The 72089-nt window shown below is 42.6% G+C and overlaps 1 protein-coding gene and 1 long non-coding RNA gene across 3 annotated transcripts; one reads left to right on the top strand and one right to left on the bottom strand.

Annotated features, from left to right (window-relative positions):
- Positions 1-18577: 18577 nt before the first annotated feature.
- Positions 18578-39589, bottom strand: LOC138922848 (ATP-binding cassette sub-family D member 2-like). 2 transcript variants are annotated; one of them, XM_070259306.1, is made up of 7 exons: positions 39438-39589; positions 36908-37011; positions 33292-34917; positions 31568-31748; positions 22995-23116; positions 19476-19644; positions 18578-18738 (listed from the first exon to the last, which is right to left on the bottom strand). In XM_070259306.1, exons 3-7 carry the CDS (start codon positions 34588-34590, stop codon positions 18635-18637), a joined length of 1875 nt encoding a protein of 624 aa, XP_070115407.1. In that variant the 5' UTR covers positions 34591-34917; positions 36908-37011; positions 39438-39589; the 3' UTR covers positions 18578-18634. The 2 variants fall into 2 exon arrangements, with proteins under 2 accessions (XP_070115407.1, XP_070115408.1); XM_070259307.1 differs by lacking the exons at positions 18578-18738; positions 22995-23116 and having other exon boundaries at positions 19505-19644.
- A 22-nt stretch (positions 39590-39611) lies between these two features.
- On the top strand, positions 39612-58681 carry LOC138922849 (uncharacterized). The gene is made up of 3 exons (XR_011436010.1): positions 39612-39789; positions 56768-56874; positions 58366-58681. It is a non-coding gene; the product is annotated as an uncharacterized lncRNA (long non-coding RNA).
- Positions 58682-72089: the final 13408 nt, after the last annotated feature.

The following is a 72089-nucleotide window of genomic DNA, read 5'->3' as shown; positions in this document are numbered from 1 at the left end:
CCATCAAGGGAAGTATGGACAGAGAAGATGTGGTGTGTATACACAATGGAATGCTACTCGGCCCTAAGAAACGATGAGATCCGGCCATTTGTGACAACGTGGATGGACCTTGAGGGTATTATGCGAAGTGAAATAAATCAGAGGGAGAAAGTCAAACACCGTGTGACCTCACTCATGAGTACATGATAAAAACAATGACGAACACGCACAGAGCAACGGAGATTGGATTGGTGGTTACCGTAGGGGGAGGGGGGGAGGGGAGAGAGCCAAAGGGGCGATGAGGCTCACATGTGAGGTGACGGACTATAATTAGTTTTTGGGCGGTGAACACGACGTAATCTACACAGAATTCGAAATGTATTACAACGTACCTCTGGAAAGCTACGTGATGTTAGAATCCACTGTCACTGCAATAAAGTAAAATAAAATAAAATAAAACAAAATAAAATAAAGAAGTGTAGGAGCCTCAAGAGGCTAACAGGCTTTTGCAAAGTTATTCTAGGGATTTTTACGGCTTGGCTCAGGGCGGCAGACACCAGCCTGAGACACAGCTGTGACATAGCCACGAACTTCAACTCGACTATATTCCGACTGGAGGGAAGTCAAAACTACTGTAATCATAATTTATTGAAGGCTTCGCTTTGTGCCAGATCCTGCGCCGACTGCTTTGCACCAACTGTCTCGTTTAATCCTCACATCCAAAAGGTAGGTTACCGTTATTCTCCCCATTGTAAAGGTGAGGAGAGGAGGCGGAAGCAGAAAGATGGCAACCTGCCTGGAATTCACAGATGGATTCTCTAGGTAATGACATGACTTTTGGACAAGACTTAAAGGTTTAACACATGACAGTGAAGACGCAGATCCCAGTATCACAGAACGTGAAAAACACTGAGTCCTGCCAAATGGATTAAAACACTAACTATGGATCCTCACAATCTCTTGGCCTGTTTTCTCAGGTGAGGGAAAACCCGGTGTGGAAAACCGTTGAGGAGATGTCTGCAGATGAGGACTATGGCTGGTCTTTAAAGCCGGGAACTATCCCAGTAGATTCTGAGTCAGTGGGTCCAGAGTAGGCCTCGAGCGTCTCCGTTCTTTGACAGAGCCCCACAGGCTACACTCCCGTGCCCTTGGAGTTGGGAAGTACCGTCAGGCGCTACATCAGGACGTTTCAGTCAACAACGCGGGTCCCAAAAGATTAGTCCCATAGAGCCAAGGTGTATAGGAGGCTCTGCCATCTAGGTTTATGAACTCCGTGGTGCTTGCACGCTCACGAGATTGCCTGACCGTGACGCACTCCTCAGAACCTAGCCCCACTGTTAAGCAAAGCATGACTGCACCGCCTTAGATTCTCCACGGTTCCGGACCCTGCACGGTTTAGATGACTGCACACGCAGAGGGCACCGCGTCTGAGGCAGAGAGCGGCTGGAGTCACAAAAGCTCTCGACAGAGAGTCAAGGAAAGGCGTGCTCTGCTTACACGACTCTCTACTTTTCTCTGGGTCTGAACTATTTTACAGCTAATCTACTTTTTTTAACCGAGCAGCTTTGCCAAGAAAAAGTTACCAACAAATACCAGCCAAACCAATATAAGCGATACCTATTAAATAAGCCTGACCCTACTAGGCTACTGACAAGGCTTTTCTTTCCCTGGGATAATCTGGACAGCATTAGATTCTGTTACTAAGAGCAGCCAAGTCGAGGGAGATTATTTCTAATTCCACAGTGCCACAGATGCGGTCAGTAGCAACTGCAAGCTGGAAAGGAAACAAAGCCGGGTGTAATCCATTCCAGTTCACACGTTGCACGAGGGACAGCCTCCAAGCCTTGAATACTTATGTATGCATTTATCCATTTATTTAATCAACCACTACTAACGCCTACTGAAGGCCAGACACTGCTCTAAGTACTTTACGGACATGAAATAGCCTCTAACCTTTACACTCACCTATGGAGTGTGTGTTATAATCATCCCCGTTTTACAGATCAGGAAACTGACACACAGAATGGTACAGTAACTTGCCCAAGTTCACACAGCCCGTAGGTGGCAGAGCTAGGACCCATGTGACAGAGTCTGGCTCCAGAGTCCACGTGCTGAATCACCACGCTTAGTCTCCGAAAGCCTATAGAAAGCGCCAGCCTTAATCGAAAAGTTTGGTTTTCCCCACCCTACAGTCCCTACGCGGCCCCAGTCTCCAGGGCATGCTTTCAGCTCCTCTGACAGGCCATCCTCCTCCCTTGCCCTGTCCCAACGCTCTCCCGCACAAGTCCTCCTTTGCTTTTAGGCATCTGCTCTCAGCTTAAACATCACTGCCTAAGTCACAAAGTCTAACAGTAAATGCCGTATTTCTCAGCACTCAACACAGAATGGCTTTTACGTATCTCCTAGGTAATTAGTTGCTGCCTATCTGTCCTTTCCAACTAGGCTGCGAGGTCCAGTACGTCAAACACCCTGTCAGTCTTGCCCACCAAGTGTCCAGACCACTGAACACGCACCGACCCGAGGAAAGGAAGTCCCAAAGTCAACTCTCCAGACTTTCTGTGGAAGGAGGGAACGAACGGAGCACCCTCCAGCCTCACGCTTTTCTTTGCCAGACTTTCAAGTGTGGGACACACACCTGTGCTCACAATGCTCCCCGGACAGCCCCCACTGCACCCCTAACAGGTAGACTTCTGCCCAGTCAAGGCCTTTGGAAAGCACTGGCTCTGCACACGAATATTATGCGGCCCTCCACAGGCCACTTCCCCTGAACCGGCCTGAGCTTCAGGGCCACGACAGGCTTCGTGAAAACCCCAACGGAACGTAGCCTCGAAAAGAGGGAGACCTGCACCCCTCAGAACGCATCGAGACCAGTGTCGTTACCGACGTCGCGTCTGGCCTTCCAAGAAGCCAAGACCACGGGCGCCGCTTCAGCGCCCGACTCCCGGGCACCGCATCCCCAGGCTGGCCCCTGGGCAGGTGCCCGGCACACACCGCCCGTTCCACGAACGCGTGAAGCGCACGAAGAGACCCCCTCGCTGCCCGCGCCGCGCAGCTGTCCCGCGGCCTGACGGGCACCTCTCGGCGCACCAGCCTATTCCTCAGGGACACGCTCGCCTCCCACCAGCCCCCAGGCCCACGCCCCCAGGTACCTCTCCCAGATGGAATCCTCTTCGCAGGCGCCCTGGTCGTCCGTGTCCGGCGAGCAGGAAGAGCGGGAGCTGAAGGAGGGCCTCCTCAGGCTAGCGGCCGTGGCTGTGGAGGGCCCGGGCTGCTGTGCGCAGCGGGGACACGGAGCGGCGTCCAGGGACGCCGGGGGAACGGGCGAGCCCGGCCCAGGAGAGAGCAGCAGAGCGCGGCCGGACTCCGCCGGGCTCGGCTCTGGGCAGGCAGGCGCGGCTGGCCGACGCCTCCCCGGACGGCGGCCCAGCAGCCGTGCGCGCTCCCCGCGCGCGCGCGCGCGCGCCGCCGCCCAGAGGCTCCCTGGCCGCTGCCCCGCCCCACCCCCCCCCCCCCTCAGGCGGTGGACTGCGGACAGGGACAGGGACACCCTCCTGGGAGAACTGCTGGGGCCCCGCCCACACGCTCGCTCTCGGGGAACTGCAGCCTCCTCGGGTCTGACTGCAATGCCACACCCGAAACCATGCAACGTCTAGAAGAAAACATAGGCAGTATGCCCTTTGACAGCAGTCTTAGCAGCCTACTTTCAAGTACCATGTCTGACTGGGCAATGGAAACAAAGTACAAAATGAACAAACGGGACTACATCAAAGTGAAAAAAAATCTTCTGCACGGCAAAGGAAACCATCCACAAAACCAAAACACAACCTAACAACTGGGAGAAGATACTTGCAAACCATATATCGGATAAGGGGTTTATATCCAAAACACAGAAAGAACTCCGACAGCTCAACAACAACAAAAAATCAACAACCCGATTAAAAAGACGGGCAAAAGATCTGAGCAGTGACTTCTCCAAAGAAGGTATACGGGTGGCCAACAGGCATATGGAAAGGGGCTCAACATCATTAGCGATCAGAGGAAGGCAAATCAAAACTACAAGGAGAGGTCACCTTCCTCTGGTCAGAATGGCTCTAATTAACAAGACAGGAGACAAGTGTCGGAGAGGATGTGGAGAGAAGGGAACTCTCCTACACTGCTGGTGGGAGTGCAGACTGGTGCAGCCACCATGGAAAGCCGTATGGAGTATCCTCAGAAAACTAAGAATACATCTACCATATGTATGATCCAGCTAGCCCACTGCTGGGTATTTATCCAAAGAACTGGAAAACACCAATGCAGAAAGACACATGCACCCCTAGGTTCACTGCAGCATTATTCACAACAGCCAAAACTTGGAAGCAACCTAGGTGCCCATCAAGGGAAGTATGGACAGAGAAGATGTGGTGTGTATACACAATGGAATGCTACTCGGCCCTAAGAAACGATGAGATCCGGCCATTTGTGACAACGTGGATGGACCTTGAGGGTATTATGCGAAGTGAAATAAATCAGAGGGAGAAAGTCAAACACCGTGTGACCTCACTCATGAGTACATGATAAAAACAATGACGAACACGCACAGAGCAACGGAGATTGGATTGGTGGTTACCGTAGGGGGAGGGGGGGAGGGGAGAGAGCCAAAGGGGCGATGAGGCTCACATGTGAGGTGACGGACTATAATTAGTTTTTGGGCGGTGAACACGACGTAATCTACACAGAATTCGAAATGTATTACAACGTACCTCTGGAAAGCTACGTGATGTTAGAATCCACTGTCACTGCAATAAAGTAAAATAAAATAAAATAAAACAAAATAAAATAAAGAAGTGTAGGAGCCTCAAGAGGCTAACAGGCTTTTGCAAAGTTATTCTAGGGATTTTTACGGCTTGGCTCAGGGCGGCAGACACCAGCCTGAGACACAGCTGTGACATAGCCACGAACTTCAACTCGACTATATTCCGACTGGAGGGAAGTCAAAACTACTGTAATCATAATTTATTGAAGGCTTCGCTTTGTGCCAGATCCTGCGCCGACTGCTTTGCACCAACTGTCTCATTTAATCCTCACATCCAAAAGGTAGGTTACCGTTATTCTCCCCATTGTAAAGGTGAGGAGAGGAGGCGGAAGCAGAAAGATGGCAACCTGCCTGGAATTCACAGAAGGATTCTCTAGGTAATGACATGACTTTTGGACAAGACTTAAAGGTTTAACACATGACAGTGAAGACGCAGATCCCAGTATCACAGAACGTGAAAAACACTGAGTCCTGCCAAATGGATTAAAACACTAACTATGGATCCTCACAATCTCTTGGCCTGTTTTCTCAGGTGAGGGAAAACCCGGTGTGGAAAACCGTTGAGGAGATGTCTGCAGATGAGGACTATGGCTGGTCTTTAAAGCCGGGAACTATCCCAGTAGATTCTGAGTCAGTGGGTCCAGAGTAGGCCTCGAGCGTCTCCGTTCTTTGACAGAGCCCCACAGGCTACACTCCCGTGCCCTTGGAGTTGGGAAGTACCGTCAGGCGCTACATCAGGACGTTTCAGTCAACAACGCGGGTCCCAAAAGATTAGTCCCATAGAGCCAAGGTGTATAGGAGGCTCTGCCATCTAGGTTTATGAACTCCGTGGTGCTTGCACGCTCACGAGATTGCCTGACCGTGACGCACTCCTCAGAACCTAGCCCCACTGTTAAGCAAAGCATGACTGCACCGCCTTAGATTCTCCACGGTTCCGGACCCTGCACGGTTTAGATGACTGCACACGCAGAGGGCACCGCGTCTGAGGCAGAGAGCGGCTGGAGTCACAAAAGCTCTCGACAGAGAGTCAAGGAAAGGCGTGCTCTGCTTACACGACTCTCTACTTTTCTCTGGGTCTGAACTATTTTACAGCTAATCTACTTTTTTTAACCGAGCAGCTTTGCCAAGAAAAAGTTACCAACAAATACCAGCCAAACCAATATAAGCGATACCTATTAAATAAGCCTGACCCTACTAGGCTACTGACAAGGCTTTTCTTTCCCTGGGATAATCTGGACAGCATTAGATTCTGTTACCAAGAGCAGCCAAGTCGAGGGAGATTATTTCTAATTCCACAGTGCCACAGATGCGGTCAGTAGCAACTGCAAGCTGGAAAGGAAACAAAGCCGGGTGTAATCCATTCCAGTTCACACGTTGCACGAGGGACAGCCTCCAAGCCTTGAATACTTATGTATGCATTTATCCATTTATTTAATCAACCACTACTAACGCCTACTGAAGGCCAGACACTGCTCTAAGTACTTTACGGACATGAAATAGCCTCTAACCTTTACACTCACCTATGGAGTGTGTGTTATAATCATCCCCGTTTTACAGATCAGGAAACTGACACACAGAATGGTACAGTAACTTGCCCAAGTTCACACAGCCCGTAGGTGGCAGAGCTAGGACCCATGTGACAGAGTCTGGCTCCAGAGTCCACGTGCTGAATCACCACGCTTAGTCTCCGAAAGCCTATAGAAAGCGCCAGCCTTAATCGAAAAGTTTGGTTTTCCCCACCCTACAGTCCCTACGCGGCCCCAGTCTCCAGGGCATGCTTTCAGCTCCTCTGACAGGCCATCCTCCTCCCTTGCCCTGTCCCAACGCTCTCCCGCACAAGTCCTCCTTTGCTTTTAGGCATCTGCTCTCAGCTTAAACATCACTGCCTAAGTCACAAAGTCTAACAGTAAATGCCGTATTTCTCAGCACTCAACACAGAATGGCTTTTACGTATCTCCTAGGTAATTAGTTGCTGCCTATCTGTCCTTTCCAACTAGGCTGCGAGGTCCAGTACGTCAAACACCCTGTCAGTCTTGCCCACCAAGTGTCCAGACCACTGAACACGCACCGACCCGAGGAAAGGAAGTCCCAAAGTCAACTCTCCAGACTTTCTGTGGAAGGAGGGAACGAACGGAGCACCCTCCAGCCTCACGCTTTTCTTTGCCAGACTTTCAAGTGTGGGACACACACCTGTGCTCACAATGCTCCCCGGACAGCCCCCACTGCACCCCTAACAGGTAGACTTCTGCCCAGTCAAGGCCTTTGGAAAGCACTGGCTCTGCACACGAATATTATGCGGCCCTCCACAGGCCACTTCCCCTGAACCGGCCTGAGCTTCAGGGCCACGACAGGCTTCGTGAAAACCCCAACGGAACGTAGCCTCGAAAAGAGGGAGACCTGCACCCCTCAGAACGCATCGAGACCAGTGTCGTTACCGACGTCGCGTCTGGCCTTCCAAGAAGCCAAGACCACGGGCGCCGCTTCAGCGCCCGACTCCCGGGCACCGCATCCCCAGGCTGGCCCCTGGGCAGGTGCCCGGCACACACCGCCCGTTCCACGAACGCGTGAAGCGCACGAAGAGACCCCCTCGCTGCCCGCGCCGCGCAGCTGTCCCGCGGCCTGACGGGCACCTCTCGGCGCACCAGCCTATTCCTCAGGGACACGCTCGCCTCCCACCAGCCCCCAGGCCCACGCCCCCAGGTACCTCTCCCAGATGGAATCCTCTTCGCAGGCGCCCTGGTCGTCCGTGTCCGGCGAGCAGGAAGAGCGGGAGCTGAAGGAGGGCCTCCTCAGGCTAGCGGCCGTGGCTGTGGAGGGCCCGGGCTGCTGTGCGCAGCGGGGACACGGAGCGGCGTCCAGGGACGCCGGGGGAACGGGCGAGCCCGGCCCAGGAGAGAGCAGCAGAGCGCGGCCGGACTCCGCCGGGCTCGGCTCTGGGCAGGCAGGCGCGGCTGGCCGACGCCTCCCCGGACGGCGGCCCAGCAGCCGTGCGCGCTCCCCGCGCGCGCGCGCGCGCGCCGCCGCCCAGAGGCTCCCTGGCCGCTGCCCCGCCCCACCCCCCCCCCCCTCAGGCGGTGGACTGCGGACAGGGACAGGGACACCCTCCTGGGAGAACTGCTGGGGCCCCGCCCACACGCTCGCTCTCGGGGAACTGCAGCCTCCTCGGGTCTGACTGCAATGCCACACCCGAAACCATGCAACGTCTAGAAGAAAACATAGGCAGTATGCCCTTTGACAGCAGTCTTAGCAGCCTACTTTCAAGTACCATGTCTGACTGGGCAATGGAAACAAAGTACAAAATGAACAAACGGGACTACATCAAAGTGAAAAAAAATCTTCTGCACGGCAAAGGAAACCATCCACAAAACCAAAACACAACCTAACAACTGGGAGAAGATACTTGCAAACCATATATCGGATAAGGGGTTTATATCCAAAACACAGAAAGAACTCCGACAGCTCAACAACAACAAAAAATCAACAACCCGATTAAAAAGACGGGCAAAAGATCTGAGCAGTGACTTCTCCAAAGAAGGTATACGGGTGGCCAACAGGCATATGGAAAGGGGCTCAACATCATTAGCGATCAGAGGAAGGCAAATCAAAACTACAAGGAGAGGTCACCTTCCTCTGGTCAGAATGGCTCTAATTAACAAGACAGGAGACAAGTGTCGGAGAGGATGTGGAGAGAAGGGAACTCTCCTACACTGCTGGTGGGAGTGCAGACTGGTGCAGCCACCATGGAAAGCCGTATGGAGTATCCTCAGAAAACTAAGAATACATCTACCATATGTATGATCCAGCTAGCCCACTGCTGGGTATTTATCCAAAGAACTGGAAAACACCAATGCAGAAAGACACATGCACCCCTAGGTTCACTGCAGCATTATTCACAACAGCCAAAACTTGGAAGCAACCTAGGTGCCCATCAAGGGAAGTATGGACAGAGAAGATGTGGTGTGTATACACAATGGAATGCTACTCGGCCCTAAGAAACGATGAGATCCGGCCATTTGTGACAACGTGGATGGACCTTGAGGGTATTATGCGAAGTGAAATAAATCAGAGGGAGAAAGTCAAACACCGTGTGATCTCACTCATGAGTACATGATAAAAACAATGACGAACACGCACAGAGCAACGGAGATTGGATTGGTGGTTACCGTAGGGGGAGGGGGGGAGGGGAGAGAGCCAAAGGGGCGATGAGGCTCACATGTGAGGTGACGGACTATAATTAGTTTTTGGGCGGTGAACACGACGTAATCTACACAGAATTCGAAATGTATTACAACGTACCTCTGGAAAGCTACGTGATGTTAGAATCCACTGTCACTGCAATAAAGTAAAATAAAATAAAATAAAACAAAATAAAATAAAGAAGTGTAGGAGCCTCAAGAGGCTAACAGGCTTTTGCAAAGTTATTCTAGGGATTTTTACGGCTTGGCTCAGGGCGGCAGACACCAGCCTGAGACACAGCTGTGACATAGCCACGAACTTCAACTCGACTATATTCCGACTGGAGGGAAGTCAAAACTACTGTAATCATAATTTATTGAAGGCTTCGCTTTGTGCCAGATCCTGCGCCGACTGCTTTGCACCAACTGTCTCGTTTAATCCTCACATCCAAAAGGTAGGTTACCGTTATTCTCCCCATTGTAAAGGTGAGGAGAGGAGGCGGAAGCAGAAAGATGGCAACCTGCCTGGAATTCACAGAAGGATTCTCTAGGTAATGACATGACTTTTGGACAAGACTTAAAGGTTTAACACATGACAGTGAAGACGCAGATCCCAGTATCACAGAACGTGAAAAACACTGAGTCCTGCCAAATGGATTAAAACACTAACTATGGATCCTCACAATCTCTTGGCCTGTTTTCTCAGGTGAGGGAAAACCCGGTGTGGAAAACCGTTGAGGAGATGTCTGCAGATGAGGACTATGGCTGGTCTTTAAAGCCGGGAACTATCCCAGTAGATTCTGAGTCAGTGGGTCCAGAGTAGGCCTCGAGCGTCTCCGTTCTTTGACAGAGCCCCACAGGCTACACTCCCGTGCCCTTGGAGTTGGGAAGTACCGTCAGGCGCTACATCAGGACGTTTCAGTCAACAACGCGGGTCCCAAAAGATTAGTCCCATAGAGCCAAGGTGTATAGGAGGCTCTGCCATCTAGGTTTATGAACTCCGTGGTGCTTGCACGCTCACGAGATTGCCTGACCGTGACGCACTCCTCAGAACCTAGCCCCACTGTTAAGCAAAGCATGACTGCACCGCCTTAGATTCTCCACGGTTCCGGACCCTGCACGGTTTAGATGACTGCACACGCAGAGGGCACCGCGTCTGAGGCAGAGAGCGGCTGGAGTCACAAAAGCTCTCGACAGAGAGTCAAGGAAAGGCGTGCTCTGCTTACACGACTCTCTACTTTTCTCTGGGTCTGAACTATTTTACAGCTAATCTACTTTTTTTAACCGAGCAGCTTTGCCAAGAAAAAGTTACCAACAAATACCAGCCAAACCAATATAAGCGATACCTATTAAATAAGCCTGACCCTACTAGGCTACTGACAAGGCTTTTCTTTCCCTGGGATAATCTGGACAGCATTAGATTCTGTTACCAAGAGCAGCCAAGTCGAGGGAGATTATTTCTAATTCCACAGTGCCACAGATGCGGTCAGTAGCAACTGCAAGCTGGAAAGGAAACAAAGCCGGGTGTAATCCATTCCAGTTCACACGTTGCACGAGGGACAGCCTCCAAGCCTTGAATACTTATGTATGCATTTATCCATTTATTTAATCAACCACTACTAACGCCTACTGAAGGCCAGACACTGCTCTAAGTACTTTACGGACATGAAATAGCCTCTAACCTTTACACTCACCTATGGAGTGTGTGTTATAATCATCCCCGTTTTACAGATCAGGAAACTGACACACAGAATGGTACAGTAACTTGCCCAAGTTCACACAGCCCGTAGGTGGCAGAGCTAGGACCCATGTGACAGAGTCTGGCTCCAGAGTCCACGTGCTGAATCACCACGCTTAGTCTCCGAAAGCCTATAGAAAGCGCCAGCCTTAATCGAAAAGTTTGGTTTTCCCCACCCTACAGTCCCTACGCGGCCCCAGTCTCCAGGGCATGCTTTCAGCTCCTCTGACAGGCCATCCTCCTCCCTTGCCCTGTCCCAACGCTCTCCCGCACAAGTCCTCCTTTGCTTTTAGGCATCTGCTCTCAGCTTAAACATCACTGCCTAAGTCACAAAGTCTAACAGTAAATGCCGTATTTCTCAGCACTCAACACAGAATGGCTTTTACGTATCTCCTAGGTAATTAGTTGCTGCCTATCTGTCCTTTCCAACTAGGCTGCGAGGTCCAGTACGTCAAACACCCTGTCAGTCTTGCCCACCAAGTGTCCAGACCACTGAACACGCACCGACCCGAGGAAAGGAAGTCCCAAAGTCAACTCTCCAGACTTTCTGTGGAAGGAGGGAACGAACGGAGCACCCTCCAGCCTCACGCTTTTCTTTGCCAGACTTTCAAGTGTGGGACACACACCTGTGCTCACAATGCTCCCCGGACAGCCCCCACTGCACCCCTAACAGGTAGACTTCTGCCCAGTCAAGGCCTTTGGAAAGCACTGGCTCTGCACACGAATATTATGCGGCCCTCCACAGGCCACTTCCCCTGAACCGGCCTGAGCTTCAGGGCCACGACAGGCTTCGTGAAAACCCCAACGGAACGTAGCCTCGAAAAGAGGGAGACCTGCACCCCTCAGAACGCATCGAGACCAGTGTCGTTACCGACGTCGCGTCTGGCCTTCCAAGAAGCCAAGACCACGGGCGCCGCTTCAGCGCCCGACTCCCGGGCACCGCATCCCCAGGCTGGCCCCTGGGCAGGTGCCCGGCACACACCGCCCGTTCCACGAACGCGTGAAGCGCACGAAGAGACCCCCTCGCTGCCCGCGCCGCGCAGCTGTCCCGCGGCCTGACGGGCACCTCTCGGCGCACCAGCCTATTCCTCAGGGACACGCTCGCCTCCCACCAGCCCCCAGGCCCACGCCCCCAGGTACCTCTCCCAGATGGAATCCTCTTCGCAGGCGCCCTGGTCGTCCGTGTCCGGCGAGCAGGAAGAGCGGGAGCTGAAGGAGGGCCTCCTCAGGCTAGCGGCCGTGGCTGTGGAGGGCCCGGGCTGCTGTGCGCAGCGGGGACACGGAGCGGCGTCCAGGGACGCCGGGGGAACGGGCGAGCCCGGCCCAGGAGAGAGCAGCAGAGCGCGGCCGGACTCCGCCGGGCTCGGCTCTGGGCAGGCAGGCGCGGCTGGCCGACGCCTCCCCGGACGGCGGCCCAGCAGCCGTGCGCGCTCCCCGCGCGCGCGCGCGCGCGCCGCCGCCCAGAGGCTCCCTGGCCGCTGCCCCGCCCCACCCCCCCCCCCCCTCAGGCGGTGGACTGCGGACAGGGACAGGGACACCCTCCTGGGAGAACTGCTGGGGCCCCGCCCACACGCTCGCTCTCGGGGAACTGCAGCCTCCTCGGGTCTGACTGCAATGCCACACCCGAAACCATGCAACGTCTAGAAGAAAACATAGGCAGTATGCCCTTTGACAGCAGTCTTAGCAGCCTACTTTCAAGTACCATGTCTGACTGGGCAATGGAAACAAAGTACAAAATGAACAAACGGGACTACATCAAAGTGAAAAAAAATCTTCTGCACGGCAAAGGAAACCATCCACAAAACCAAAACACAACCTAACAACTGGGAGAAGATACTTGCAAACCATATATCGGATAAGGGGTTTATATCCAAAACACAGAAAGAACTCCGACAGCTCAACAACAACAAAAAATCAACAACCCGATTAAAAAGACGGGCAAAAGATCTGAGCAGTGACTTCTCCAAAGAAGGTATACGGGTGGCCAACAGGCATATGGAAAGGGGCTCAACATCATTAGCGATCAGAGGAAGGCAAATCAAAACTACAAGGAGAGGTCACCTTCCTCTGGTCAGAATGGCTCTAATTAACAAGACAGGAGACAAGTGTCGGAGAGGATGTGGAGAGAAGGGAACTCTCCTACACTGCTGGTGGGAGTGCAGACTGGTGCAGCCACCATGGAAAGCCGTATGGAGTATCCTCAGAAAACTAAGAATACATCTACCATATGTATGATCCAGCTAGCCCACTGCTGGGTATTTATCCAAAGAACTGGAAAACACCAATGCAGAAAGACACATGCACCCCTAGGTTCACTGCAGCATTATTCACAACAGCCAAAACTTGGAAGCAACCTAGGTGCCCATCAAGGGAAGTATGGACAGAGAAGATGTGGTGTGTATACACAATGGAATGCTACTCGGCCCTAAGAAACGATGAGATCCGGCCATTTGTGACAACGTGGATGGACCTTGAGGGTATTATGCGAAGTGAAATAAATCAGAGGGAGAAAGTCAAACACCGTGTGACCTCACTCATGAGTACATGATAAAAACAATGACGAACACGCACAGAGCAACGGAGATTGGATTGGTGGTTACCGTAGGGGGAGGGGGGGAGGGGAGAGAGCCAAAGGGGCGATGAGGCTCACATGTGAGGTGACGGACTATAATTAGTTTTTGGGCGGTGAACACGACGTAATCTACACAGAATTCGAAATGTATTACAACGTACCTCTGGAAAGCTACGTGATGTTAGAATCCACTGTCACTGCAATAAAGTAAAATAAAATAAAATAAAACAAAATAAAATAAAGAAGTGTAGGAGCCTCAAGAGGCTAACAGGCTTTTGCAAAGTTATTCTAGGGATTTTTACGGCTTGGCTCAGGGCGGCAGACACCAGCCTGAGACACAGCTGTGACATAGCCACGAACTTCAACTCGACTATATTCCGACTGGAGGGAAGTCAAAACTACTGTAATCATAATTTATTGAAGGCTTCGCTTTGTGCCAGATCCTGCGCCGACTGCTTTGCACCAACTGTCTCGTTTAATCCTCACATCCAAAAGGTAGGTTACCGTTATTCTCCCCATTGTAAAGGTGAGGAGAGGAGGCGGAAGCAGAAAGATGGCAACCTGCCTGGAATTCACAGAAGGATTCTCTAGGTAATGACATGACTTTTGGACAAGACTTAAAGGTTTAACACATGACAGTGAAGACGCAGATCCCAGTATCACAGAACGTGAAAAACACTGAGTCCTGCCAAATGGATTAAAACACTAACTATGGATCCTCACAATCTCTTGGCCTGTTTTCTCAGGTGAGGGAAAACCCGGTGTGGAAAACCGTTGAGGAGATGTCTGCAGATGAGGACTATGGCTGGTCTTTAAAGCCGGGAACTATCCCAGTAGATTCTGAGTCAGTGGGTCCAGAGTAGGCCTCGAGCGTCTCCGTTCTTTGACAGAGCCCCACAGGCTACACTCCCGTGCCCTTGGAGTTGGGAAGTACCGTCAGGCGCTACATCAGGACGTTTCAGTCAACAACGCGGGTCCCAAAAGATTAGTCCCATAGAGCCAAGGTGTATAGGAGGCTCTGCCATCTAGGTTTATGAACTCCGTGGTGCTTGCACGCTCACGAGATTGCCTGACCGTGACGCACTCCTCAGAACCTAGCCCCACTGTTAAGCAAAGCATGACTGCACCGCCTTAGATTCTCCACGGTTCCGGACCCTGCACGGTTTAGATGACTGCACACGCAGAGGGCACCGCGTCTGAGGCAGAGAGCGGCTGGAGTCACAAAAGCTCTCGACAGAGAGTCAAGGAAAGGCGTGCTCTGCTTACACGACTCTCTACTTTTCTCTGGGTCTGAACTATTTTACAGCTAATCTACTTTTTTTAACCGAGCAGCTTTGCCAAGAAAAAGTTACCAACAAATACCAGCCAAACCAATATAAGCGATACCTATTAAATAAGCCTGACCCTACTAGGCTACTGACAAGGCTTTTCTTTCCCTGGGATAATCTGGACAGCATTAGATTCTGTTACCAAGAGCAGCCAAGTCGAGGGAGATTATTTCTAATTCCACAGTGCCACAGATGCGGTCAGTAGCAACTGCAAGCTGGAAAGGAAACAAAGCCGGGTGTAATCCATTCCAGTTCACACGTTGCACGAGGGACAGCCTCCAAGCCTTGAATACTTATGTATGCATTTATCCATTTATTTAATCAACCACTACTAACGCCTACTGAAGGCCAGACACTGCTCTAAGTACTTTACGGACATGAAATAGCCTCTAACCTTTACACTCACCTATGGAGTGTGTGTTATAATCATCCCCGTTTTACAGATCAGGAAACTGACACACAGAATGGTACAGTAACTTGCCCAAGTTCACACAGCCCGTAGGTGGCAGAGCTAGGACCCATGTGACAGAGTCTGGCTCCAGAGTCCACGTGCTGAATCACCACGCTTAGTCTCCGAAAGCCTATAGAAAGCGCCAGCCTTAATCGAAAAGTTTGGTTTTCCCCACCCTACAGTCCCTACGCGGCCCCAGTCTCCAGGGCATGCTTTCAGCTCCTCTGACAGGCCATCCTCCTCCCTTGCCCTGTCCCAACGCTCTCCCGCACAAGTCCTCCTTTGCTTTTAGGCATCTGCTCTCAGCTTAAACATCACTGCCTAAGTCACAAAGTCTAACAGTAAATGCCGTATTTCTCAGCACTCAACACAGAATGGCTTTTACGTATCTCCTAGGTAATTAGTTGCTGCCTATCTGTCCTTTCCAACTAGGCTGCGAGGTCCAGTACGTCAAACACCCTGTCAGTCTTGCCCACCAAGTGTCCAGACCACTGAACACGCACCGACCCGAGGAAAGGAAGTCCCAAAGTCAACTCTCCAGACTTTCTGTGGAAGGAGGGAACGAACGGAGCACCCTCCAGCCTCACGCTTTTCTTTGCCAGACTTTCAAGTGTGGGACACACACCTGTGCTCACAATGCTCCCCGGACAGCCCCCACTGCACCCCTAACAGGTAGACTTCTGCCCAGTCAAGGCCTTTGGAAAGCACTGGCTCTGCACACGAATATTATGCGGCCCTCCACAGGCCACTTCCCCTGAACCGGCCTGAGCTTCAGGGCCACGACAGGCTTCGTGAAAACCCCAACGGAACGTAGCCTCGAAAAGAGGGAGACCTGCACCCCTCAGAACGCATCGAGACCAGTGTCGTTACCGACGTCGCGTCTGGCCTTCCAAGAAGCCAAGACCACGGGCGCCGCTTCAGCGCCCGACTCCCGGGCACCGCATCCCCAGGCTGGCCCCTGGGCAGGTGCCCGGCACACACCGCCCGTTCCACGAACGCGTGAAGCGCACGAAGAGACCCCCTCGCTGCCCGCGCCGCGCAGCTGTCCCGCGGCCTGACGGGCACCTCTCGGCGCACCAGCCTATTCCTCAGGGACACGCTCGCCTCCCACCAGCCCCCAGGCCCACGCCCCCAGGTACCTCTCCCAGATGGAATCCTCTTCGCAGGCGCCCTGGTCGTCCGTGTCCGGCGAGCAGGAAGAGCGGGAGCTGAAGGAGGGCCTCCTCAGGCTAGCGGCCGTGGCTGTGGAGGGCCCGGGCTGCTGTGCGCAGCGGGGACACGGAGCGGCGTCCAGGGACGCCGGGGGAACGGGCGAGCCCGGCCCAGGAGAGAGCAGCAGAGCGCGGCCGGACTCCGCCGGGCTCGGCTCTGGGCAGGCAGGCGCGGCTGGCCGACGCCTCCCCGGACGGCGGCCCAGCAGCCGTGCGCGCTCCCCGCGCGCGCGCGCGCGCGCCGCCGCCCAGAGGCTCCCTGGCCGCTGCCCCGCCCCACCCCCCCCCCCCCTCAGGCGGTGGACTGCGGACAGGGACAGGGACACCCTCCTGGGAGAACTGCTGGGGCCCCGCCCACACGCTCGCTCTCGGGGAACTGCAGCCTCCTCGGGTCTGACTGCAATGCCACACCCGAAACCATGCAACGTCTAGAAGAAAACATAGGCAGTATGCCCTTTGACAGCAGTCTTAGCAGCCTACTTTCAAGTACCATGTCTGACTGGGCAATGGAAACAAAGTACAAAATGAACAAACGGGACTACATCAAAGTGAAAAAAAATCTTCTGCACGGCAAAGGAAACCATCCACAAAACCAAAACACAACCTAACAACTGGGAGAAGATACTTGCAAACCATATATCGGATAAGGGGTTTATATCCAAAACACAGAAAGAACTCCGACAGCTCAACAACAACAAAAAATCAACAACCCGATTAAAAAGACGGGCAAAAGATCTGAGCAGTGACTTCTCCAAAGAAGGTATACGGGTGGCCAACAGGCATATGGAAAGGGGCTCAACATCATTAGCGATCAGAGGAAGGCAAATCAAAACTACAAGGAGAGGTCACCTTCCTCTGGTCAGAATGGCTCTAATTAACAAGACAGGAGACAAGTGTCGGAGAGGATGTGGAGAGAAGGGAACTCTCCTACACTGCTGGTGGGAGTGCAGACTGGTGCAGCCACCATGGAAAGCCGTATGGAGTATCCTCAGAAAACTAAGAATACATCTACCATATGTATGATCCAGCTAGCCCACTGCTGGGTATTTATCCAAAGAACTGGAAAACACCAATGCAGAAAGACACATGCACCCCTAGGTTCACTGCAGCATTATTCACAACAGCCAAAACTTGGAAGCAACCTAGGTGCCCATCAAGGGAAGTATGGACAGAGAAGATGTGGTGTGTATACACAATGGAATGCTACTCGGCCCTAAGAAACGATGAGATCCGGCCATTTGTGACAACGTGGATGGACCTTGAGGGTATTATGCGAAGTGAAATAAATCAGAGGGAGAAAGTCAAACACCGTGTGATCTCACTCATGAGTACATGATAAAAACAATGACGAACACGCACAGAGCAACGGAGATTGGATTGGTGGTTACCGTAGGGGGAGGGGGGGAGGGGAGAGAGCCAAAGGGGCGATGAGGCTCACATGTGAGGTGACGGACTATAATTAGTTTTTGGGCGGTGAACACGACGTAATCTACACAGAATTCGAAATGTATTACAACGTACCTCTGGAAAGCTACGTGATGTTAGAATCCACTGTCACTGCAATAAAGTAAAATAAAACAAAATAAAACAAAATAAAATAAAGAAGTGTAGGAGCCTCAAGAGGCTAACAGGCTTTTGCAAAGTTATTCTAGGGATTTTTACGGCTTGGCTCAGGGCGGCAGACACCAGCCTGAGACACAGCTGTGACATAGCCACTAACTTCAACCCAACGATATTCCGACTGGAGGGAAGTCAAAACTACTGTAATCATAATTTATTGAAGGCTTCACTTTGTGCCAGATCCTGCGCCGACTGCTTTGCACCAACTGTCTCATTTGATCCTCACATCCAAAAGGCAGGTTACCGTTATTCTCCCCATTGTAAAGGTGAGGAGAGGAGGCGGAAGCAGAAAGATGGCAACCTGCCTGGAATTCACAGAAGGATTCTCTAGGTAATGACATGACTTTTGGACAAGACTTAAAGGTTTAACACATGACAGTGAAGACGCAGATCCCAGTATCACAGAACGTGAAAAACACTGAGTCCTGCCAAATGGATTAAAACGCTAATTATGGATCGTCACAATCTCTTGGCCTGTTTTTTCAGGTGAGGGAAAACGCAGTGTGAAAAACCGTTTGGGAACCTTGTATAGGCTCTCAGTGAACTGCAATTTTAATTTTCAACCTGGCAATAAAGCAGTAGACATCAAATTTCTCTTTCTTTCTGCTTTCTGAGGAATTAACTGCTTTTGTAATTCAGCCACTGTGCATACCTTCCTTGATTTCCCCTCCTTTCCATATGCTCCTCCATGTATTTAACAAATGTACATGAATTCTGTGTTGTTTTTTATTAGTGTGATGGCAACAATCAGAAGATTTTTGAATATCATCTTACTTTGAAGTTTAGCCTGGAAGCCACCACTTCTCCCGTTGGTGTATGTATGGGAACATTTTCGCAAATAATTCCATGATCCACATCAATAACTTCTCCTATAAGTTAAGGAACGACTTAAGTTACAAAAGCTATCACACGTTATTCTTAACTACGTAAATCACTTAAAGTATAATGCAACATAGATAAATTCGTTATAAAGATAATTCACAGTAACAAATCAGAAAACCAAGTGAAATATAGATATCTATATCTAAAGAAAAGTTTAACGTAAATTTGGACGTTTTGACACATCTACTTGGAAAATCTTTCTCAGAAACATTACTTACCAATAACCTAATGTCAACATCATAATGAGAGCAAAGCTAAACTCTATCTGATATAACCCAGCCATACTCTTTACAACTACTTGTTTCTCTAAATTAACCTTTCTTACAGAAAAAACACGGTGCCCCAGAAAGGGAATTAAGACATTTATATATAATTTTTAAAAATATGATAACCAAATAAGTTTAAAAACATAGGATGATGAAGAACAATATGACATTAGTTCTAATTCTATTATTTGATTTTTAAAAGCAAACAATTCATTCTGCCATATGTGCAGTTTCCAAAAATAATTCTAGAAATTTTGTTCTAAATAAAGGTAACAATTTTTTTTTAATGGTAATGTTAGTCACCACTCCTCACACTGCAATACTAAGTTTAGGAATAACTATTTAAATAAATAAATGTTGGTTTCTTTTATCTGTTAAAGACTAGCTTCTAAAAAACTTTAGTTCTGTTGATAAACACTTAAATACAGGAAAAATACAAAAAAATTTGAGTCTAATACCTTTGATTTCCAACGTATCACTGAGGGATAATTCTATGTTAGCTCCATTCTTGCTATGGTTTTCAGACTCTTGCATGACAGCAGTTCTCTTATAAATGCCTCTTTTCACTTCATCAAAGACCCAAAACATATTGTACACTCGAGCAGTATAGCCTGCTAATTCAGTGATCTAAAACCAACACAGAGAAATAAAATAGAGTTAATATACTCAAGACAGACTTAAAAAAATATGCAATCATATAAGCTTTTTGATTTAATATTAAAGATCCTATTTTATTATACATGAAAAATAAATAACATATCTGATAACTAAAACAAGTAACGGTAAAAAGTTTCTCAAGAGAGCAACATAGCAACGTGTCAATGTAAGTTTGATTGGGATTATAAAACACATAAAAAATTATTCATTCAAGTCACGGTTAAAAACAAAATGTAAAGATTTCAGAATATTAGTGAGACTTAAAAATCTTTGGTCAAGGGGCTGGCCCCACGGCCAAGTGGTTAAGTTTTCACGCTCCACTTCAGCGGCCCAGGGTTTTGCCGGTTTGGATCCTGGGTGCAGACCTAGCACCGCTCATCAAGTCGTGCTGAGGTAGCATCGCACATAGCAGAACCAGAAGGACCTACAACTAGAATATACACTGTGTACTGGGGGGCTTTGGAGAGAAGGGAAAAAAAAGATTGGCAGCAGATGTTGGCTCAGGTACCGATCTTAAAAAAAACAAATCTTTTGGGGCCAGCCCCGGGGCCGAGTGGTTAAGTTTGTACGCTCTGCTTCAGCGGCCTAGGGTTCACCAGTTGGAATCCTGGGCACAGACACGGCACTGCTCATGAAGCCATGCTGAGGCAGCGTTCCACATAGCACAACTAGAAGGACCCACAACTGAAAATACACAACTATGTACGGGGGGCTTTGGGCAGAAAAAGGAAAAAATAAAATCTTCATAAATAAATAAATCTTTAGTCAAATTTCTGATTTGACTCGTTCAAATGACAGATTTCATTTCCAGAAAATTAGAAATTTTGTGAAAAGCTTAAGTTCATTCAATGAAATTATGATCCTTTATTTTGATATCTTTTTTCAATTTAAAATAGGGTTTAAATAGAAGAAAAATACATATTTTTCTTATTAGAAATGAATGCTTCTGAGTCAAATTGATTGTCAAAATTCCTAAGCTTGGCAGAGAAAATATCCCTGCTAGAGGATACCAAAATTGGGAGTGAGCTCAATGTAAATCTTCAACTCCTTTTCAGTCCAAATTCCACAATTCAGCTTCTTTTCAAGCCAAACATGATTTATATGCCCAAAGAAAAACATTAAATATGACTGTTTTCTAGGTGAGATTAAAGATAAGATGAGATAAATCTCTGCTTTAGTCCATAAGGCTCAATAGAGTGGTACCTTGCTCCTATCCTGCCAGTGATCCAATTTAGGCTGAATCTCCTGCTGTTTTTCTATTAAAAGAACACCTTGTTGTCAGGGTACTGTGAAAGGTGACTCATCTCCTGTCAAGACCATCTTTCTCAGTGAAAAGGAAAGCACAAAAACCATTCCCTTACAGAAATGTTTACTAGGAAACTGGAACCAGTAAGCGAGGCAGGTCACTAGTAAATGTCTCTTAAACAATAAATTGTGGAATAATACAACAATGCTGACATTTGTGTAAGATTTTTGTGTGTGCAAAACAAGCAGTAAAAGAGTGCATATTACTGTCAAAAGCTTTCTACCGTGTTTCTACTGTGTGAGAGGTCTGTAGCTGGATTAGTATCGCATTTCTATATGTTAATGTTATAGCTATTTAAAGGGTAATTTCTCAAATGTTATCCACAAAAATCTCCTGAGTTCTCAAGCAGAGGAAAACAGAGCTAAGGATTAACAAAATATGGATTCAAAAGAAACCTGGCTAAATATATTTGCATAAAAAAATAAAAAGTCCAAAACCAAATGTAGAGGTCAATTAAAGAAAAGCAGGAGGCAAGGAGTTAGTAGACCAGGAGTCAGGGTGGAGCGGGCCAAGAGTGTCTGAAAAAACCTGAGAATGTGACTGTGGACAAATTACTTTGGGATATAAGACAGGGGGTTTGCCCTTGAACTCTAACTCTAAAAAGGACCCTTGCTCCCTCTGGAGCTAGCAGAGAATGCATGATGCTTTCATGTGCTGTCATAGCAGCAATAAGATTCTTTAGAAGTGAACATTCTGTGATTCAAAGCACAGTCAGCCAAAATAAAGCAAAATGCAATCAGTTTTTGTGTCGGAGACAATGTAGAAAAACTAATTGATATTCTTTCTGTGACTTAGATACCAAAGTATGTTAATGTGAGATGGCCAAAATTTTGATTTGTCATTTAATTTTAATAAGTAATTTATTAATCAAAAAACCTATCCTCAAAACTGTGTCTTCAGATTATCAAAATTACTATTTGAAAAATTTTTTAAAATTGAGTTGGTTTGGTACGTGGCCCTAAACAACTGGTTTTACTTTTATTTTTTTAACCCAATTCAAGAAATCAGTTGTTGAATGAGACTGAAAAGTTTTGTGGGTAAATCACAAACTTTGTAACTCTTTTATATGGCTTATTCGAGGCTTATTTAATAGGCAGCTAAATTTATAAAGATGCTCTGGCAATTTATATTGATACAAAAGCCACAAGAGTAATTAATAGTGAGAATGTCTGTCCATGGGAATATTATGTAACATCTGAACTGAATAAAATGATTTCCAGTCTTAACACTGTGATATTTGCAGGTCATTACCATTCTTTCAGCAAGTATTTATTGACCACGTACAACATTCCAAGCATTAAAATGGATATTAAGAATGTAAAGCTGAGTAAGACAGTTCCTGCTTTCCACTCAGGGCCTGGTGCAGGGGATAGTCAATTACAATGTGGTAAAGCACCAGGTGTACTGTGAACACAGAGAAGGTAGAGCCAGACTCTGCAACGAAGGCAGAAAGAAGGTGGAATCACAAGAGGGTTTTAGAGGTGGTTGGTGAGGCTTGACTTGTCAGGAAGGATGAGTAAAAGTTTGCAAGGTATATAAGTAATATTATTGGCTAACATTTAGTGACTGCTTAATATGTATTGTTTTAAACATTCTACATGTATTAACTCACAACAACCCTACAAAGTCAATGCTATCATTATCCTTATTTCACAGATGATGAAACAGACACAGACAGGTTAAGGAATTTGAGTAAGTTCATATAATTTGTAAATACTGGAGCAAGAATTTAAATTTAGGCACTCTGGCTCCAGAATCCACACCTAGGGGTGTGGGTTTTTTTTTTAATTAAAAACAAATACATCATACTATAGACAGAAAAAGAGGAGTTATAATTGAAAGTGTAAAAATTAAAGGTTATTAGCAGCAATATACTTGGGAGGGCTGCCTTACTCTTAGCAATGTTTGGTAGAGAAAAATGTTTCCAAAATACTAAGTATATCTTGTAATTTACATTTTGCTTGATTTTCATATATCTTATTTTAATCAAATTGATGATGAGAAATGCAAGTACCTCTTTGTATGAAGACATAATCCTTTCAATAGCATCAGCTCCAGAGGCCAATAAAGTTCGAGCAGTAGTAAAGGCTTCTGTCCGTTCACTAACCATAGCTTGTTTGGGGCCATCCTCTAGATCTAAAAGCAAACTACAAAACTATTGAGTTTTTTCAAGTAACTAAATGTTTTATTTTATACAGATGAAATTATGGCCAAAACAACCACATGTAAATTTTTCATTAGTACCAGCAATTTCTTAGAAATTTAATGAATTATTGAAAATACAATATTTGTATGAGATTTTATTTAAAGCTTTCTTTTGTTTCATTATTTTTTTAGAAGGAGACTTGGAACAAAAGTAAGTCTACAGGAATTATGACTATTTTCACTTAGCATTCTTTTAACTTTTTCCAAATTCAACTCCCTGCCCTTATTACAGCTAGGCAATCAAATACTATGGATTTGGTCAATAAAATACTACTAATAGGAATACAAGCAAATATTTCTAGTGTAGTTCCTTTAATAGAAATGCAAGTTAGCTGACCCTCATAATCCAGCCTCTGTCTACCTGTTTCAACCAACCCTCACTCTACAGTCTAGCGGCAGCCCAAACATGCAACACTCTATTTATCCTCTGCTATTTGCATACATGATTTCTTCTGACTTCAATATACTTCTCTTCCTTCTTTGTCTAGCTCTTTCTTCAAGAGTTAACTCTTTAGTAAAGGTTTCCCTGGAAACTTTTGCTGGCCTTTCCAATGGACTTTAAGTTTCTTAAGGGTCAAGAATGTGTGTTTTATTCTTTATTCCTAGTACTCAGCAGAGTCTCCAGCACATAGTACTCCTTAATGTGTATTGAATGGATGCATGGATGCACGGATGGGATGGATAGATGAATGAACATCCTAAATTACTGTCAATGCAGAATTACAGTTAAGAGGAGTCAGACTAGGTTTGAATCCAGGCTTTACTACTTATTGGCAGGTAGTAAGGTAAGTAGAACTTGCCACTTATCCTCTCCATGCCTATTTTCTCATTTGTAAATGAGGGAGACAATAATACTATCTCAAACAATTCTATCTCAAAGAGTTGTTTTAAGGTGAAATACAAATGAAGTGTTAGTCTAATCTATGGCCTATAATAAGTTCTCTAAATGTTAGCTGTTATTATTTTCTCTAGTTATTATCGCATATCTATTTAATTTAGTCTCATTCTTCAAAATTGTTCTCTCCAAGTCATTATTTTAATCTTTCCAACAATTTGAGTCTCTATCTGGCCCGTCTATAGATTATTTCCAAAGTTCTAAATTAAATGCTGAAAATTAATGAAGAAATTAGAGTGATATAGATAGTCATAGTCTAACTTTGATATTTATTGTTCTCTGACTTATCTCAGTGCAAAGGTTTTTTTTCTCCATATCAGTGCAAATATTTAACTTATGCCCTATTATGACTACCAGATAATTTCATATTTACTTGCTCACAGACAGCTCAGCTGGGTTTGAAAGAGATCCACGCATAATATAAGGTAAAATGCACTCAGCAGATATTTACTGAACACCTAGATATGCAAGAAATTAGGCAAGGTGCTATAGGACATGCAAGGATAAATGTGATTTTCAGACTCTTTCCTTAGGGAGCCTACAGTTTGGTAGGAGAGAGAAGATAAGTTCCCAAATAACTATGCAGGGCAGCCTATGAAGAGAGTTAATGGGAGGTGTTTAGAGGAGGCAAAGATCATTTCTTGCTGCAAGAGACAGGAAATGCTTCATGGAGGAGTAGACTGTGAGTGAGGCCTTGAAGACCACATATAATTTCAATAGATCATAAGTATAGTATAAGCAACAGGACAGAGAAGGGAAACTTCAAGCAATGCCAACTGAATGATAAACAGCTTGATCAAGTTACAGCATGGGTTGGTGTCAGGCACTGATTTCACCCGAGTATGAGAATCACCATGAGTTCATGGGGCCCTTTTACAATAGTCTAGGGGCCACCCGGTGGCCGAGTGGTTAAGTTCCTGAGCTCCACTTTGGCAGCCCAGGGTTTCGCTGGTTGGGATCCTGGGCGCGGACACGGCACCGCTCAGCAGGCCACGCTGAGGTGGTGTCCCACATAGCACAGCCAGAGTCACTCACAACTAGAATATACAACTATGTACTGGGGGGTTTTGTGGAGGAGAAGAAGAAGAAGGAAAAAAAGAAGATTGGCAACAGTTGTTAGCTCAGGTGCCAATCTTTAAAAAAAAAAAAAGAGGACAAATAGTCCAATGTGGTTCCTCCTAGCCCTACTATTGTCACTGCTCTAGAGGACTCCTGTTAGCCCCCTTGAAGTGAGTGAGTTTCCCTGAGGAATGAAAAAAGAAAGGCTTTGAGTGCTGGTATAAGTGAGGAGTGAAAAATGTGATTGAATAAATAGACTGGAAACAGAATGTAGATATTCTTACATTTAAATGTGTGACAAAATTTAGATAGACACAAAAAAATTACCGAAAGATTCTCAGCAAGCTACCAAAATAGTGAATTGCTGAATCAGTTAAAGCACTAAGAATAGTTTTGGCTCATAGAGAATCTGGCTGGTGATCTAAAATAATCATGGGATTTTATGAATTTGGGTTAAAAGCGGTTTAAATAGTAGCTTTTACTGACAGTCTCTGTTAAGAAGTAAAAACACTAGCACAGATGAACTGGTGTTTGACATGGCATGGTACTTTCCACGTCGCTTTAGCAGATTAATGCCTATTGGGTTTTCTTCGTGCTTTTAGCAACAAAATTACAAATAGCTCTGGACAGATTTCATTTGACTTTTATTCTACGGATTGTTCTTTGGAAAGTACTGTGAGAGCAGTGCCAGTAGTATTTTGCCATGCTCACAACAGCCAACTGCATAGCCTCTGTGAGAAGGGTACATTCCTCAGTGTCAGAGATATAAATTCATGACCTAAAGCACTCACCTATTTTGTATCCCAGATCAACACATTTTATCTTCCTCACCAAATATTTTGAATACGTTGTCAAAAGTGCCTCACTTAAGGATTTAATATTTAACATTATATCTTCTCATTTTACTGCTATTTTCAGCTCTGCTAATAAAAGGATATATTGAAACACGGTCACATCTGTTGCTATTTCACTGAAAAGGTGAGAAAGGATTTAAAACTAAGGTTATGTAATACATTTGTGAAAACCCATAGAACTGTATAATACAAAGAGTGAATCCTAATGTAAACTATGGACTTCAGTTACTAATGTATAAATATTGGTTCATCAGTTATAACAAAGGTATCACATTAATACAAGATGTAAATAACAAGGGAAATTATGGGAGGAGGGGAAATTTGGGAACTGAACACTTTCTGCTCAATTTTTCTGTAAACCTAAAACTATTCTAAAGAAAATTGTCTATTAATTTTTTAAAAATTAAAAAAGCAGGCTACCCTTCTGTACTTTTTTCTTTGGACTTACAATCTGAGTTTATTTCTTGTCATTTATGTTTTATCTTTGCCACCTTGACAAATCTGAATCTTACCCTACCTCATACCATATATAAACATCAATTCTAACTGATGATCTTAATGTGAAATGAAAAACCAATAAATTTCTAGAAGATAAAATAGGAGAGGGCCGGCCCAGTGGTGCAGCGGTTAAGTTGGCACGTTCTGCTTCTCGATGGCCTGGGGTTCGCTGGCTCAGATCCCGGGTACAGACATGGCACCGCATGGCAAACGCCATGCTGTGGTAGGCGTCCCATGTATAAAGTAGAGGAAGGTGGGCATGGATGTTAGCTCAGGGCTAGTCTTCCTCAGAAAAAAAAAGAGGAGGATTGGCAGTAGTTAGCTCAGGGCTAATCTTCCTCAAAAAAAAAAAAAAAAAAAATAGGAGAATAACTCTATGACCTTGGGTGACACAAATATTTCTTAAACAGGACAAAAAAAGCACTAACAACAAAGAAAATGATTGATAAATTGAACTATATTAAAATTATGAACTTCTCTTAGACACTTAAGAGACTGAAAAGGCAAGAATAGAGTGGGAAAAGAGATTTGAGTGTGTGTGTGTGTGTGTGTGTATCTGACAAACTACTCATTACAGAATACACAAGAGCTTTACAAATGAACAAGCAAAAACCAGATAAGCCAGTTTAAAAATGAAGAAAAAACTTATCGGTACTTCATAAAAAAGGCTATCCAAGTAGCCAATAAACAAATGAAAAGTGCTTAACCTCCTCAGTCATCAGAGAAATGCAAATTAAGACTACAATGAAGCACGCTTATACACTCATAAGAATGCCTAAAAGGAAAAAGACTCACATCAAACATTGACAAAGATGTGGAGCAACTAAAACTCTCATACGTACTGCATGATACTATTTATATAAGGCTCAAAACCCAGCAAATACTAATGAATGATCGGTAAAATGCCTGCCTTTGCTGTGGCATGGGGGCAGGGGCAGGAGGAAGTGGGGATGGGGGTAGGAGGCTGAAGATGAGGATAAGACTGGGAAGGGGTTTCTGGGATGGGAGCTTCTAGGATGAAGGTAAGGTTCTGTTTCTTCTCAGTGGTGCTTACGTGTATGGGTTGACTTTGTGACAGTTCACTGAGTGGTACACTAATGATTGTGCCGTTGTGGGCATGTATGTTATACTTTAAAAATTATAGCTCCTGACACGAATAGCTAATTACAGCTAAAAAGTATGTCTTTGATATGTACTGATAATTACTGTGACAATAATTGGTCAACAAGAGAGTAGTCATATGTAAACTGACCCAAATACAAAATTATATTTCAACAATTTGGCATTTGAATATGAGACATACTCCTGCAGCAGGAGCTATGGAGATCATCTTGTTGGAAGTACATTTTAGGAATAAAATATCACCCATGTTATGAGGGTTATGGTAGAGTTCAGTTCCATTCCTAAGAGTGCTTTCAGTTGCTACTTCTGAGGTGCCACCTCACGTTAGCAGATCACCAACATGTGGACGCTACTGGCAGTGCTAGTGGCTTAGGTGCACTGTTCACTGCCTGTCAGGTGTCTGTGATAAGGTCCGGCAGAAGGGACCTATAAGTAGCTTTCCCTGGCCTTGCCCAGAACTGCTTTTGATATGAAGAGAAGAAAAGTGGCCTATAATATTAAAAAATTGAGATACAGCTCCCAGGTAACTATTTTCTTGACATAATTTCAGTCTTTCTCTTAATACAAAGCAAAGAAAGGGGTAATGTCCTCTAAGAAAATATAACAGAAACTATATATAATTAACTATTTCAATGCCTCTATTTCAAGCATTAGCTCCCACGATTGCTTGGTCTCAAACTAAGTTAAGTCCCTTATAGACTAAGTTCCAATATAGCTAAACGGAGGTAGCGTGATGAAGGTAAGAAAAGTAACACACTAGGAATCACATAATGTCTTCTATCCTTAGTGCTTCCACTAACCATCTGTGTGCCCTGAGGCAAATCTGGGGCTCCAGACTGGATGACCTCTAAGCTCCTCGTCTGAGTGAAAATGGCATGATTCCACATGCAATTTTGTAATGTGAACTTGAATATAAACATAATCCTGTCCTAACCATAAGATTTCACTTGAAGTTGTAGGTGGGTGGTATAACAAATCTACTACAAAACTATTTTTCTTTTCTCCTCCAAAAAAACTATGCAGGCTCTTCCTCCTATCTGCACTTTTACCTCTGACTTCCTAATCACTTTTAAATATCTTGCTCTCTTAACAACAATAATCGTGCCAGCAAATGTCTATTGAGCATTTTCGATGAAGCAGGCATTGTTCTAAGTTTTACACATGTACTCTTCTTTAATCCTCCTAACAACCCTGCTATAATTTCTCCCATTTCAGAAATGAGGAAATTGAAGCACAAGAAGGTTAAATGACTTGCCCATAGTCATAGCCTAGTAAGCAAAAGAGTAAGCATTTGAACCCAGGCAATCTGATGCCAGAGCCCACATGGTAAGAATAGAATAAATATTAACAATGATCCACCTAAATTCTTACTACTTGCTGAGAACTGTTTCAAAGCACATTAAATACATTATATACAATTTCATAATTCTGTAAGATATATATTACTATACCTATGGTTAAGAGAGGAAAACTGAGGCATATAAAGTTTATGCAAATTTCTCAAGGATGGATAACTACTAAATAGCTGAGTCAAGATCTGAACAGTGGCCTGCTTCTTTATTGTATTGTCTTTTTTTCCTCTATCCTACTTTTTCTCCCTTTTCTCTTTGCCATTCTTCTCTCATTCACCCACTTTTTCCACCTATTTTTGCTTTAAAATATACAGTATCATGTATTTAATTCATCTCTAACATAAGGGACAACTCAGGGCATAAGTGTAAATTAAGACTGAAGATTAGATTAGAATATATGATATGTAATTCCAAGACCTAAAGCCTCAAAGATATATCATTATTTAGAAAAAATAATTTTGTATGAGTAAAATGCTAACAATATTTTCATGTGTTAAATCATTGTAGGTCAAATGTCTTTAGTAAATACGTACAAACATTATAAGCGTATATATAGTAACATTAGAAATTACAGAAGATATTGAAGCACCTTCTCATAATAATGCTGTCATACGAATTTATTTTTTTCTTCTATGACATTCTTATACTGCTTCTCTTTGTATAAAATCCTCTTTTGAAAAGAAGCTTTAAGAATTACTTTATTTTACTTGCATCACTGTGATTATCATAATTTCAATGTGAAATTTTAATGTTGTTTCTTTAATTTAATATGATATTTTCAGGATTTATTTTTAAATATCTTATTACATCACCCATAGAAATAAGATTGTTAGATTCTTTGCATATACTGTTTACTTCTTACTGGTCTCTGTGGGGTTAATTTGTCACCATTAATAGCTGCATTTTCTCTGCTCTATGTTGAATACTCTGGGGTTTTGTAATAAGACCCGTGCTTCCAAGCACTAAGAGAACTACACCATGATCTTGTCATTGGTGTTGTCTCTATACGTTATATACGAACCTTTTAAAACATCCATATACTTAGACCCACTATGAATATCTGATAATTTTGTTGTGTCTTACTAAAACTAATCTCAAGACCATAAATTTTTGTGTCATTTTTTTCTCCAATACTTTTTTGAAAAAGCAATTTATTTTATCTTATAATGAAAGGATTATGTCTAAAAATACTATTACCAACAACACCTTATTCAATATAAACTTTTTAAATGATTTTTTGAAAAATAAAACTTTGAAAACATAAAAATAGATAAAATTCAGTTTCCCAGTGGTCTAAACACAGTATTAGACAGTTGAGTTGTGGAGTATATTTGGTATATCTACAGTCTTATCACATGGGATTGACAAATTCCAATTTACTAAAATGAACAATTTTAGGTTAAGAATGACTCAAATTTGACAAGTTTTTTTGTAATAATTGGTTAAAGCATTGAAGCACTGTTTCAAAATATTAAAGTATAGGGTAATTCTTTTACTTGTTTTTATTAGATGACTTCAAACAAATAACTTAATTCTTAATTCTACACCAAAAATAGCCGTAAAATAGTGTGAATTCTGTTACCTTATTCTCAGTGTTGCCTTTTGTTTCCTAGGTAATAATTGTCACTCTATATCAAGAACGTCAAGAGCATGCTCTGTACTTTATAAACATTATTCTGTTAAATCCTCCCAACAGTCCTCTGAAGTAGCCTTTCCAATTCTCCTTTTACAGATGAGGAAATGGAGGTTCAGAGTTTAATTAACATGACTGAGAGGATACAGGCAGGAAGAGGGAAAGCCAAGAGTTGAGCTAAGCTCTGTCTTACTACAAAGCCCATGCTTTTATTTAGTTACTTCAACACTAAGGCCAATTTTGACCAAGTGGTTTTTAAAGAGAAGGGGGAACGTTTTATTTTGGAGGAAGAGCAGAAAATGCTGCTAATTTAATTAACTCCCCTTTGTCTCTGCCCATTAAGACCCAAACTCCCATCTCAAGTATTACAGAACGTTTTAATATTGTTCTTGTTGTCCTTATCTTTCTTAGTTATCCCAAAGATGAAAAATGTTGGTAAAAACCACTGGGGTGGTGATAGCTAGAATTAGACAGGGGCAGCTTGACAACCCCTACCCCCACAATGCCACCAAATCATGCTACATAGGAGCTTTATCTATGTTACCTACAAGTAGAGGAGATCTCCTTCCATGGTGTGAAGCACTTCCTAAAACAATATTCCTAGTTGCCTAATGTAGTCAACCAACTCTTCAAATCACAAAACAGGGCAGATCCAGTTATAGAATATTTATAGACTAAATACATGGGATGTGCAGAACTGAAGTTTAAAACACATGGAGAGAACTTACACTGCTTTTCAAGATATTAATTTGAAATATCTCACAACTGGAAAGGACTTTTGAGCCACTTATCTCCTTTCACATTGCAGGTATTATTATTGGATGTTGCAAAGTCTGCCTTTGTTTCTGACCATTAATGACCACAGAAAAATGGCTACATATTCAGTTTCACTCACACAAAACCAGCAGTGACACCTTCAAGAGAAATAATCCTAAACATATATTGAAGATTAAGCATAAATGTCATTACCACCATCTGCAAAGCCAGTTGCAGTGATAATAGGTACAGCCACCATAATCAGTCCACTGCTGCTCCAAACATACTTCATCAAGAACTGCTCTATCATGATGCACCACAAACGTTTGGATAAAATGAGGTTCATCTGATCGGCTAAAGCTTTGTAACTTTTCTGGAGTTGCTTCATTTCCACCTATAGAGGGAAAAAGAGGCAAGAACCCAGCATGAGTTACAAAAGTAAATACTGTATGTCTGAAGGCTTTCTTTAAAGATAGGTACACATTATTTTGTTTTACTTAGTATAGTATGATCTATGATTCTAACAACTAAAAAATACAGATTAATATAAGAATGAGTCATTATTGTTTAATTTGGTCACACCTATATTATTGAAAAAAACCCATGATACTTAGTAAATATAAAGTACATGTCAGTGATTTATAATTTTTATTTCAAAATTACATGCATGAGGTTAAAATTAAACGATATTCTATAAGACATGAGTAAACAATGTTAGAACTTTATCCTTCTTGATCACACCAAAAATATTTGAAAATAAACACATGACACACATATGTGTAATTAGATTCCATTTTCGAACTAACTCAATTTGCTGGATTTTGTCTTAAATGCCGGAAGCCTACAGCATGGTATAATTTAAATCACTGAGTTCAATGATTCAAGAAGAATCACAAGTCAATATGACTAATACAACATATAAGGACAATTTTCAAGGGGGAGTAGAAGTCCTAAATTTGCTTTAAATTTTCTTCTTCAGATTCCTACTACTGTAAACGTTTGTCTTGATAACTAATGATGCTTCAAAAAGTAAATAATTCTGCTTGGGAATTAAAATACCATTTCAACTTAAGAATACCTGAATATTTCATTTGTACTAAGTCATTTGTATTAAGATTTCAGATGCATCACCTTAAAAAATTTGGTCGTATTTAATATTCTGAGGTTACTTCAATGCTCTGGAAGTTTATGTAATTAGGCTAACTATTTTAGGGATCTGCTTAATGTCGAAAATCTTTAGTATTCAGAAATAACGTTCTGAAATTCCTTTTCTCCTCCTCATTTCTTCTCTAATCTTAGCTTTTCTCTCAAAGCCAGACAAAATTTCATTTCACTGCCTCTTTTTATTTGTGTCAAACATGGTGCTGAACATTAACTAAGAGTTGGAAATGCCATTTGTGAGACACACTCTCCTGCACTTCTTAGGACTGAGGACCCTCCATTGCTGACCAGGCATGCAAAATTGTTAAACTTGTCTTTCATGTAAAAGGACAGGGTCTTTTTTCCTCTTAAAAACAAAGGGCCCTCAATAGTAACACCAAGAGAATACCATCCTAAATTTTCCATCTCAATGGACATGTGTTTACTCAGTTTCCAAACACATTTTCTTCTAATGTTCTACAACCAATTAGGATTTAAGTTTTAAGAAAATGCTTCAGAGATAATTCTGAGCATGTTTGGGTAACTGAGGCTAAGTAGACTGAGTGCTGAAAATTTTATTCTCATGAAACTTTAGAAAAGTTTGCACTCTATAATTCTTTAACAACTTGTGAGTAAAAAGGGTAAGGAAGCATACATTCTAGTACAGGTTTAGATGTCATCGGAGTCTAAAACGCTAAAGAAGTGGGTCCATCAACAGTACAACAGATGGTATCTAGCACTGCAGTGGCAGCTCGAACAGTCTCACATTTCACCCATCATCTTAATTTCTATCTTACCTTATGTCCTCTGTAAAAGGCAATTTCTTCAACCTTGGCTATAATTCTGGAGTGCACATACTGCAAACAGCCTTTTCTATGAGCTTCTTCAGCCACCAATTTACCAAATTTGGGAGAGCAGGCTTTCAACACTGTAGCAGTGGCATATACCACAAGCCCTGCTAATAGGGTGGGCCCAATTGGGCTAGCTCCTCTGGATGTAGCAGTCTGGATGAGCGTATAGGAGGTCAGGATTACATCTAAAATAGGTTTGGTCAGATTAGAATACAAGTGAGCCACAGATTGGGAGAACATCATAATATCCTCAGTAAGAGACTGGTCAGGGTTTGCCAGCCTCCCATCCATATTGATCACCTTATAATAAGTCTGATTTGTAAAATAGGTTTCACAGGCATGGTCTACTAGGCGAGTTCTGAAGGCCAAAGCCAGTTTGCACTCCAGGTACCTTATCGCACTGTTCACAGAGGCAGCAGGGATGGCAATCATAAGCCACTTGAGTAATTTGATGATGAAAGCCAGTTTGCACTCCAGGTACCTTATCGCACTGTTCACAGAGGCAGCAGGGATGGCAATCATAAGCCACTTGAGTAATTTGATGATGAAAGCCAGTTTGCACTCCAGGTACCTTATTGCACTGTTCACAGAGGCAGCAGGGATGGCAATCATAAGCCACTTGAGTAATTTGATGATGAAAGCCAGTTTGCACTCCAGGTACCTTATCGCACTGTTCACAGAGGCAGCAGGGATGGCAATCATAAGCCACTTGAGTAATTTGATGATGAAAGCCAGTTTGCACTCCAGGTACCTTATCGCACTGTTCACAGAGGCAGCAGGGATGGCAATCATAAGCCACTTGATTAATATGATGATGAAAGCCCGAGGCTTCTTTTCCACAATGCTTTTCACGATTTGTCCATCCAGACCAGCCACATAGATAGACAGAAATGTTCTCGAGATCAGAGCCACCGAGTGGAGGCAGAGCCACCCTGTTTCAGTGGTCACAAGTTTTGGAAAGAGAATTTTCCGAAGTTCTAGTAGCTGTTTGAAAAAATCTGCATTCACTCCAGGCGAAGAATTTTTACAAGTGGTCTCGGTGCAATGCAGTATTTCTCTGTTCTCTGCAGTCGGGTAAGCTGCTTCTTTTCTCTTCCTGTGGCCAGATTGCTTTAAACGCCTGCTAATGATGGGATAGAGGGTTTTCAGAGCATATGCCGCAGCCACCAGGCAGGCAGCCCTTTTAGCAGCGCTAGATCTGGTCCATTTCATTAGATCAGCTGCTGCATTTAGCATATGTGTCATTTTCCCAATTACCCAAACCGGCTTCAAAAAGAATTGGTTTTAAAAGATCATGATCCACCAGAATCCCCAGCAAATGTTTCAGAAAGTCCTACAGGGTTCCATAGTCCGCAGCATTTCTTCTCTTCTTTTCTTAAATTTTGCTTTTGTTTTTTTCAATTTTGTTCTGCTGTGACAGGTGCAGCGGAGCTCAGACTCCACTGCACCTACTGAGGATGATTCCCTCAGAAGCTCAAGCTGCACTAAGCTGCCCCAAGCTCCTCCCTCACAGGCCCCTCATTGGCTGTGAGGATGGTGGGACCTTGGAATCCTCGCCGCTTCCCTTTGAACCTTGAAAATGAGGAGAAAGCAAAGCGAATTACATCCTTAGGCAGGAGTCCAAAGAGTTAAATGTCTATTTTGGGAAAGGTCGAATCAGGGCAGCTGCGGGCGACAAAACCTGCCCCAGCTACTGAGCATGCTCAGCGTCACTTAGAAACGCACAGAAGTTTCAGAATATACATCACTCCTCTAAGGTTTTAGTAGATACCACAAGGGGAAGAGCAGAAAGAAAAGGAAATTTCCAAGCGCTATAAAACGAGATGAGGCAGAAGGAGCTAGGGAGATGAGGGAGGAGGGGCAAGAGGACCAACATGAAATGAATGTGAAAAGGATATGGAATGAATGTGAAAGGGTATGGACTGAATCTGAAAGGGAGAGAGAGGAAAGAGACAAGCGGGAGGGACACTGGAGAAAGCAAACTATCAAATACTTAGATCTGTTTTTCAGTCCCATTTTATTTTATTTTTTCTGCCTGTGTTTCTCATGAAGTCCCAGAATCTATCAGACAAGTCGTAATTGAGGGCATATTTTGTAAATAAATAGGAGAGAAGTCTTCTGCATTATAGAAAATAGTTCTTTGCTATATCTCCATCTCTATGTTTACTTGTCCTTACAATAAAAATCTTCCAGCCCCACAACTGCTATTTTTAGCAATGGAGATCTGATGCACTGGTATTTATTTACAAGGTGACTATTGAATAAAAAAGAGCAGTGTTTCACTTCTACCACCCTCTTGCGTCCTTTAGATAGTTGTTACTTGGAGGTGTGTGACTTTATAACCTAAAGTTAACCATTTGGGAATCCAACTGGAGTTAGATGGTGGAAATAGCTTCTCTGGGACCTTTTTTGAGAGTTCTTTGTCTTTTGCAAACTTTTGTTTTGCTTGTTTTGTTTAGGCTTAGAGATAATCTATTGGCTACTTCCCACTTTGGTTATTTGATTCAAACAAAGAGTGTTAAAAAAATTTTCCCTACATCCCTAATAGAGGACTTAAACTGCTAAACAGTCAAGCAAAATTCTGCATACTTTTAAATATGTAAAATGTTTAGGTAAGGATGAGTGTGTTTTCGAATATGCAAAAGCATTTTTGCTTCCCCACACCCACCACCCCCCACAACATACATACACATTTCTAGTCAACTGGAAGCCTGGGAAGATATGCATTAAATTAGAACAGAGGTTGGCAAATTATAACCCAACCAGTGGGCCAAATTTGGCCTGCCACCTATTTTTTTATGGCCCTTGAGATAAGAACAGTTTTTACATTTTAAAATGGTTGAAAACACATCACAAGAATAATAATATTTTGTGGTGCATGAAAATTACATGAAATTTTTATTTCAGTGTCCATAAATAAAGTTTTATTGGAACACAGCCACACCCATTTATTTATTTACTTATTTTCTATGGCTTGCAAGCCACAGAGCCAGAGCTGGATAGATGAAACAGAGCCTAAAATATTCACTATCTGGCCCTCTTCAGAAGAAGTTTGCCAACCCTTGTGCTAGAATATAAAACCTGTTTCAGTGTTGAATGATCTTCATTATTCAGTTTACTGTGAATAAAGAACTATTCTCCTTTTCATAAGTAACAATAGCCTTAAACTTTTAAAACTCCTTTCCCATGTACCTATATGAATTTCAAGAATCATCACAGGTCTCTTTTCATTTGTTTGCATTCAATTCAGCAGACTGACTAATACATGAGTGGCAAATTCATGCAAATTTCTTTTATAGCTGACCATATTAGCAGCACAATCTATCATTCATTCCATTGAGACTTTCTAAGTCTGTATGTAGAGATCATAGTGTTATAGTGGTTATTTTCAAAATCTTTTATTCCTAATCTCACGTTTCTCACGTGTCAAAGTAAGGATCTCTTACCCTTATAAACTTTAATTCTTTATGTCACATCTCCTGACTGTGATAAGACAGGTGGAGGGCCAGGGTAAACTTAGCTGGGGGTGATAGGAGGATGTTCAGCCAGGCAGAACACTTACACAGAGGGTTACGCCGGTCAGCAAGCAGCTGGCAGTCGAGGCAAGTGGCCTGCATCACTGGCATAGGACAGCCACATCAGGGGAGGAGCAGGGCAGTGGGAAATCTAGAAGCAAAGAAGGTTAGAGATCAAATCAGGCCTGCACTTAGTTGTAGGTAGGTCAGTTTATCAACTGATAATGAAGCTAGGGTATAGGAACAAGCTTTTATTGGCTTGAGTGAAAGACTTGTTAGAATGAGGAAAATAATCAAGATAGAAAGACAGAAATTTGGTTACCGGAATTGTGGTGCAGGGAAGGTTGGAGGCCAGTTACTAGAACTGGGGAAAAGGTTAATGTGAGATTTGACCTAATGATGAGCCACTTAAGTACAGATGTAACTATCACCATTTTAATTCCACTCCCACCCTTCACTCTACCCTACCCCCAAGAGTCAGGGTTGGTCCTAGCATCTGAGACCAAGCTCAAGACTTCAGGGAAGGCAGAGGAAGAATTCAAGATGATAGGAAAACAGATACATAATTCCAGTTGGAAATATATGGTATTTAAGTAAGAAACTAAGAATGTCAAGATACTTCTTTCATTTTTTATATTGCCATGCAATTAAAGCAGAAAGAATGCTAATTTAGTTTGAATTTCAAACTAGGTGAGAAAAAAAGAGTGAAAAAAAGTCACTTGTTACTATAGTAAACATAATTCAGCCTAATTTCCACTCAATCTTCTCAACTTTACATGTGTTTACATGGGAAAGCATTAAAATTTTTCTTAAGAGAGGAGAAATAATCTTAAAAAAAGATCTTGAAAATGAATGAAAGTTAAAAAATAAGCAATAATTATCAAATTACTCTGTTCTCAAGTGTGATACTCTCAATGTCAGTGTCACAGTGGACATTACCAACAACCATGGAAGAGCAGGATTAAATAGACTTTATATATATATTAGAGACTATATATATACACATATATTAGGAAAACTACATGCTTTCTAAACAGTAAAACATCAGAAATAAATTTTTATAATAAAGAGACCTACATATATAAGTATATGAATAAAAATGTATAATGTAGATAATATGTATTATGTGTTTAGATAGTAAATCACCAGAGAGTAAATAATTTTTAGCAGTAAAGACAAATTAAGGTTTAAGATTTGGGATGCATTTCCTTCTCAGCAAATGCTAAGTAGTATTTTATCTGTGCTGTATTCCTTTCTTGAACTGTTTCCTGACCCGAGATTACCTAATTGCCCTACTGGCCCTAAAATAGCACAGCATTTGACTCATTATCTACCAGTCATGCTAGCCTTATTCATGTGAGCCACAAACACAATGAAGATGAGATCTTAGGTCAATATTTCATCTGTTACAAATAACCACCTAATAACTGGTTCATAATGAAATGTCTTTTGCTGTGAAGGAAAACCCAGCAAATATCTTGTCTGAGGATGTATCTCATAGATTAATCTTTCCTTAGCCTAATTGACCACTTCCACTGCCTCTCTGTGACTGGAAGGAAAGCAGTGACTCTAGTCAGAGAGAAGACACGGTTCTATCCAGCTCCCACTTCTTGACTCTTCTCAACAGATTGGTCAACCTGTCCTTTATGTCTCTACCTATAGAATATATTTTAAAAGGTCAGTCAATCCTCTATAAAATTATTTTCCCCTTCTAGTTAATTTAGTTAATTTGTACCTGTTTCAAAATGTTGAAAGTAGGAAAGGCTAACGCACTGGGCCATTGCTTCTGACTCGACTGTATGGTTTAGTTACTGAAAAACGATGAGCTACTCCATGACGAAGACTAATTTGTTCTGAAATGCTATACTCACTTGGTTTAATTCAAACCAATGATAGATATACTTTGGTGAATTTTTGTGACAAAAATCAGTATTTCTATGATTAAACGATGTCTACCAGGGCACATAATCCTATTTTAGGCAACTATATTTTAGGCACTATTTCCCAATGAGTTAACAGAAAATGTATCATATTTGAAAATGAGAGGTTGCCCAGATTAAAAATCTGGAAAACAATCATGACAATTGGGGAAAAAAAACCATTTTGTGCATTTGTTTGGTACAGGAGATTTCTAGTTTCTAACCAAAATATCATAGAACAGTGTGTAAGATAAACATTTTGTGAGGATATACAAACATAACACAGAAACGATCACTAAAATCCAACTTTCGTTTTGAGATTTTTTTCGGTAAGGTGTTTAAAGTCTTTGGGTCTTTACAGCTAAACCCAGTTTTGATCAAGCTCTCTAAGAAACCCACAAAATGGTAAGTTACTACAGCGCAATATTTCTAATAAACAACTGTGTACTGAATATTGAAACTGCACGTGAAAGATATTTAAAGGATTTGGATGTGGAGTGATGTGGGAATGGAAACATCATCTTGAGGATTACGGATCCATATCTTTGTTCTTGCCTTCTTTTTCTCCCCTCAGTCTGTTCTTTGACCTAAAAAGAAAAAGGCTGAGACCTACACCAAAGTAAATAAAACTATGGTGGGGGTGGTTTGAAACACTAACCCTGCGGCCACAGCCCGACACTTGATTTCTTGAGGGTTCCTTCGCCCGACCGGTTGAAACTGCTGTGTTCTTCCTCCTTCGGACGCGCTGCTTTCCCACGGCGTCCCCTGCGGCCCTATCAGGACAGCGTCGCCGCAGAAACCGCAGAGGCTGCCGGGAGACGCGGAAGGAGCCTAACCAGGCCGCAAAGGCTGTAGGGAGGCTGGGCTATAGGTCCGTGGGCCGGAGAGGAGCGGGCTGAAACCGAGGAAGCTGTGGCTTAGCCCTGAACGGAGCCGTCTGAAGTGCAGCTGTCAGAACCCCAGTGTCTTCTCAGAAGTTTTGGGGAGATGAACTGGGTCGGGGGCTCCAGGTGAGTCGTGCTGCTGGAGCTTGAGACTGTAGCCTTGCGTCCCTGGACGTGCATTCCCGTCATGGCGCCTCTTTCCTAGGCCTCGGAGGGGAGGGCACAGCCTTGCCTGGGGGCAACTTGCTAGGAGAGGTCTTTTAATCTTCCCCAAGCCGGGGGACCCTAGCGCCATGTCTCTGCTCTTAAACCGAAAGCAGCTCAGCTTTTCCCCCACTGTCTTTCCAAAAGCTTCACATGTGGGGCCCGCCGTGGGTGAGGTTCTCTGCTCTCCCTCCCCCGCCTCCCGGGTCCTCCTCCTCTAATGAGACCTCTGAGCAGCTGAGCCCTCTTCTCGCCCCTGCTTCTCCCTTTTTGAAGGGATTTCTTTGCGTCAGTATATCGTCTTTGCACAAATTTGTAAGGCGTTATGGAAGAGGCCATTCCCTGCTGCCCTTAAATCCATTGGTGGGGGCTCGTATCCACCATAAATCCAATTTAGTTTGTTTTTGCAAGGGAGGGAAAGTGAAGCGTTTTTTGCTTTAACTTACAAGAGAATTTGCAATTTGTTTTGTATTTAGAATTGATCACATAAAGGAGGATGAGTTGACAATTTAGCTTTATGTAACCTGTTCATTGCTGTTGACCTTCAAGTCCACTAGGATGGAAATCATGTGGGCCTGTAATTTCGTTTGATCAAATTCCCTGACGAAAAGAATTGTTTTGATTGAAACATTAAGCCGTTAAATACAATTTTTGTCACAAGTAGACCCAGGACAGTGATGATATGGTTAGAATATAACACATTTAAATTATTAGGAATTTTATAAGAGGAAAGACAGCTTTTGTGTTCAAGTATTGTAACGATGTCTGATAATTTTAGCAATAGCATTTATCCTGTTGAAGATATGTTAGCATCGTATTTTAGAAGTTTATCTGATTTATTCCTAGCTAATGTTCTAGCATCATGCTTCCACTTTGGAGAAAAGTGAAAACTCACTTACAAACGTCACACAATTTAGTTGATACATGATTATAATTTGATGCTTTTGAATTCTTTAAAATGTGAATATTAAATGAGATAGAAAATCATCTTACAAACGCTTAAGCAGTATTAAAATATAGGTGCTATTATTATTCTGTCATATAACTTCTGGTTATTCAGGGAGTAGTATTTTGGTTGCTAGTGGGAGGATGCAAAAGCAATGTACTGCAGGAAACGTGTAGTCTAGGATTGTGTTTCTCAAAATGAGGTAGTGCTGCACCTGGAGATATTAGGTACCAGGGGGTTAAGAAACCACAGAAGAAACGTGACACATCTCCCTGGAGCATCAGTTTTATTCACAGATCGGAGGAAAATATATTTTTTAATTTAAGTAAACATGGATATGTTATAGAGTAAAAGGCAAAACTTGTGTGAAGTTGTAAGAGAAAATATGGAATTTTAAATAAATTTTCTTGGGGAGGTTGGGCTCGTTAGGGTCAAACTCCAGATTGGTAATGAAAAAATGAGTGTCTCCACTTTGTACTATCCCAGCAAACAAAGGTAGACAAGATTAGTTGATCATGGCGCTCTGACCATGAGGCCGTAAGGGCCTCAGAATCTGAGACAGTGCTTAGTAATCACTAGCAGTTGATTGGAGCTGCTATAGAGTAGAAGTTTTAATCCTTGTCTCAGACCATCCTTGAGTACTTGTTTATTTCCCTCTGTTGTAGGATTAGTTTTTGTTTGAAAATTTTGAGAACTGTTAGGAACTTAAAATACAGACGAGTAACTAGAGAACATTTACAAAGCTCTCTCAGAGCTGCTCCATCAGAGAATTCGGCATTAATTAATTCAACAAATACGTTTTTACTTGCCTCCCTGTTTAGGGCATTGTCAAGCTGTATAGTGGGATTCAAAAGAGAAAAAGATAAAACTTTGGACCACAAAAAGAATTTATGGTAGAATGGTGAGATTTGAATTAGGTGAATGATTTTAAGACTAGATAGTTAAATGGTACTTAATATATAACAAGTGCTGTTCTAAGAACTTTTTGTATATTAGCTCATTTACTCTTAAGAAGAACCCTATGAGGTATGTACAAATGTTATCCTCATTTTACTGATAGGGAAACTGAGGCACTGTTAATGTTAAGTGGCTTGCCCAAGGTCACCCAGCTAATCAATGACAGTTATTTGAGAACCATATGCTTAATGGCTATGCTGTGCTATGCAGTGTAGAAATACGAGTATTGTGAAAGTGGCACATGTAGAGGGCTATGGATATTTAGAGAACAGAGAAATTACCTTAAACCTTGAAGGATAACAGTGTTGCACAGAACAAGCGCTACAGAGAAACAATGAAACACAGGTTCTTAAAAGCTGAAAAGGAAGTGAGATAAATAATTATCAAATTGGAGACCTAGTTTTTACCAAGGCTTCTTAGAAGAGATGGGTTGGGAGGGCAGTATTAAAGAACCTGAAAGGATTATTTGGCAGACAGTAGATTGGTCTGCATTAAGACAGGAAAACACTTGCAAAGAGGCTTTATACCTTTTTTCCAAGGAAATGAATGAAGCAGGCTACAGCAAGTTTATATTTTGGTTGTAGCAACCTGATTGTATACACTAAATCAAACCAGGGTATTCTTGTTGTGTATTATAGGGACCTGATATACAGTTTAATTGCGGAATCATTTGATAGGAGCGTCTTTACAATTGCAAAGGTCTTTGCAAGTTTTCTTGGCATAAAAGAAACTTGGCATTTAACTTTTTGCTGCTCTTCTGTTTGGGGAGTCTACCAGTCACATGTAAGATTTTTTTTTGTGAGGGAAGGGACTGGTGGCTAGGGAAGAAATAAGCTTTCCTTATTTTGATTTTTAAATTACTTGGTTTGGCTTTAGTGTTATGCTTTGTGGACGTCTTTGAAGATATAACATTTCATTTCAAACAAAGTCTCATTTAGGGTAAAGAGATTTGGTCTAAGCTGAAACTAATTGACATATCTATGATAGCAGTTCCCAGTCTACTGTCCCTGAAACTTGCTAATCAGCCATAATGTCAGATTTTCCAATTTAATGGGTTCTTTCTTTTTTTCCTAAAATTATATTCTTTTTTTGACTTAAAATGCCCCTCCCATTTTAAGTCCTTTCTTTTTTTCTCCCCCTGCTTTTTCTTCCCAAATCCCCCCAGTACATATTTTAGTTGGGGCATGTGGGACGCCACCTCAGTGTGACCTGATGAGCGGTGCCATGTCCACGCCCGGGATCTGAACCAGTGAAACGCTGGGCCACCTAAGCAGAGGACGCGAACTTAACCACTCGGCCACGGGGCTGGTCCCAAGTCCTTTCTTGACAAAATTAAAAATATGAATCATTTGTCAGTCTTACCAATTAAATAATTTTTTTTTTTTTAGTTGTCTGGGAATCATTGACCTAGAACTCTAATCTTTGTTTTGTACTTTTACATCAGCACTGAGACCCTGTGTTTTCCTAGTCACATTGAGTTGTAAATTTGAAAGAGGACAGGTATAAGCACTGATCTTTTTAATTTGGAAAAGATTCTCTTTTATTTTCAGTATTTGGTGATTGACGACTTGTTTCACCAAATTCATAGCCACCTCAGACATGAAGGTGGTAGTAAGAGAAGAGAGAAAGGAGAAGATAAAGATGTGACCAGTCTTTGGGCCTCGATATGCTATTCAGAATGGGATCAACTATAGATCTGAAATACAGCACTATACATTCAGTGTAAGAAGACTTTTTGTTTTAATTGGAGGAGGTTTATTTCTATAACTTAGATTGAAGAATGCAACCCGTGTCATAAGAAGGCACAGATAAAATCCTGTTTGAATTTAGGTGAAGGAGAGGTTTGCATTTGTAAATGTAGGCCTAGAATATTCACCTGTGCAAAGTATTTAGTGCGTGCTATGTACCAGGCACTGTGCCAGGTCAGAGTATAAAGTAACTGAAATTTAGTCTCTTTCTGAGAGATTTATAGCTTATTGGGGGGGGGGGGGAATATGACATTCCATAAAGTTTGAAAATGTTGAAAGATCAGGGGCCAGAATATATGATTTAAAAAAAACAGTGTGAACAATAGTAGAACATAGGAAAGTTTTAGCTGAGAGTTTGGCAAATCAGAAACAAGGCTAAAGGAAAGTTTGATGGAGAAAAAGAATAAAATAAATGTTATGTAAATAGTTGGAGATAAGATTACTTATTTAAATACTTAAAAATGTGTATATGTGTCTGCGTGATGGTGAGGTTGAAAACCAGACTGAGAAGTTGAAATTTGATCTGTTGGATATTGAGGAGTCATTCAAATTCAGAAGTACCACAGTGAAAGTAGTATTCTATGACTGTTTGTTTGTGGTGCTAGTGGTGTGTAGTTTGGAATATAGTGGTGAAAGACTCCAAGACAGTGATACCAGTTAGGATTCTTCTGGGGAAAAATAATGAATACTATTTTTCCATTTTCTTGTATGACTATATATTTTCCAGATCAAATCAAAACCAGTCCTAGGGCTGGCGCGGTGGCCGAGTGGTTAAGTTCGTGCGCTCTGCTTCGGCGGCCCGGGGTTTCGCCAGTTCGAATCCTGGGCGCGGACATAGCACTGCTCATCAGACTATGCTGAGGTGGTGTCCCACATGCCACAGCTGGAAGGACCCACAACTAAAAATACACAACGATGTACTGGGGGTCTTTGGGAGAAAAAGGAAAAATAAAATCTTTAAAAGCAAAACAACCCCCCAAAAAGCAAGCAAAAACACCAGTCCTATGTGAATTTGGGTTAATTATTAAACCTCTCTGTATAGGAGCAGATCAGGTTGTGAGGGACCTTCATAATGGAAAAAAGAATACAAAATTGTGACTACAAAATTAGGTATAGGGCTTGGAAGGGGAATATGCAGATGAAGGGCTCTGAACTTAAGTTTAATTAGCTTTACAATAAATTCTCTTTACTGTGAATTAGCCTCTGTCCCTGCATCTCTTTCTTCATCTGTTAAATGGGGATAACACTTAAATGTACGGTGAACATCATCCCAGTTTGCCTAGGACAGTCATGGTTTATGCCTGTGATCCTAGTGGCACGCCCAGTTTAGCATTTGTTTTCGGAGTTTTTGTTTTTTAATTAAATATAAGCTACCATTAATGGTTCCGTTAAAATGAACCCAGATGGATTCAGTGAACATCCTTTTTTTTATTTTAACCTCTGCCATGGTCTGTATTAGTGCATGAGCAACGTGTGCGGTGAAGAACGTTCTCACTTTAACATGTGGTTAAATCTGAAGACATCCAATGATGACCCAGGCCTGGCACTTTCCAGATAGAAAGTAACTAACAGCTTCTTTTAAAGATAGCATGAAGGGCACTTGCTGATAAAGTGTGCTGAGACATGAGTGGCTGGGTACAACTAACTTGCTGGATGGGATGGGAGAAGTATTTAATGCTGCTGTCTCTGCTAGCCACTTGTACCAGCTAGTTGTAACATTGCATTCTAAGGTCTGAGAGATTTGTATAGCCGCCATGCCTGGGAGTGGGGTCAATAGGAAACATGGAAAATTTTAGATTAGGTGTAAGTGAAATATTTGCTAGGAATAGAGGCTAATCAGTCCTGTCAGAGTGCCTACAAAGAGTAGTAGGAATGTTGTTGCTACAGTGGTTTTGTCAACAACCGTTTCCTTTTTCATAGTGTTTAGTAATGCTTTTGTAACCTTTTGGCAGCAGGGAGCTCAAATAAAGGAAAATTAATGCTTAATGATAAATACTGATGTTTTGTTTTTCATTTGAGTTGATGAATCTATAACTAGTACACAAAATGTTTGCCAGCATTTAGCATCTCTCATGGTCACATGACAATCTGAATGCCCAAATCTGCTGAAAAAGCATCAGGAGTTACTTTCAGATTTGGTAGTTATTTTAAGGAGATTATAGCTGCAGACAATAGTTTGACGCATGTAACTGCAGAACATTAAAGATAAAATTATTTCTGCAATGATAATATAAATAGAAATTTGATGGATCATAGCATCTTGGGTAAAACAGGACTCTTACTAAATTATGTAACCTGTGTAGCCAAGATACACTTGGAATTGGTTGTAGTTCATGTATATTTCACAGTTGTAGTCAAAGAGGCTTGATATTTTACTGAACAAAGCTACAGTTGTCAAAATTTTCATTTTTTTATATGCACAGTTAATGTAACTGAATTACACTGTTTTTGAGACAATACTGATGTTGAATCCAAAAAAGAATACTTTGGCGTGTTGTTATAAGCTTGCTTTCTTTGTTGCCTTTTATTAATTGGATTTCATAAACATTTGACTCTTTGAAGAGTTACTTGATAAATCAATCTATGTATCCTGCATTGTTATTGAACATTTTTGCAAGCAAGTCCTCTAAATTTTGATGACATTTTATTCAAAAACAGTTGAAAATATTTATTCAAAATATCCCATAAATGGAGTGAAAAACTTCAACTTTAGAAGCTTTTAGTGAATTATAATTGTTGAAATAAAGTTTTTAAGATTTAATTGTGAATAACCTGAAATACACATCTGTGTTGGGCTATCATTCACAATCTAAGATCTCTTCCATTGTATGACCCAGGAGATGGCTGTTCATGTTTATCATTACAGCCTGTAACTATGAAACAATATTTTCCATGTGAAAGTACTATAAGAATTCAATCTCTAAGAACTTATTTTAATTAGGCTCTGTATTCTGAATATTAGGTGGATTTCTGCCTCATCGATTGACACTTTTTTTCTCAATACCATACCTTTTGTAATTCATATTACTCTAAAAACTTTTTCTTGTATTGCAAGAGAAGAATTTATATGAAAGCCATAGCATTCTAATGTATATCATTACTATTCCTGACACATCAGGTGGACCTGCTTTAGTTTTGTGGAAAACCAACCTAAGTACTTTTTCTAGGCTAGTTACTGTCCTGAATCTTAATAAGTCTGCTAGCTAACAATGTTAACATTATGATGTCTTAGGTTAATATTAATTTCACTGTGACACAAGCCATAAAATAATTTTTTCAATTGTTAGTTATTGCTTTATTAATTTTGTTTACATTTTTCACTTTGAATCACACTTAAGATGTTATTACAAGATTGTAACAATCTGGAAACGGTTTCTTTTGCATGGCACCTCGCCACTAAAAAGATAAACTAAGCAGAAAAATAAAAAGCAAAACAAAATAAACAAAAAAGAAAATTCAAGACTAGCTGACAGTTAAGATATGTGACACCCATAGTATTTAATCCCTAATGTAGTTTCAACATCTCCTGCGTACTCCATGTAAAATGTACGTTCGTGTTGTTCTTGATGTTTCCTTGACCACATTACTGCCTGTCTTTTTTTTTTTTAAAGAAAGTATTTCTTTAGCGTTTTCCTTTAAATCTTTGCTTACTAGAAAGAATGGCAAGGGGCAGAATGCCCTGTTATATTTTTGTAGTCAGTATGGTTTTATTTCTTCCTTTCTCTCTCTCTTCTTTCCTTCTCCCCTTCCCTCCCTTCTCTTCTCTTCTTTCCCTTTCTTAACCTCTTTACACTTCTCTATTTTACTTTATTCTTTCTATCTTAATGAAGAATAAGGTAGTGTAATCTATATCCCTGCTTCCCACAATTGATAACTTGTGGAGTGTTCTATGAAGAAGTTATGGCCTTTTGATTTTATTTTCAGTATGTAGCTATAATGGCAACTAATATTGTTCACTTAAACTTTTACTGAAAGAGATGGTTGCAATATATTTCTTTAAAAATCCATTTTCTAGAATAACATAGTAATTACTGTTAAAGAGATGAGCTTCATTCCCACCTCCCCACACCTAAATCTCTGGTAATTTAAATTTCCGGACAAAAATTAGAGAAACTCTTAAAATTGTTTTTTATAAAGTGCATATAAATTTCATGAAGAAACTGATGTTTGAATGGGGTCTTGAAGGTATTGAAAGTTTTCAGTACAAAATATGGTGGGAGGAGTCTCCATATATGGAGAAGAAAAACTATATTTTCATTTGGTCGGGTGTTGGAATACATGAAACGCAGGAATGGAAAACAAAGTTGAAATCTAAGTTGGGGCAGGCAATGGAAGTCACGTCCCTAAGTGATAATCAGAGCTGTGTTTTATTGCTATTACCAATGTAGTAAGAAATATAGGAGAACATTTGCATAAAATCAAGGAGACTCTTTAATGTATAATTATGGTAGCTAGCTACATACTTAATATTGCAGTAGTCAAAGTAGCAAATGACTTCTGAGGATTCACATTTTATATATAGCAAGCTATTTTAATTATCTGCACGTTTTTCTTTTTCTCAGATATAAAATTCCATCTAGTTTACCCCATTATTTGGGGATATATTCATTTGTTCTCCCGTCTTTTCTATCTTATTTTTTTCTACCTTTATTGAGGTATAATGGACAAATAAAATTGTAAGATATTTAAAGTATACCATGTGATGGTTTCATATATGCATACATTGTGAAAGTTAATTAACACATCCATCACCTCAGATATTTCTCTTTTTTGGTGAGAACATTTAAGTTCTACTCTCTTAACAGATTTCAATTATACAATACAATGTTATTTTGTATTAACAAATGGTATGGTTACCATGTTATCCTCAGAACTTATTCATCTTATAACTTAAAGTTTGTATGCTTTTACCAACCTCTCCCTATTTACCTGACCCCCCAGCAACCACTTGTCTGTTCTCTGTTTCTATGATTTTAACTTTTTTTTAGATTCCACATATAAGTGGTACCATGTCCTATTTGTCTCTGTCTGCCTTAATTATCTAATGCCTTCCAGGTTCATCCATGTTATCACAAATGACAGGATTTCTTTCTTTTTTTTGTGAGGAAGATTGGCCCAGAGCTAACATCTGTTGCCAATCTCTCTCTTTTTGCTTGAGAAGATTGTTGCTGAGTTAATATCTGTGCCAGTCTTCTTCTACTTTTTGTGTGGGATGCAGCCACAGCATGGCTTGACACGTGGTGCTAGGTCTGTGCCTGGGATCTGAACCTGTGAACCCCGGGCTCCCAAAGTACAGCATGCGAACTTGACCACTATGCTGCTGGGCTGGCCCAGGATTTCTTTCTTTTAAAAGGGTGAATGATATTCCATGGTGTATATATATACCAAATTTTCTTGATCCATTCATCCATTGATGTACTCTTAATCTGCTTCATACCTTGGTTGTTGTGAATAAGGCTCCTATGAACATGGGAGTACAGATATCTGTTTGAGATGTTGATTTCTCTTTGGATATATACCCAGAATTGGTGCTGCTCGATCAAATGGTAGTTCTTTTAATTTCTTGAAGAACCTCCATGCTGTTTTCCATAATGGCTGCACCAATTTATATTCCCACCAATAGTGCACAAGGGTTCCCTTTTCTCCACATCCTAATATTTGTTCTCTCTTTTCTTTTTGATGCATGTCATCCTAAAGGACATGAGGTGATAAATCATTGTGGTTTTGATTTGCATTTCCCTGAGCGTTAGTGATATTGAGCACCTTTTCCTGTACCTGTTGATCATTTGCATGTCTCTTTTGAAAAATGCCTATTTACGTCCTTTGCCCATTTTTTAACTAGGTTATTTGTTTTTTGCTGTTGAGTAGTATGAGTTCCTCATATTGTGGATATTAAACTCTTATCAGATATAAGATTTGCAAATATTTTCTCCAATTCCATAGGTTCCCTTTTCATTTTGTTGATGGTTTCCTTTGCTGTGCAGAAGCTTTGTAGTTTGATGTAGTCCCACTTTTTAATTTTTGCTTTTGGTGTCAAATCCAAAAAATCATTGCCGAAACCAATTTCAAGGAGCTTACCCCCTGTGTTTGCTTCTAGGAATTTTATGGTTTCAGGTCTTATATTCAAGTCTTTAATCCATTTAGAGTTGATGTTTGTGTACAGTGTAAGATAACGGTTACAGTTTCATTCTTTTGCATGTGACTGTCTAGTTTTCCCAACACTATTTATTGAAGAAACGGTCCTTTCCCCACTGTGTATTCTTGGTTCCTTTGTGATAAATTGAATGACCATATATTTCTGGCTTATTTCTGGATATTCTATTCCGTTGGTCTGTCTGGCTGTTTCTATGCCAATACCATACAGTTTGATTACTGTCACTTTGTAATATAGTTTGAAATCAGGAAGTATGATGCCTCCAGCTTTCTTCTTTCTCAATTATGCCTTGGCTATTTGGGATCTTTTGTGGTTCCATACAAATAATAGGGTTGTCTGTTTTATTTTTGTGAAAAATGCCACTAGAATTTTGATAGGGATTGCATTAAATCTGATATGTCATTTGATTTCTGGGCTTTCAATTCTGTTCCATTGATCTGTAGGTCTGTTTTTTCACCAGTACCATCCTGTTTTGATTACTATAGCTTTGTAGTATATTTTGAAATCAGGGATTGTGATGCCTCCAGCTTTATTCTTTTTTCTCAGTATTGCTTTAGCTGTTTGGGGTCTTTTGTTGCCCCATATGAATTTTAGGATTCTTTGTTCTATTTCTGTGAAGAATGTCATTGGGATTCTGATTGGGATTGTATTGAATCTGCAGATTGCTTTAGGGAGTATGGACATTTTAACTGTATTTATTCTTCCGATCCATGTGCACGGAATATCTTTCCATTTCTTTATGTCTTTATCAATTTCTTTCAATAAAGCCTTAATAGTTTTCATTGTATAGGTCTTTCACCTTCTTGGTTAAATTTATTCCTAGAAATTTTATTCTTTTTGTTGTGATTGCAAATAGTATTGTATTCTTGAGTTCTCTTTCTCTTAGTTTGTAATTAGAGTACAGAAATGCAAATGATTTTTGCAAGTTCATTTTGTACCCTGCCATTTTTCTGTTATTGTTGATTATTTCTAATAGCTTTCCAATGGATTCTTTAGGGTTTTCTATATATAAAATCATGTCATTTGCAAACAGTGAGCATTTCACTTCTTCATTACCTATTTGGATACCCTTTACTTCTTTTTCTTGCCTAATTGCTCTGGCTATACCTCCAGTACTATTTTGAATACGAGTGGTGAGGGTGCGCACCCTTGTCCTGTTTCTGTTCTCAGAGGGATGGCTTTTAGTTTTTCCCCGTTGAGTATGATGTTGGCTTGGGTTTGTCATATATGGCCTGTATTATGTTGAGATACTTTCCTTCTATACCCATTTTATTGAGAGTTTTCATCATAAATGGATGTTAGATCTTGTGAAATGCTTTCTCTGCATCTGAGATGATCACGTTTTTTATTCCTCATTTTGTTAATTTGGTGTATCGCATTGATCGATTTGTGGATGTTGAACCATCCCTGTGTCCCTGGTATAAATCCCACTTGATCATGGTGTATGGTCCTTTTAAGATTTTGCTGTATTCGGTTTGCCAGTATTTTGTTGAGGAGTTTTGTATCTCTGTTCATCAGCAAAATTGGCCCGTAATTTTCTTTTTTTGTGTTATCCTTGTCTGGCTTTGGTATCAGCTTGATGTTGGCCTTGTAGAATGACTTACGAAGTATGCAGTCTTTTTCAATTTTTTGAAATAGTTTGAGAAGGATAGGTATTAAATCTTTGAATGTTTGGTGGAATTCTTAAGAGAAGCCACCTGGTCCTGGACTTTTATTTTTTGGGAGGATTTTGATTACTGTTTCAATCTCTTTACTTGTGATTGGTCTTTTTAATTCTCTATATCTTCTTGATTCAGCTTTGGCAGATTGTATGAGTCTAAGAATTTATCCATTTCTTCTGGATTTTGCAATTTGTTGGCATATAGTTTTCATAGTATTCTCTTATGATCCTTTGTATTTCTGTGGTATCGGTTAATTTCTCCTCTTTCATTTCTAATTTTATTTGAGCCTCCTCTCTTTTTTCCTTAGTGAGTCTGGCTAAGGGTTTGTCAATTTTATCTTCTCAAGGAACCAGCACTTGGTCGTTGATCCTTTCTACCATTTTTGTGGCTTCAATTTCATTTATTTTTGCTCTAATTGTTATTATTTCCCTCCTTCTGCTAACTTTGGGTTTTGTTTGTTCTTCTTTTTCTATTTCTGTTACGTGCAGTTTAAAAGTGCTTACTTGAGATTTTTCTTGTTTTTTAAGGTGAGCCTGTGTTGCTATGATTTTCCCTCCTAGGACCACTTTTGCTGCGTCCCATGAGTTGGTGTGGTATAATGTATTTTCATTTTCATTTGTCTCCAGATATCTTTTGATTTCTCCTGTAATTTCTTCAATGATCCATTGGTTGTGCAGTACTATGTTGTTTAGCCTCCACATATCTGTCACTTTCGTAGCTTTTTTCTTGTAGTTGGTTTCTAGTTTCATAGCATTATGGTCACAAAAGATGCTTGATATGATTTCAGTCTTCTTAAATTTATTAAGGCTTGCCTTCTTTCCCAACATATGGTCTATCTTTGAGAATGTTCCATGTGCACTTGAGAAGAATGTGTATTCTGCTGTTTTTATATATGTTCTATTAAGTCCATCTGGTCTAGTTTTTCATTTAATTCCATTATTTCCTTGTTGACTTTCTGTCTAGATGATCTATCCATTGATCTAAGTGGGGTTTAGGTCCCCTACTATTATTATGTAGTAGTTCACTTCTCCTTTTAGGTTTGTTAATAGTTACTTTATGTACTTTGGTGCTCCTATGTTGGTTGCATCCAAATGTGTATTTCTTATTGTAAATTACAATATCACAATGATCAATCTGTTGTTCAAAGTGGGGTTTTGAAGTCCCCTGCTATTGTTTATTGCTGCCTATTTCTCCTTTTAGTTCTGTTTATATTTGCTTTATATATTTAGGTGCTCCAATGTTGGGTGCATAAATATTTACAGTTTTTGTATCCTTTTGATGAATTGACTCCTTTATCATTTTGTAATGGCCTTTGCTGTCTCTTGTTACAGTCTTTGTCTTCAAGTCTATTTTGTCTGAGAATTATGCTACCATAGCTTTTGGTTTCCCTTTGCATGTAATATCTTTTTCCATCCCTTTACTTTCAGTCTGTTTGTGTCCGTAATGCTGAGATGAGTCTCTTGTAGGCAACATATATTTGGGTCATGTTTTTTAATCCTTTCAGCCAAAAAATATTTACATTTAAAGTAATTATTTACATGGATGGACTTACCATGGCCGTTTTGTTGTTTTCTGGTTGTTTTGTAATTCTTCTATTCCTTTCTTCCTCTCTTGTTCTCTTCCTGTGTGATTTGATGATTTTCTCTATGGTATACTTTGATAACTTTCTCTTTGTCTTGTATATCTCCTCTAGCCTTTTACTTTGTGGTTACCATGAGGCTTACTTAAAACATACTTGCCTGCTCACTCCATGTTGAACCCTGAGGGGATAGCTCTGGTGAGTGCTGCATTCCTGTTAAGAATGCTTATTTATTTGCCATAGTCTTGTGGGTCCTGTGGACACAAGCCCATTGGCTTTCAGAGCTAGGTGTTTTGGGAGTCTGTCTGTTTGGTGAGAGTCTTAAAATTTGGAGCACTAGATGTGGAGGTCAAACCCTTTGCTTCTCAGGGAGAAGGTGGAGTTGGGGATTCCCTTCTGACTGTATGGCATTGTGGCAGGGGTGGGGATTATGATGAGAGTGTGTCTCAGCCTTTCCTACCTGTTTCAACCTGGGTATTTTTGCATTTGTCCCGTGTGTACGAGTCGCTAGTCTAGTTTCTGGATCTCTTTCAGAGAGAATGCTCCAAGTGTAGCTGTACATTTGGTGTGTCTGTGGGAAGAGGGGAGCTCAAGATCCTCCTATATCATCATCTTGGTCAACACTTGGGGGAGAAAAAAAAACAATTTTACAGTTTTATTTTAAGTTAGCCTAAGCAAAACTGTTAGAAGCAACTATTAGGACTATATATATATATATTTTTTTTTTTCCACTGACATAGCCAAGTAAAAAGTCACTTGGATTGTCAACTAGTTTAATTTTAATCTGCATCTCTTTAGTGGACATTTGTACTCACTGGCAGCCAAGCATCTGAGCCCCTTATCTATGTGTGGGGGTATTTCCTACCTTATGAGTTTTGGTGATAGGCACAGACCACCTCCCTATGTGGAATCTTGGGGAAAAAACCCAGACATTTGTTTCACTATGCTTTGCAGCTAGCAAATAGGCATGTGACCTAAGCTGAGACTTAGATGCTCTTGTCCTGTACTTTGAATTAGAAGCTAGTAACACAAAGAAGTAGGGACTACAGAGCTTCTATTGTAGTTGGAAGCAGTTGCAAGAGCTGCAGCAGGATTGAATTTTAATGCCAGTGATGCCAGGGGGTGGTGTTCACTGTCCAGGAGTGGAACTGGTGCAGTCAGTGGTGTTTAGTGTTCACCAGTGCTGGCAGTGGTGTTCTTAGGAGGCTAATTATGGCTTGATTTTGACTATGATGCCACAGCTCCCTAGACTTCCTTGTTCTTGCCAGGTGCCAAACGTGCTTCCTCAGCCTTGTTGACATGTTTGTTGGTTACCTGATTTTCTTTTAATAAATTTATTTTCTGTTTAAATTAACCAAAGGAGCTTTCAATTTCTTGTAACTTAAGAATCCTAACTGATGCAGTTTTCTTTTCTAGTGCAGGTAATTGAGAGTGACTATATTTGGTAAAACATTTAGACATATAGTACTATTTAGTAGCATTGGTTGCCTTAATAATAATTTAAAATGTTCTTTTTATGAAATTGCCTTTGACTTATACGTTAGGATCTTTTTTCACTTTCACTGTGGTCTAGTATTAGTAGGCTAATCTAGCAATTGGTCTTGAAATCCTAATTAATTTTTCCTTAGGCACATAGGAATAGGGATTATGGAGTACATAGAATTTGGTGAGAGCCATAAGAGCGTCCTGGATAATGGAAAATCAGCCTGGAGTAAAATCACTTGATTTATACATATATGAAGACTGTGTTTAGGCTTTGGCTAGTCCCTAATTCTATTGATCTTTATAATGTGGGAACTTCTTATAGAATTGATTTTTCTTCCTACTGTCTCTGTAATCTGGATTGTTTAATACTGCTGGCTCTGTCATACTTCTTATATTTCAGGACTTTGAAAAGTCACTTTGCTTTCTCTTTTTTTGAGGAAGATTAGCTCTGAGCTAACTGCTGCCAGTCCTCCTCTTTTTGCTGAGGAAGACTGGCCCTGAGTTAACATCCGTGCCCATCTTCCTCTACTTTATATGTGGTACACCCACCACAGCATGGCTTGCCAAGCAGTGCCATGTCAGCACCCAGGACCCAAACTGGCGAACCCTGGGCCACCAAAGAGGGTAATACTTTTCAAATGCATGTATGTTTATTTTATTTTGTTTTGTTTTAAATAATTCATTTTTCCCAACAACAGTATCAACATCTTCCCCAACAAAAACACAGCAGCCAACTTTAGGTCCTATAAGTTAAAGTTAAAAATGTGAAATATAAATACCAGCTGAAGTGCAAAATTCTAACAAGTATGATTAAATTAACAAGACATGTTTCTGTTGTGTGCTGTGCAGATACCCACAATACTACTACTGTCCATACAAGACTCACAAAGCTAGTCAAGAGACTATGATTATGGCACTTCTCAGCTTGAATCTAAACACCACAGGCAAGGAACACACAATTTACTAGCTACTCAGAAATGATTCAGAAGTGATTGTATTATCGTGAAAAGAAGACTATACTGTGAATCCTTCTGTTTTCACTGATTTTAATAGGTGCAATATTTTTATATTTTCATATCTGAAATCCAGAAGTACCTTATAATTGCTGTTGAACAGGTGCTAGTGGTGAGTAGTCATGCTCGTGCCAATACACAGGCACATAGGATAGGTTTCAACAGCTTGGAAGAAAATCCTGGAACCATCGTAAACCAATTTGTACTGGCCCTATTGTATCAATAACGACATGTCAAGGTCATCTTGCAGGGGCAATGACCAAGAACTGCAAAACATGCAGCTGGAATGTGCTCAGAAGATGGAAACCTTGCCCTCAGATGACCTCAAGCCACAGGGAACCACAAATTCCCTGACTATGGAACTCAGTGTGAGAAGAAAGTGGTGAGGGGAACCTAATAAGAAGCAAAGGGTCCCTTGATTTGTAGCACACTGGACTTATAAGAGTGTTACACTCCCACCCTCCAATCAGATTCCAACAAGCTAGTGTTATGCATAATTACTCCTACTCCCAACTCCTTAAAAGTCTGTCCCAGCTTCAGCTCAGGGAGACAGATTTGAGCCTTGCCTCCTATCTCCTTGCTGGTTGACGTTGCAATAAAGCTCTTTCTTCTCTCAAAAGCCAGTGCCCTTGTATTGGCTTCTATGCATATCAGGCAACAAGCTCTTGCTCAGTAACAATCTCAGCCACAATAGTGGAGCATACTTAAGAATTGCTGTGGTACTAATACTCTTGGCGGCAAGGAAAACAATACTGGGTGGAAAAACATAGGCACAGACAATACTGAATGGAAAAATGATTCAGAATAATAGGATTCTGGGGGCTGGCCTGGTGGTTAAGTTCACACACTCTTCTTCAGCTGCCCAGGGTTCACAGGTTCAGATCCTGGGCATAGACCTACACACCACTCATCAAGCCATGCTGTGGCAGCATCCCATACACAAAATGGAAGAAGATTGGCACAGATATTAGCTCAGGGTCAATCTTCCTCACCACAAAAAGAATAGGATTCTGAACACGAAAAGTTTAGCAATGCCTTAACCATTTTATTTTCCTTTTTACATGAGTACGAGAGTCATATCTCATTTTAAAATGTATGATTAAAAGTAGGTCTAAATAAGTCTAAAAGGGATCTATTAATAATGTGAAATAAAAGGTCAAAACAAGAAAGTATTACGTCATAATTCAGTTGGCAGTGTTTTTTCTTTATTGGTAACACAGAAAACAATGGTGCATCTTGTCACTCCACAGTGCCTTAGAATCTACAGAATGCTTCATGTTGTTTATACTTATTTGGGGAAATGTAAAATGAAAAATTCTAAAATAAATCCTCTCTAATACCTCTTCTTGTTCTGTAGTTCTGTGCTTTTCTGTGTTGGAGCCTGGATCTCAGAGCTGATGAAGGACAGTGTCCAGGGACTCAGGTCCACTTTTTAAGGGCCATGATTCCACTTTGCTGCCCAAGGTAAGGAAATAATTTTGAACCTTCAGATCCAAGCTGACTAAACTAAGACCATACTATGCATACAGAATAAATAAGGTAAGTACCTGAAAAACAGACTTAGAGGCAACAAGAGCCTAGAGCACAGGAAAGAATGTTCTGGAGCATCTTAGTGATTCTCTCATTTTCCTCTCCAGCTAGGGTTATGGGACTACGTTTTTCTCTCTTTCCCCAGGAGTTTCATTCATAGGGCAAACACCATGCTGCTCTGGGAAGGAGTTTGTTTGCCTCAATCCTTGAAATGTCCAGAATTCGTTCCAATTAACCCAGTGAGGGGTCTTAAGGGATCCTGAAGTCCTAAGCCAGGGAACCTGATGAAATTACAGGAGTGCGAGTGGGAACTCTCCTGAGCTCAGATTGCTCCAGGTATAGAGCTCCTTTAAGATTTCCAGAGGAACCAGCAAGTAAGCAGGACTATTTTCAAAGCTATTTATATAGATAATCAGAAAGCATAAAGTAGGTATCTTAGGGGAAGACCAGGTGAATTGGATCTTTTAATGTTTCAGGAACAGATGGGCCCTATGACTTCTAGCCCCAAACCATTTCCAATTCAGTCCCACTGTCTGGACTGCCAAGACCTTTCTATGCCTCCTATTGTGACCAGAAACCAGGCAAGGAAAGGGTTACTGAGAATTTGATCCGTAATTAACATGGTCTGTCAAATGTTTTCCAGACAAGGAGAAAAATAAATGAGCAGTTTTTCAGAGGTTGATGTCCCCCTTTTTGCAGACATTGCCATCCTACAATGAAACTTACACAATTGCTGCAAGACTCCTACAAATTACTCCAGCTCTAAGTGACCAAAAGTTACCATGGACCCATTATGTAATGACATGTTCCTTGAATTCAGTATGTAATGGCATGTTCCATTGAACTTGCTATGTCATGGTACCCTGACTTTGTTATGTAAATGGTGCCTTGAACTCATTATGTAATGATCTGTACCTGTGCCCTGATTGAGCCCAGTTGTTACACAGTTGTAACATATCCTGTGCACTCTGATGTACAAAGTCTCCACCAGCACTAAGCTCGGAGAGACACTGTTTGGGGAGCTACCCCCAGTGTTCTCCATTGCTTGAGCAAGCAATAAACCTTTTTCTCCACCCACTTCATCCTTGGTAGTGTTTTTAGCTCCACACTCGCCAAGAGGCGAACCCAGTGAGTTTGGTTACACTATGAGCTGCAGAGGATCCATCAATGTAAAAGCGATGCCTTCAGATGTGTTCCCCTATTCTCCAAGGAGCTCATCCAGGAGGATACACATTATGTAAGGATGTAAGGGGCAGAGGACACTTCAATGATAACCTCCCCCTCATCTCCACAAAGAGGTTCTGTAAAAATCATTAGCAGTTCTGCCCTATCTGATTCTCTGCATCAGCTTCTCTCCAAATGGAAAAGTGACCCTGTGCTCTTTTATTTCCTCTCCCTGAATGTTTTGCATCTATTAAACCAAAGCAAGGAAGCACAAACTCAAAGATGGAAGGTCCAAAGTCGGAAAGGGCAGGTGAGCTGATCAATGGGAGCGTCTTCACATCCGGCACAGAAATTCTTCTTTCCTAACAAATTCCACTGTTCAACTTGTTTCAAACTCCAGAATGAGTAACTGCATACGTTAAAAAGTGCATTTATATCCAGAGGGGAGTGTTTGTATATATGTTTTAGTTAATAAATAAAAAAGTATCCTGACCTCTGAGAGTCACTCAATAAATCACGTCTATTATTTACATTTATCATCATTATCCTTAACTTTTCCACATATCCTTTATTAGGGAACAGTTTGTTCTGCTACACTATTGCTGCTATGAGTCTTTCTTTCACGACAAAACAGACTCCTGAGTCTTTTTTATTCACATTTTCTCAATTACTATTAAAAAGTTAATTTTAAATTTCTCAGTATTTGAGGTTTTATTTTTTGTGTATATAAGTTGACTCAGTATTAATTATAAATTTTATTGTCTTATAATCACAAAATTGACCTATAAATTTTCCTTCTTTCCATTTATTTGCATTTTTATCAGGCCAAGTAAATTATAATTTTAAAATAAGTTTTCAAGGTAAACTTGACTGTTAATATTTAAGGTGTAGCATCACTTATGTTTTTAAAATAAATTTTAGTGTTCACATATTCTAGATTCATACTTATTTTTGGTCATTTTGCTCATAAAAATGAATAAAATCTTATTATATTTCTATTGAATCATTTTAAAATACGAGTCTACCATGTCGAGACTCATGAAAGAAAGCCAAACAAATATTCAGGGGAAAAATAATATCATTTAAATATTTTCATTATTAGAAAAGAAAGTGAAAAGATAAACTGTTTGAATATTTCAGATTTCAGGAAAACAAAACAAAAATGTTAAAGAATCTAGGTGAAAGAAAACAATGCAAATATAATCAATTCAAAAGTAAACTTAAGAGCAAATAAAAATATTCAAAATAAATTAGATAAATTTTGGAAACTTTTAAAAAGCAAATAGTAAGTGAAAGTATATATGAGAAATCATGAAATATGTGGAAAAATTAAAATATCACTGACAACACCAAATTCAGTGATAATCAATAAATTAGAAGTTAAAAATGAAATGGTAAAAATGACGTAATGAGAAATAGACAATCAAGGTTCGAGCTGGACTTCCGTCCTGGAGAGGTCTGGTCTATGTCTCGTTCACCCTGTTTACGCTCCAGCCCCTCAGTGGTCCGAGTGAAAAGCCCGCACTGTTCACCAGGTCTCATCCTCCACGGTGAGCCCTGGACTCTGATTTTTGTCCCTCCAGCCCTGAGAAGTTGCTGAAAGCTCTTTTCAGTGTCTCAGCCTCTTAGCTACCACTTTAGGTTTTGTAATTAGCAATCCTCTTAAAGAGAAATGTGGCCCCAAATGTTGAGCTCAACCTCCTTTGGCTCCTCTAGATCTTGTCTCTGCAAATTTTCATTGCCTGGGTAGCTCTCTGATGGCTTCAACCATCTGTTTTGTTTTATTTAGCTTGTACTCCATGGGAGGGTTGGTCCAAACCTCTGGTCAACCATAAATAGAACTCAATTTAATCATCTTTGAAGATAAACAGATCTTTCAGGGTCCACTCTTTATATAAAATGCTTGCTTTGGTGCGTTCCCTTTGACTCATCTTGTTTATCTGAGCACTATTTATATAGTGAGGGAATTCTTCTCTTAAAGTGAGTGGAGGTCATGGTATTTGTTTGCATTCACTGTAGAGTCTTTTAGCTTCCCGAGCAGGTTGGGAATGATGCATGGCCTTGAGTAGTTGTAGGTGAAGGATTCTTTCTCCCCTGCCTGTCAACCTCTAATTTTGTTGAGGCTCTAAACCCATGCATCAGCTTCGCTGAGTGAAGGACATATACTGTGCTCTGAAGGCTGAGTTTGAGCCTGTGCTGCTTCTCCTCGGTGAGGTGATTTTTGTCAGCAGTTCCCCCATTCACTCTTTTTGTTTAGTGTGTTCAAACTTTCTTCCAGTTGATTGTTTCTTTCCTCCAGCTGGGTCCCAACCAAAGCAATGATTTCTGTGACATTATTTACCACACCTCTTCTGCCTTCTTAGCGAAGTGCTAGTAATCTTTCAGAGAGAATGGTTAAGTGCTTTGTTGCTAAGCCAGATTCCAGGATTCAAATCCCAATTCCAAAGCCCACTGGCATGTGCCATTGAAAGAGTGATTTAACCTGAGTTACAGTTTTGTTATGTGCAAAATAGGCATAATAATTGTACCTACCTCATGGGTTATTGTGAAGACTAAATGAGAGAAGAAGAACTTAATAAATATTGGCTATTAGTAGTTGTTACTATCTTGAGGGAGTAAGTGCTTCCCTTTTTTCCTCCGGGTGTACAAACCCCTTAACGTCTTTTTCAGCATATTGGGGAATGTCAGCCACTGCTTTAGAATTTCCTCCTGAGAAGGATACATTATCCTGTGCATTTTCGCTAGCAAAAAAAATCCTGTATAACCTAAATCTTATCGTGAAGAAACAATCAGATAAACCCCAATTGAGGATCATTCTGAAAAACGGTGAGCCTGTATTCTTCAAAAACATCAATGTAGTAAAAAACAATGGCAGGCTGAAAATATGCCAGGTTAAAGGAAACTAAAGAGACATGAAAACTAAATGCAATGCATAATCCTGGATTGGATGCTGAATTAGGGAAAAAATCTGTATAAGACATTATTCGGCCAATTTTTAAAATCTAAGTATGTTGTATATATTAGATATTGTTGTTGTATTAATGTTACATTTCCAAGATTTGATCATTGTGCTGTGATTATATAAGAGAATGCCTCTGTTCTTTAGCATAATACATGCTAAAATTTATCATGATACATGCTAAAACGTCTAGGGCTTAAGTGTCATGAGGTCTGCAACTTACTCTCAAATGATTCACAACAATGACAATAATACAAATAATATGTATATATGTTTGCATATAAATATATGTATATGTGTGTATATGTGTATGAATTTATATACCTACAAAGCAAATACAACAAAATGTTAAAAACTAGTAAGTCTAGATGGGGAGAATATGGGAATTCATTTACTATTACAATTTTTCTCTAGGCTTGAATTGCAGCTTTATTTTATTTATTTATTCTTATGATGAGGAAGATTGGCCCAGAGCTAACATCTGTTGCCAATCTTCCTTTTTTTGCTTGAGGAAGAGTGTTCCTGAGCTAACATCTGTGCCAATCTTCCTCTATTTTGTATATGGGACATTGCCACAGTATGACCTGATGGGCGATGCCAATGTCTGCGCCTGGGATCCGAACCAGCAAACCCCAGGCCGCTGAAGCAAAGCAATGTGAACTTAATCGCTAAGCCACCAGGCCAGCCCCTGAATTACAATTTTAAAAATTAAAAAGTTAGAAATTCTGGCTCCAGTATATCCCTATAATTATAGAGTAAAATAAAGCTTCTACACTCAGGCTCATCAAGAATTTCTGTTGATTTATATGAATGGATCATCTTTCTTATTTCTTTGCATGCTTCACAACATTTTGCTGAAAATGAATTTTTTTAATAGTAGAATGTGGTAACCCTGAAAATCTGATTCATCCCCCGTTCAGGGTTTTTCTGTTGCTTGCTGTAGGCTGCAGATGATTGTTTAGTGTCTTTTCTAAACTATTTTTGTAAAGTCTGTATTCTTTGTCCTGGGTAGTCTCTGAAGTCTCTGTTCCTTTAGCTTGCATTCAGCTAGTGTTTTGATAGAGATTTCTTGAACGTCAGGAGGCAAAAAGAGAGAGAGAGAAACTCTCATTCTTTGCAGGTTAGCTCTATGCCTGGGTCTTCATTGAATACTCCGTTCATTTACAATTCTGCCTCCACTTCCTTCACTTTGCTTCACTTGCACTGAGCCTGGAGATCAGCCAAAGATGAAATTCTAGGGCCTTCTCAGGACTTTTGTGAGCATGTATCTAAAGTAGCACCTAGAGCAGCCAAACAGAGACAGAAAGTAGAAGCGTGGTTGCCAGGGGCTAGGGCCGAGGGGAATGGAGAGTTCGTTTCAGTTTTGCAAAATGCAAAGAGTTGTGTGGATGGATGGTAGTGGTGGTTGCATGACAGTATGAATGTACTTAATGCCACTGAACCGTACACTTGAAAATGGTCCCAGTGGAAAATTTTATGTTGCGTGTATTTCATCACAACTAAAATATTATTGATGTTGATTACTGAGGTTTTAGACACACCCTTAAATTTTGCTCCCAAGGCTCATCCTAGTGGGTTGGCATCCTCACTCAGTCCCATCTCAACTGGAAGAACAGGAGACTCTGGGCCAGAACCCTGAATCCCACCCCTAGTTTCATTTCTTGTCTGTGAGTTGCTGGACAGTTCCAGAGGATCCAGGAGCCCCTTACGTAGCTAAAGAGGATCAAGGACCCGTGTCTCAGTCCCAGAAACCAAAGATTTCTGCATCTCGGTTCTGCAGAGGCAAGAACTGAGGGTCAGGTGGCCCATGGCCCTGATGTAGGAAGCAGCAGTGTGTCCCAAATTGTGCCCCACTGGGTTGGAGAAAATGCTGCAGACGCTCCACCTGTGCAGAGCTGAAACTAGCAGAGCTTAAAGGACACCTTGGAACCTGCTCTCAGCCTGACGATTCCGAGGCTAGTGGGTAACCAAGGGCCCAGGAAATCAGTTGGTCACTCCTAGAAGCCCTTGCAACCATGGGCAATTTCACATTCTTCTTGGCTAGAGTTGAGTTGCTTTCCTTCCTCTCTAAGTAGCTTCAATGTCTTCTCAGTCCCTACAGTGTGCAGGGCTTTTGGCTCGAAGCAGAAGAGGAAGAAGAACTGGATTTCACTAGGGGGAGGAGCCACAACCAGCACAGCTTATGGACTCCCCGATAAGGCCCAGCCGCCTCTTTCCAGGGGTTTTAATGAGAGAAGCTTCTACATGCTTCACACCAGAAATCTCTTTTCTTGGGGGTAAAAAAAAAAAGTTGTGTAACTTAATTGTTTTGGAAATTTCCATTTTTCAAATGATCTAATACCCAAATGACTAAAATGAGGAATCTTTCAGATTTTCTGGAAAAGAAACCAATTCAATGTCCCGCACCCAGAAATGTGGAATGAATGGACCATATTCAATGTAAGCCAAGAACCCTGGGAAGGCAACACTGGTTGCGGTTCCTGGCTATCTGGCTGTACAGGATTTTGCGATGGGAAGTGTACTGGGCTCTCCACTGGGGTAGCCAGTTGGCAACCTTTTTCTTTCTCTCTTGAGTTTCTTTCCTCCCTCCTTGCCTCCCTCCCTCCTTCCTTTCATAAAGCTGTTTTGAAAATACGCATTAAATGTATAGGTAATACCTGTCAGTATAGTACTACTGGGGAAATTGTTGTACAACAAAATTTTTTATAAGAAAGCAATGTTTCAGGATATACAGATATAGAAAAATACGAGGGAAGCTGCACATCACCACAACAGCCTTGATTTCTCTGAGATGTTTGATTATGGGTAATTTTAACTTTTCTCCTCCAAATTTCCTGTATTTAAAAAAATCATATTTTACTCTTTAAGAGGAAAAGAAAGTAGCAATCATCCTCTTTTTAAAATAGAGAGAGGGGCCGGCCAGTGACATAGTGGTTAAGTTCGAGCACTCTGCTTCGGTGGCCTGGGCTTCACCTGTTCGGATCCTGGGCGTGGACCTGCCCACCACCTGTCAAGCCATGCTGTGGCAGCATCCTACGTAGAAAAACTGGACTAACTTACAAGTAGGATATACAACTATGTACTGGGGCTTTGGGGAGAAAAAAAAAAGAGGAAGATTGGCAACAGATCTTAGCTCAGGGCCAATCTTCCTCACTCACACACACGCTAAAATAAAATAAAATAAAATAGAGAAAAACCAAAGTCATCTTCATAGGTGCGACTCTAGTACACTCTTGTATGAAGGGCTAGAAGGAAGAGAAGCCCTATCCAGACATCATCGTCTCCTCAGGCTTCCCTATGTGTTGTGCCTGTCAGGTGTCAAATATCTTCAGGTACATTCTGAGACTGATGCCTCCCTGAAAGCTGGGTCTCGTTTGTTCTCTGACCTGTTGCCAGCAACTAAAACGGTGCTTGGACATCCTAGAACATGGTGTGTGTGTGTGTGTGTCTGTGTGTGTGTATGTGAGACTTATTAGGATTATGGAAATGTTTGGGAATCAAATTAGGAAAACTGCTCTTAGGGTCACTCTAAAGAGAAGAAAACCTTCAGAAGCGGAGCCACCACACAGAGAGCCCATTCCCACAGCAGCGCCCACGTTTCTCTTTACAGAAGACCTGGGACGCTCAGAGCTCCAGCTAAATTCCAGGCATCTGAACATAGGGATGGGAGGGAGGGAGGGAGGGTCAAGCATGACCGTCCCTGGGCAGATGACATGGGGAGTCAGTCCTGCAGGCCATTCTCAGGAACGTGAAGGTAGGAAGGGAGGGAGTGGACAGGTTGGGTCCCCAGGCCACTTTGTGTCCCCCAAATAGGACAGGGCTCCAGCTAAGAACCCAGGCTGCTCCCAAACACCCGCTCCCGGGAAGACAAACGACTCCAAGCGTTTGCTTCCATTGGCTCCTCTCCCATTTCCCCCATGGGTAGAAATTCCCCCAGGCGCCTGCTGGTCCTTAGGATGCTCCCTTGCCAAAGGGAACTCTCCCCATCCCACCTCACATTCCTTCTGAGTAAACCTCAATGGCAGCTGGAACCAGAAGTCCTGGAAAAAGGGCGGGACCAGCTCAGAGCGTAGCCAGAGCCTCAAAAGCCCCAGGAAGAGCTTGTTGTTTGCGGTTGCTAAAGGCAAGTATTCCCTGAGCCCCCATCCACAAGTCTGCTCTAAGTTTTTCTCTACTTTTCCCACCTTTTCATCTTGCTTTTGTACATCCTCCTGATGAAAGGACAAGGAGCCTAGAAGGAATCCCAAACTGTCCGGACACATAGATAGTAAACACCGAACTTGGCAACTGAGAAATTAGCATACGTTAAATATATGAAAAGGGTTGGTGTCTGTGACTTCCTGGCACAGTGTTAGCACATCTGACTTTGGACCCGAAGGTTGGGTGTTCAAATCACTTGGACCTCAAAGCAAGTGCTATGCTGTCGATTTGAAGATTTCATCAATTGTGCCTTTTAAAAACCGTACCTAGAAGAGCCTTTATATTATTTCTTTAAGCTCAGCAAAGGACAGGTTTTAAACTGAATGGGGAGTGAGGCTGACGCAGTGAAAGCTTAATCCTGACAAAGCCACAAAGATCTCCATTTCTGCAAACTTGGGTTTTTCCTCGTTCTCAGGTTACGACAACTGGTTTGTATCTGGAACTTGATTGTTTCATAGTCCTATTGGAGAGACGCAATTAGATGAATCCTAAGTAAAAAGGAGGTAAACGTCAGGATAATTTTCCACTCTCAGAGAGTTCAAGGACCGCACCCTCAACATAAATTGTTCATCAGCTTCACGGTATTTTCCCTTTAACCACAGTGTTCAGGGGCTTTTGACAAAGGAAGCTCAAAGTGTGAAAAATGTGTGTGTGTGTTTTTGTGTGTGTGTGAGGGGTGGGAGGAGGAGAAGAGAATTGGGAAACTAACTTCTTCATCAAGGTGACACAAATATCCACTCAGGGACACCATGCCATATCCATTTGGGGACCCAATAAAACCACTTTCACACCAGGGTAAATTCAATAACAAAGTCTCCTCATGCCCTGTTTCCATGTCATATCTGAAGCACAGCCAAGATAAGGAAATGAACATAACAATCTAAATTTCAGATCGTCTGGGTTTTTCTTCCCTTCTAGGTCATCCTTACCGTCGAGCTTAGGTGCCTGCCCATCGCAGAGTTGTTCACAAGAACTCCCTTGGGAGTAAAGAAAAGGTAAGAGACAGTCCGACGTTGGGAGGTGCCAGACAAAATTTACATCGGTTGCCAAAGAGAAGTCACAACCTTGACCCCGACGTGATTTGAACTTGCAACCTTCTGACTACCAGAAAACTAATTATAGTCCGTCACCTCACATGTGAGCCTCATCGCCCCTTTTGCTCTCTCCCCTGCCCCCTTCCCCTCTGGTAACCACCAATCCAGTCTCCGATGTTCTGTGTGTGGTTGTCATTGTTTTTCACTTCTACTTATGAGTGAGATCACACGGTGTTTGACTTTCTCCCTCTGATTTATTTCACTTCACATAATACCCTCAAGGTCCATCCACGTTGTCACAAATGGCCGGATCTCATCATTTCTTAGGGCTGAGTAGATTGTGTATACATACCACGTCTTCTTTCTCCATTCTTCCCTTGGTGGGCACCTAGGTTGCTTCCAAGTTCTGGCTGTTGTGAATAATGCTGCAGTGAACCTAGGGGTGCAGGTGTCTTTCTGCATTGGTGTTTTCGAGTGCTTTGGATAAATACCCAGCCGTGGGCTAGCTGGATCATATATATGGTAGACGGATTCTTAGTTTTTCCGAGGATGCTCCATACTGCTTTCCATAGTGGCTGCACCAGTCTGCACTCCCGGCAGCAGTGTAGGAGAGTTGCCGTCTCTCCCCATCCTCTCCCACACTTGTCTCTTGTGTCGTTAATTAGAGCCGTTCTGAGCAGAGGAAGGTGACCTCTCCTTGTAGTTTTGATCTGCCTTTCTCTGATGGCTAATGATGTTGAGCACCTTTCCATTTGCCTGTTGGCCATCCGCATGTCTTCTTTGGAGAGATCACTGCTCAGATCTTTTGCCCGTCTTTTTAATTGGGTTGTTGATTTTTGTTGTTGTTGAGCTGTGTGAGTTCTTTCTGTATTTGGGCTAGAAACCCCTTATCCGATATATGGTTTGCAAGTCTCTTCTGCCAGCTGTTAGGTTGTGTTTTGGTTTTGTGGAGGGTTTCCTTTGCCGTGCAGAAGATTTCTTTTACTTTGACGTAGTCCCATTTGTTCCTTTTGTGTTTTGTTTGCATTGCCCAGTCAGACGTGGTACTTGAAACCAGGCTGCTAAGACTGATGTCAAAGAGCATACTGCCTATGCTTTCTTGTGGGCGTTGCATGGTTTCGGGTGTGACATTCAAGTCAAACCCGAGGAGGCTGCAGTTCCCCCGAGAGCCAGCGTAGCGGGGCCCCTGCGTCCCTGTCAGCGCACCTGGCCGCTCCGCGGAGGGCCGAAGCAGCGTGTGGGCGGGGCCCCAGGAGTTCTCCCAGGAGGGTGTCCCTGTGGCTGTCCGCAGTCCACCGCCGGAGGGGGGGCGGGGCAGCGGCCGGGGAGCGTGGGGGCGGCGGCGCGCGCGGGGAGCGCGCGGCTGCTGGGCCGCCGTCCGGGGAGGCGTCGGCCAGCCGCGCCTGCCTGCCCAGAGCCGAGCCCGGCGGAGTCCGGCCGCGCTCTGCTGCTCTCTCCCGGGCCGGGCTCGTCCGTTGCCCCGGCGTCCGTGGACGCCGCTCCGTGTCCCCGCTGGGCACAGCAGCCCGGGCCTTCCACAGCCACGGCCGGCCGCTAGCCTGAGGAGGCCGTCCTTCAGCTCCCGCTCTTCCTGCCTGCCGGACACGGACGACCAGGGCGCCTGCGAAGAGGATTCCGTCTGGGAGAGGTACCTGGGGGCGTGGGCCTGGGGGCTGGTGGGAGGCGAGCGTGTCCCTGAGGAATAGGCTTGTGCGCCGAGAGGTGCCCGTCAGGTGGCGGGACAGCTGTGCGGCGCGGGGAGCGAGGGGGTCTCTTCGTGCCCTTCACGCGTTCGTGGAACGGGCGGTGTGTGCCGGGCACCTGCCCAGGGGCCAGCCTGGGGATGCGGTGCCCGGGAGTCGGGCGCTGAAGCGGCACCCGTGGTCTTGGCTTCTTGGAAGGACAGACGCGACGTCGGTAACGACACTGGTCTCCATGCGTTCTGAGGAGTGCAGGTCTCCCTCTTTTCGAGGCTACGTTCCGTTGGGGTCTTCACGAAGCCTCTTGTGGCCCTGAAGCTCAGGCCGGTTCAGGGGAAGTGGCCTGTCGAGGGCCGCATAATATTTGTGTGCAGAGCCGGTGCTTTCCAAAGGCCTTGCCTGTGCAGAGGTCTACCTGATAGGGGTGCAGTGGGGTCTGTCCGGGGAGCATTGTGAGCACAGGTATGTGTCCCACACTTGAAAGTCTGGCAAAGAAAGCGTGAGGCTCGAGGGTGCTCCGTTCGTTCCCTCCTTCCACAGAAAGTCTGGAGAGTTGACCTGGGGACCGGTCCTTCCTTTCCTCTGGTCGGTGCGTGTCCAGTGGTCTGGACACTTGGTGAGCAAGACTGACAGGCTGTTTGACGTACGGGACCTCACAGCCTAGTTGGAAAGGACAGACAGGCAGCAACTAATTACCTAGGAGGTACGTAAAAGCAATTTTGTGTTGAGTGCTGAGAAATGCAGCATTTACTGTTAGACCTTGTGACTTAGGCAGTGATGTGGAAGCCGAGAGCGGATGCCTAAAAGAAAAGGAGGACTTGTGCGGGAGAGTGTTGGGACAGGGCAAGGGAGGAGCATGGCCTGTCAGAGGAGCTGAAAGAATGCCCTGGAGACTGGGGCCGCGTAGGGACTGTAGGCTGGGGTGGGGAAAACAAAACTTTTCGATTAAGCCTGGCGCTTTCTACAGGTTTTTGGAGACTAAGCGTGGTGATTCAGCACGTGGACTCTGGGGCCAGACTCTGTCAAATGGGTCCTGGCTCTGCCGCCTACGGGCTGTGTGAACTTGGGCAAGTTACTGTACCATTCTGCGTGTCAGTTTCCTGATCTGTAGAACGGGGATGATTATCATACACACTCCGTAGGCGAGCGTAAAGGTTAGAGGATATTTCACATCCGTAAAGTACTTCGAGCAGTGTCTGGCCTTTGGTAGGCGTTAGTAGTGGTTGGTTAAAGAAATGGATAAATGCGTACATAAGTATTCAAGGCTTGGAGGCTGTCCCTGGTGAAACGTGTGAACTGGAATGGATTACACCCAACTTTGTTTCCTTTCCAGCTTGCGGTTGCTACTGACCGCATCTGCAGCACTGTGGACTTAGAAATAATCTCCCTCGACTTGGCTGCTCTTGGTAAAAGAATCTAATGCTGTCCACATTATCCCAGGGAAATAAAAGCCTTTTCCGTAGCCTAGTAGGGTTAGGCTTATTTAATATGTATGGTTGATATTGGTTTGTTTAGTATTGCTTGGTAACATTCTTTTGGCACAGCTGCTTGCTTAAAAAAAGTAGATTAGCTGTAAAATAGTTCAGACACAGAGAAAAGTAGAGAGTCGTGTAAGCAGAGCACGCCTTTCCTTGACTCTCCGTCGAGAGCTGTTGTGATTCCAGCCGCTCTCTGCCTCAGACACGGTGCCCTCTGCGTGTGCAGTCATCTAAACAGCGCAGGGTCTGGAACCGTGGAGAATCTAAGGCAGTGCAGTCATGCTTTGCTTAACAGTGGGGCTAAGCTGTGAGGAGTGCGTCACGGTCAGGCAATCGCGTGATCGTGCAAGCACCACGGAGTTCATAAACCTACACGGCAGAGCCTCCTACACACCTAGGCTCTATGGGACTAATCTTATGGGACCCCCGTTGTTGACTGAAACGTCCCGATGTAGGGCCTGACTGTACTTCCCAACTCCAAGGGCACGGAAGTGTAGCCTGTGGGGCTTTTTCAAAGAACGGAGACGCTCGACGCCTACTCTGGACCCACTGACTCAGAATCTACTGGGATAGTTCCCGGCTTTAAAGACCAGACCTAGTCCTCATCTGCAGACATCTCCTCAACGGGTTTTCACCCTGGGTTTTCCCTCCTCTGAAAAAACAGGCCAAGAGATTGTGAGGATCCATAGTTAGTGTTTTAATACATGTGGCAGGACTCAGTGTTTTTCACGTTCTGTGATACTGGGATCTGCGTCTTCACTGGAATGTGTTAAACCTTTAAATCTTGTCCAAAAGTCATGTCATTACCTAGAGAAGCCTTGTGTGAATTCCAGGCAGATGGCCATCTTTCTGCTTCCGCCTCCTCACCTTGAAAATGGGGAGAATAACGGTAACCTGCCTTTTGGATGTGAGGATTAAATGAGACAGTTGGTGCAAAGCAGTTGGCACAGGATCTGGCACAAAGTGAAGCCTTCAATCAATTATGATTACAGTAGTTTTGATTTCCCTCCAGGCGGAATAGAGTTTAGTTGAAGTTAGGGGCTATGTCACAGCTGTGTCTCAGGCTGGTGTGTGCCGCCCTGAGCTAAGCCATACAAATCCCTAGAATAACTTTTCAAAAGCCTGTTAGCCTCTTGAGGCTCCAACACTTCTCTATTTTATTTTATTTTATTTTATTTTATTTTATTTTATTTTATTTTATTGCAGTAACAGCGGATTCTAACATTATGTAGCTTTCAGAGGTACGTTGTAATGTATTTCGAATTCTGTGTGGATTACATCGTGTTCACCACCCGAAAACTAATGATAGTCCGTCACCTCACATGTGAGCCTCATCACCCCTTTGGCTCTCTCCCCTCCCCCCTCCCCCTCTGGTGACCACCAATCCAGTCTCCGTGGCTCTGTGTGCGTTTGTCATTGTTTTTATCTTCTACTTATGAGTGAGATCACAAACACCGTGTGGTGTTTGACTTTCTCCCTCTGGTTTATTTCACTTCACATAATACCCTCCAGGTCCATCCACGTTGTCACAAATGGCCGGAGCTCACCATTTCTTAGGGCTGAGTAGCATTCCATTGTGTATACATACCACGTCTTCTTTCTCCATTCTTCCCTTGGTGGGCACCTAGGTTGCTTCCAAGTTCTGGCTGTTGTGAATAATGCTGCAGTGAACCTAGGGGCGCAGGTGTCTTTCTGCATTGGTGTTTTCGAGTGCTTTGGATAAATACCCAGCCGTGGGCTAGCTGGATCATATATATGGTAGACGGATTCTTAGTTTTTCCGAGGATGCTCCATACTGCTTTCCATAGTGGCTGCACCAGTCTGCACTCCCGGCAGCAGTGTAGGAGAGTTGCCGTCTCTCCCCATCCTCTCCCACACTTGTCTCTGGTGTCGTTAATTAGAGCCGTTCTGAGCAGAGGAAGGTGACCTCTCCTTGTAGTTTTGATCTGCCTTTCTCTGATGGCTAATGATGTTGAGCACCTTTCCATTTGCCTGTTGGCCATCCGCATGTCTTCTTTGGAGAGATCACTGCTCAGATCTTTTGCCCGTCTTTTTAATTGGGTTGTTGATTTTTGTTGTTGTTGAGCTGTGTGAGTTCTTTCTGTATTTGGGCTAGAAACCCCTTATCCGATATATGGTTTGCAAGTCTCTTCTGCCAGCTGTTAGGTTGTGTTTTGGTTTTGTGGAGGGTTTCCTTTGCCGTGCAGAAGATTTCTTTTACTTTGACGTAGTCCCATTTGTTCCTTTTGTGTTTTGTTTGCATTGCCCAGTCAGACGTGGTACTTGAAACCAGGCTGCTAAGACTGATGTCAAAGAGCATACTGCCTATGCTTTCTTGTGGGCGTTGCATGGTTTCGGGTGTGACATTCAAGTCAAACCCGAGGAGGCTGCAGTTCCCCCGAGAGCCAGCGTAGCGGGGCCCCTGCGTCCCTGTCAGCGCACCTGGCCGCTCCGCGGAGGGCCGAAGCAGCGTGTGGGCGGGGCCCCAGGAGTTCTCCCAGGAGGGTGTCCCTGTGGCTGTCCGCAGTCCACCGCCGGAGGGGGGGCGGGGCAGCGGCCGGGGAGCGTGGGGGCGGCGGCGCGCGCGGGGAGCGTCCGGGGAGGCGTCGGCCAG

This window comes from Equus caballus, unplaced genomic scaffold (assembly GCF_041296265.1).
Source record: "Equus caballus isolate H_3958 breed thoroughbred unplaced genomic scaffold, TB-T2T haplotype1-0000016, whole genome shotgun sequence".
In the NCBI taxonomy this organism is placed as follows: Eukaryota; Metazoa; Chordata; class Mammalia; order Perissodactyla; family Equidae; genus Equus; species Equus caballus.
Note: the sequence above shows the minus strand (reverse complement) of the source record. Positions and strands in the feature narration are given on the sequence as shown.

Bases quoted from the DNA above. Each gene is read 5' to 3' on its own strand.
- LOC138922848 (XM_070259306.1), bottom strand. From the start codon at position 34,590: ATGACACATATGCTAAATGCAGCAGCTGATCTAATGAAATGGACCAGA. The intron at 23,117-31,567 runs GTAATGACATTT...GTTTGCTTTTAG, and splicing joins AACTGGCTTTGCAGATGGTG to ATCTAGAGGATGGCCCCAAA. The intron at 19,645-22,994 runs GTACTTGCATTT...TGTTGGTTTTAG, and splicing joins TTATGTCTTCATACAAAGAG to ATCACTGAATTAGCAGGCTA.